Source organism: Drosophila grimshawi, unplaced genomic scaffold (genome assembly GCF_018153295.1).
Source record: "Drosophila grimshawi isolate 15287-2541.00 unplaced genomic scaffold, ASM1815329v1 contig_311, whole genome shotgun sequence".
Taxonomy (NCBI): domain Eukaryota; kingdom Metazoa; phylum Arthropoda; class Insecta; order Diptera; family Drosophilidae; genus Drosophila; species Drosophila grimshawi.
The window spans coordinates 16,186,126-16,257,956 of NW_025063098.1; the positions used below are offsets into that span (position 1 = coordinate 16,186,126).

The window sequence follows — 71,831 nt, forward strand, 5'->3', positions numbered from 1 at the left end:
TCTTGGCAAGCTCACCTACAGCAATATCTCTGCGACTACATTGTATTAACGATAATCAATTACGAACGCCTACTGGTTGGCCAAGGCGGGATCTTGTTTAAGAAGAGAGGTCGTTGAAGGGGCGGGATGGAGGAGGCGGGCTAGGGGTAGAGGAGAAGTTACGCTTTACTGCAGTTGGAGCATAACCCAATATTTACTTACTCACTGACATTGCGCAGTAATTGTAGTCCATAAATTCTGGCACGAGCTGATTATCTTCTTGCTTTCGTTGATTTAATCAAGAGAGAGAGAGAGTGTGTGAGAGAGAGAGACAGAGAGAAAGAGAGAGAGAGAGAGAGAGAGAGGGAGAGAGCGAGAGAGAGAGAGCACGAGGGAGACTGACACACAACGACCGAAAGTTGTGGCAGGGCTTTTTCCACAAACGATCACTTTGCAGCAAGTGTGCAACGTGTAATGTGCAACGTGCAACGTGCAACGTGCAACGTGCTAAGTGCTACGTGCAACTTGACTATACACTATTTACCTTTTTGCAATCGTCAACATATAATTTTGCTTGTCTCATTTCGCATAACACATTTTGTGGATACACTTTAGAATTTGACGGGAAGAGATCAAACAGTCGAACACTAACAATATATTACATAACAATAATCGCGAGTGTGACACAAACGCTTACGAAAACATAAGCAGACGTAAGCTCAAACTGACGCAGCCGTTCACGGAAATGGGGGAGCCGAGGCAGACGAAGACGAAGACGAAGACGCAGTAGAAGATGTGGGGACAACCGCTAAGAGAAAACGCGCGTTAAGGACGATCGTTGCAAGCAAACTGGTTGTGGCAAGAGCCAGCTACAGCCAGCTATTAGCACAGATAGCCACAAACTGCCGGCCCGCCAGTCAACTGTGAACATGTGCTCGTATTTGTTGAATGCCCCTTGGGAGACCACTAACGACTATCGTTGGTCGACTTTCGACTGGCACCCAACGCGCTGTTTTTTGCACTGTGTAAAATGTGCAAAAAAAAAAAAAGAAAAAACAATTTACGTTGCATGCGAGCAAGTCGACTGCTGAATGATCTACAATTGGAAATTACAACGATTTACTTTATCTAATTGAGCTCCCCAGTAGCAACGAGGTTTTCGAGCATCTGCTAAAACAATTTATATCAAATTATCAATTTATATCAAATTAAATGACTTAAACTACAAATAAAATTATTTAATTATTATTTATAATTTTTTAATTTTTAAGAAATTGCATTTAGTGTAGAAAGTATTTTTCTTAAGTTCCTTTCATTTTAATATATTATATAAATTGATGAACTTTCTACACAATAATATAAATATTTTAATCGCAATCGATTTGTAGAATTTAATTTTTTTTTAATCTTGCTATTTTAGCACTTCCAGAAATTAGAAAACTATTACAAAATTGAGCTTAAAATAACAAAAAATATTTCATGCTAATAGAAAATTCCCAGCGAATACTAAAATAAAATAAATAATCGTACTAATAAAATAATAAATAATTAAAATTTATCTTAAATGTTCTTACTGTGTTGGCGAATTTTGTATATAATTGAGTTCTTATATTTTTCTTCCTTGAGTACATTTACAAACACGCGCCTTGTAATGAGTTACTTTGTATTATTGCAAACTAACTGAAAATGAAATAAGCAAACAATTTTATTGCTAACGAGTTAAAGGCATATTTAAGTCCATGGACACCAAAGAGATGCAAATGGAAGTGGGAGAACGCGAGAGAGGTATGCTAAGAAAGGGAGTGCAAAATAAAATGCATTGCTCTTACCGGCACTCTCTGATTACATTGCTGTGATTTGCGCTCCCTCTCTCTCTCTCGTGCATTCTCTCTTTCTCTCTTTACCTTGAACATCGGTGGCTCCCTCTCTGCGAGCTGCGCTTGTGGTGGTGCTAAATGAGACAACATTGTTGCCGTACATTGACGTCTGAATCTCGCTAATCGAAGTTGCTCTCACATCACGATCTGACTGGCGCTCTTCCTCTCTCTCTCTCTCTCTCTCTCTCTCTCTCTGTCACTCTCTCTCTCTTTTTCATTTTAACATACAGTTTGCGTTTGAGACACGGCCTTTGACTTGGGGAACGTTTTTGTTGCGCACGAGACCCGAGGCGCTGTCGTTGATGATGCCGTGCGTTCCGACTCCGATTCGGTTCATTCGCATTTGAAGATCCATCCAAGCACTAATCACATTTTAAAAGCTTCCCTCGAACTGCGTTAACCGATGACACTTTCTGCATGCTTTTCCTTGCTGCCTGATGGATGAGCCAAAAGGCAACAGCAGCATGTAATAACCCTTAATTTATGTATGTGATTGTTGCAAAAAATAATTGGACACTAATTGAATCGTTTAATTACGTACATAATTGGTTTGGTTTTTGTTATTTCTTTTTGTTTCCTATCGTTTTTCATTGATCAGTGAATTCAAAGCAATTTAAAATATTAAATCAATTTAGGCATTTGAAAGCATTACATTTATTTCATTTGGATTTAAAGTTAATTAAAATCCTTGGTCTTTAATTTACTTAATTGATTAACACCATAAGACATTTTCAAAAATTACAATTCCAATCGAAACCAAATTTGGTTCATTGGCATTTAATCGGTCAACTGTCAACAGCGGAAAAGTGAGATATTAATTATATAGTGCACAAATGTGGCTGCAGATAATTGCAGTCAAGTTATTAGGTATGTTTCGGAGCCGCCGACAAAACTCGTTTATCCTCAAAGAACAAATTGACGACAACAAAAATAAAAAACAAATATTGTAAGAAGCAAACCGGCTAATATTTGCTTATGAGTTCGTTCATTTGCTTGCTGTCTCTTTGCTCACGCATTCGTAAATAAGTTGACTCTACGATGCACGTTTCCATATTGTTAACATCTGGCCCCACCCGTATCCCACCCACCACATGATGCAGCTTGACTTTTTAGCACCTTCGCCGCAAAATGCAAAACGGCAGCAAATTTGGTAGTTATTTATCATTACAGTTGTCACAGCAAAAGCTAGTTGACAGCAAACGTGATCTTGCAACCGCCACTTGTTTCTTTCCCCGCCCTTCCAGACTTCAGTAATTTATGCTGAATATCACAAACGCCAGCGGCACTTAAGAATATCACTTCTAGAATTTAAATTTGAGTTTTTATTATTTCTTAAAGTAACATAAAAAATTAAATACTTTCGATTTAAGCACGTTTTCTAAAAATAAGAGTTTGCATTTGTACTTTTTAGAAATATTTTCCATTGTTAAGAAAAAACGTTTCTTATTTGAAGATATCTTTCTTTCGTATATATTTGTAAAATTATATATTCTTCCTGAGTTCCCTCGCCTGCAGCATTCTAACTTGGTCGGTAAGTGTCCACCAAAAATGTTGATCAAATTTGGCGCTTGCTTTTGGTTGTTAATTTTATTGTTTGCTCATTGGAGTCCGGAGTAGTTATTTGGGATCATTTGGAGTTGATGGTGTGCACATTAACATTGATTAATATCAACACCCTAATAACAGAGAATGTCGTGTGTGAGTAAGACGTAATTACTATATTATATTATATTATTCTGGTTGACTGTGTCGAGTGATCTTTAAACATATATCGTAGCTTTTTATTTTGGTCTCTGCTCCTTGAAGTATGGTTTTTATGACAAATCGAGTGCAAGATACAATTAAGTAATTTAATCACACACACAAAAAACCAATTCGAATTCTTTGGCCAAAAGGCAATCTGCATATGAGAACGCCTGTAAAAGACAACATATTTTAACCGACCAACCAAGAGATGAATGCAGCAAGGGCAGCACCAGAAAAGGTTGTTTGGGAACAAAACACAGGTACACGAACGCCTCACAGTGGTCACTCGCTTAAGCGGAAGGACATATAAGTTATAAATTTAAAATCGATTTTAAAGATTCTAAAATTTAATTTACTCTTCCAATATCCAGGACAGTGATCAGTTTAAAAAACGCTAAAAATCATAAATAGAATATATAATACACATTTTTTTTTTAAACTTTAATGCAGTTGAAAGGTTTAATTTAACTTTCAAGTTCTTAAAGTGGAAGTTTTAGTTTTTATTTCTGAATGAAAATTTAAAATTTTAGAATAGTATAAATGATATAGCTCAAAACTAAAAATTATAAATTGAATATATGAAAGTACATTTTTTTAAACTTTTATGCACTTAAGAGTTTCAAGTCCTTTTCACTCAAATTGAAGTTTTAGTCAGTGGGCTCACTGTAAGAGCTTTTTGAAAAAAAAAACTTGTTCCGTGCGAGCAATTTACGCTTGCAAGCAAATTGAAAAACAATCGGGAACAGGCGCGAAAAGAGAAGGATGAGCATGAGGACGAGCAGTGGGATTAGCAGCTGGATGGGGGGGAGCTGTGCCCTGCTCTAACTGGAGGACTTGGGTTAGCGGGCAGACGCCGTGTGGCATGGGCCGATTTAGCGACAGGTTGACGCATTTTGAAAACAAATTGGCACAGTTTGTGAACATGATGTTCTGTTGTTCTTTTGCCTGTGTATGTTGTGTGTGTTTGACTCAATTAGAGGCAACTCATTTAGGCCGACACATTTGGACATCAATTTGTGTGCGTAAAATGTTAATCAAAGCCTGATGAGATTTTTAGGCCAACTAATAAGAGAGCGAGACAAATATATATAGAGAAGGGAGTGGGCACGGGGAAGGGGGAATGAGGAGTGAAAATGACAGTGGAGAGTCGCTTCAATTAATATGCAAAATTTATGCATGGGAAAGCTGGAAACAAACCAACCAACAAACAAATAACCAACAAAGACAAAATGAGACATGGCAAAAAGTGCACAACATGAAAATTCGACCGCGTTGCAAGAAATCAATACAAATTAGTTGTTTTTTTTTTGGTTTTTGTTGCTGTTTTTCTTCTTACTGGTGTTGACTTTTTATACATAAGCCAAATATCCTTTTTGTCCAACTCTTATTATCTCAAGCTAATTTCTTAAAGAATATTTCAGAGGATTTAATAAATTTTTTAATTCAAATTGATTTTGCAAGGACTACTTACTAATATCGGAGAAATTTGAAAAATACTTAACACAAGTTTATTTTTGAAGGAATGTTGAGGCATGTAGAATAAAGTAGCATGTGTAAACAGCGAAAAATTTGTATATTATTATATTTATATGCTCAATATCAAATGTCTTTAATATGTGGACAAACCCCAATGGCTAAATGCGCTAACTGGTTATGCTAGAGCATTTTAACTTGTTTAGTAAGTGTTCACCAAAGTGTTAATTAAATTTGCAAATTGGCGCATGCTTTTATTTTTTAGTTAGCTGTTTGCTTATTGGAGTCCAAAGTAGTTATTTGGGATCATTTGGAGTTGATGGTGTGCACATTAACATTGATTATTTGCAACACCCTAATAACAGAGAATGTCGTGTGTGAGTAAGACGTAATTTTCACGTATTATTCTGCTTGAGTTCGTCAAATGATCTTTCGATGCACATCCTACCTTTTTATTTTGGTCTCTGCTCGCCGAAGTTTGGCAGACGGAAAAATTGCTTCTTGTTACAAATCGAGTGCCAAAACTGATTTTGAAGAATCGATGCGCAACGATGCAGATGTGCAATTAAGTAATTTAATCACAGGCATAAAACACCAATTCCAATTCGTTGGCCAAAAGGCAATCTGCATATGAGAAAACCTGTAAAAACAACACATTTTAACCGACCAACAATGAGATGAATGCAGCAAGGGCAGCACCAGAAAAGGTTGTTTGGGAACAAACCAAAATCTGTTCAACACATTTTAACCGACCAACCAAGAGATGAATGCAACAAGGGCGGCACCAGAAAAAGGTTGTTTGGGAACAATCCAAAATCTGTTCATTCTGTGTGGCACAGGTATACGAAGGCCTTACAGTGGTCGCTCGCTGAAGCGGAAAGACGTATAAGTTCTAAAGCCCTATTGATTTAATTTTAAGCTTATTCATTTATGAAAAAAGCGTTATTCTAAAGATGGTTCCTCAAATTAGATATTTAAAATAGATACTGAGTCGACATCCCTAAAATCAAGCAGTGAAGCTTTCACTAAATAAAATATATAAAATACAAATAAATAATCTAAATTAATAAGTTGTGAGATTTAATTTATTATTTCAGTATTGATTAAAATCATTCTTTTCTCATTTATAACTTGATTTATGAACAACAAATGGAAAATGTAGTATTTGTTGGAAACATTTTCCAGCACTTTAAATGACATATCTTAAAAGTAGCTTTAATGCAGTTAAAAGTTTTAATTTAACTTTCAAGTCCTTAAAGTGGAAGTTCTAATTGATATAGCTCAAAATTAAAAATTGTAAATTAAATATATGAAAGTGTGTTTTTTTTTTAAACTTTTAAGCACTTAAGAGTTTCAAGCCTTATTCATTTAAGTCCTCGAATAGAAGTTTTAGTGAGTGGGCTCACTGTAAAAGCTTTTTGAAAAATCAACTTGGTCCGTGCGAGCAATTTACGCTTGCAAGCAAATTGAAAAACAATCGGGAACAGGCGCGAAAAGAGAAGGATGAGCATGAGGATGAGCAGTGGGATGAGCAGTGGGATGAGGGGGAGCTGTGCCCTGCTCTAACTGGAGGACTGGGGTTAGCGGGCAGACGCCGTGTGGCATGGGCCGATTTAGCGACAGGTTGACGCATTTTGAAAACAAATTGGCACAGTTTGTGAACATGATGTTCTGTTGTTCTTTTGCCTGTGTATGTTGTGTGTGTTTGACTCAATTAGAGGCAACTCATTTAGGCCGACACATTTGGACATCAATTTGTGTGCGTAAAATGTTAATCAAAGCCTGATGAGATTTTTAGGCCAACTAATAAGAGAGCGAGACAAATATATATAGAGAAGGGAGTGAGGAGTGAAAATGACAGTGGAGAGTCGCTTCAATTAATATGCAAAATTTATGCATGGGAAAGCTGGAAACAAACCAACCAACAAACAAATAACCAACAAAGACAAAATGAGACATGGCAAAAAGTGCGCAAAATGAAAATTCGACCGCGTTGCAAGAAATCAATACAAATTAGTTTTTTTTTTTTTGGTTTTTGTTGCTGTTTTTCTTCTTACTGGTGTTGACTTTTTATACATAAGCCAAATATCCTTTTTGTCCAACTCTTTTCTGGTATTTTTTCACACATTTTTAACCCCACAAAGTCAAATGTAAACATTGAATTACGATAGAGAAACTGCATTTAAAAGTGATATTAATTTTCATATTTTTTTATTTTAACAATTTTAATTTCATTCTGAAAAATTTTAATTTATTTGTATTTGTTAAAAAGCTTAAGTTAGATCTTTTAAGTTTTTTTTTTATTTTTTATTTTATTTAAAATCAAGTTGACAAAAGAATTGTTATAATTTCAGAGAATTCTAAATTTTGTTAAAATCATGCTTATTTTATAAGGACTATTAATCATTTCAGAGAATTGTAAAAATGATATAACTCAAGCTCATTTTTTGAGAAATATTTCACAGAATTGTACAATTTTTTTTAAATCAAATTGATTTGTAAGGAATACTTATAATATCGGAAAAATCTGAAAATGATTTAACTCAAGTTTATTTTTTAACGAATGGAAATAAGGAAATTATAATTTATATATTATTTTTATTGTGGCATGTAGAAGCAGATAACCTTTACTATAATCAGAATTTCAGATGCAATGAGACAAATGTGGACAAGCCCCAATTAGAAGGAGTTGACTGCGGTGCGCTAATAGGTTATGCTTGGGTCGGGGGAATTGTTTTGTTTATGCTTCGATTTTTTTTTAATTCTGGTTTTTAAAAGTGACGTGAGATAAGGCTCACCGCATGTTGCATGTTGCAATTAAATTAGTGTGACATGGTCTGGTTCTGGACAGAAGCGAAGGGGTTGTTTCGCTGCGAGACTCGCGTCTGCATTTGATGACTTGCTGATGATAAAGTTGTAGCCACAACAGAATGATGGCAAGTGCAAGTGCTTTTGTATCTGTACCTGTATCTCAATTTGTATCTGTATCTCTATCTGTAGTACCTTACACAGATACTTGCGACAAGCGCCAATGCTTAACGGGTCGGGCTGAAAAGTTTACCATCATCATGACCATGTTCCTGTTGTTGTTGTTGTTGATGCTGTGGATAATGATGATGACCTGCGCAACAATAGTTTGCATCTCACAGACACAAATGTTGAAGCTCTTGTTCGTTTTGTAACTGCTACAGGTCTTGTTGTTGTTGTTGTTGCTACTGTTGCTGTTGCTGTTGCTATTGTAGTTGGCTTGCCGCAATCAACTGCACTTCATGTTGCGGTTGCCTCTGAAACTTGCCATGCTAAGGCATGTGTCTGTGCGTGTCTGTGTATATCTGTTTGTACTAATCAAATTATCACGTGCGCATATCCTTTTCTGGTCCAGTGTCTGTTCCCAACAGTGTTGTTTAATTTTGAGCAGCTAAAAAGATAGTTTTCGCTGAAAGAACTGTTGAAATTGCTTGGCAGCTAAGCGGCTAAAGTTTTGTTTCAAGAATCTCCACTAAAGCAATTTTAACAAAGCTCAAAAACTGAACAATTTAAATAATAATAATAATACAAATTGATAATACAGTTAAGAGGCTTATTAATATATACATTTTTCTATAGCTATTTTACTTCAAAGTACTTTTTTCAAATTATTGTTTACTTTCCCCAAACCTTAAAAACCTTAAAAAGGTAAACTATCAATGGCTGGCTACTTCCAAATTTGTGCCGTCAAAATCAATCATATTTTGGCATTTAAAAAGCTGATTTGACAGCGCTGGTCCCCAGGCGGCAATTTTGCTGCTGCTCTGCTTTTGACTAACTCAAACTTAACTACAAACATTTTGGGCGCTTTGTTTTTGCCTCATTTCGTTTTGTCGATTTTGATTATTTGTCTGTGGTCTGTTCGCCTTTTGTTTTGCCCGGCTTCGGCAACTATTTGGATCTCAAAAGTTGGTTTCCCCAAAGCATCACACACATACACATATGCACACACGTGCACACACATGCACACTAATTTGCGTCACGTATACCATATGCGTTTGCTTGTTGCGGTTTCTTGCAAGTGGTGCAAAGTTTTCAACAAAGGTAGCCAAATTAGAAAATGCTGAAGAGTTTGAGTGGCAGTTAGAATTAGCGCCAAATTGAAATCTGCAATTGGTGGGTGTATTGGCTAAGCATCTTATCGATAACAATCGCTAGCGCTGTAATTTAACAGTCAAATGTTAAGTTCCCACCATATGTTTTTTAAAAGTCACAAAAGCGCGCGTTCTTTGTTTTCTTGCTTTCTTTATTGAAACATTATGTCGTGATTTATAAATGAAATAGTTGGAGTATGTAATAGAGTATTGAAAATATATTGCATGACAACTGAAAGTCTTGCCTACATCAGTGTACCGTGTGTCGGTCTCCATAATAAACTGATCAAATAAAATTCAGTTAAATGCAATTTCTAAGTGTGCTGCAAATTTTCCAATTTTATACAATAAAAGAAAGTCAGCTTTTGAATTTTTGCTGCAAATAATTACGAAGAGTGACTTAAACCAATAAATCGTGACCGTGTTTATCATTTCAACAGCTGAACTATTTTGTTTTTCTTTTTTGCTGATGAGTTTGGTTTATGCAAATGTTTTGATACCGCTGCAAAAGTACGCTTCCAATTTGAGTGTTGAGCGTTGCCAATGCTTCTGTGTTCGAAATCTTTTCTCAGGAACTATTGTTTTTCTTCAGTTTTTTTTTTCACTATGAAAATGAAATTCACATGAAAATTTGAATTATCCAAAATTAGAAATGTTCACAAATGTGCTGTCATTCCAAGTGCATTTGCAGACCACAAAAAGAAAAAGAACACCTATCTTACAACAAATATAAATTCGAATCAAGCAATTAAAACAATTTTTAATTTTGAAATGCAAGCAATGAATATTCATTTATATATTTTATATTTGTTTAACTTTTTTTTTTTTTTTTTGAAAGCAAAGGGCTAACAAACAAAATCCTAAACCCTTTTTATTGTTTACGATTATATTTCAAACATTTTCAAAGCATATTTTTTGTTCTCCGCTCTTTAAGCAATTGAGTATAGATATTTTTCTGTGCTGCTATTTTTGAATATATATATATATTTTGGGAGTAGTTTTTACTCGCTCTTGACCGGCACATAGGTCAAAATGATGGTAGCATGGGGAGCGACGAGAAGCTCGTTGAGATTCACTTTGCTCGAGTGGACCACCTTTGTGGAATTCCCGTTGTCATCCCCGTTGTAGTTCTCGCTGAAGTACGAGACGGTCATCTTCTCCGGCAACTTGTGCTCCTCCTCACCCGTGAAATTGCTCCGCTGCGGCAAATCGCTCGGATTGAAGATGACAAAGTAGCCAGGACTGCCCGACTTAATTCTGCGCAACAAAAAACAAAGTGAAGATTAATTCATATGAGAGTGGAGACTAATAAATGATAAAGTATATATTTATATATAAGTTTGTTTAGGATACTTAAAAAAAAAAAACGAAAGAAAAGAAAACTTCATTCACGAACAATTTCACATCCTAATAAAGTTGGTAATAAACCTATGCTTCAAAATTGGAAATATTAATGAATTGCGAAATGAAAGATTTCTATTCAACAGTTAATTTTTAAGCTAATTCCTATAATAAAAGATAATCGATAAGATATAAAAGAACAGAATGCCCTTGAACATAAAATATTAACTGAGGATATACATGTATATATGTATGTATATACATATGTTTGGCAAGCATATTTAAAAAATAAAGGCAAAGAGTTGCTTATACAAAATATTCAATTTATGACCAATATCTTCTCTTAATAAGCTTCTGTCTAAGAACTAGAACTATTTTTAAGTTTTTATAGAACAGTCGAACTTTAAGCTGATAGTTGCAATGTAAAGTATCTACTTCAAATTATACACCTAATAAAGATCATAAGAATTCCAATAAAGATTATGTTTTTCAAATGATTTAACTAAATGTTCGATATACCTTTGCCTTCAATTGTTAGCACAGAGAGAGAAGAGATGGTAATGATTAGTTAGCAGATGAACCAGTTATCAAATATATATATATATATTTATCGTATATGTTACCTGGAGTAGGCGATGAGTTGGTTGGCCTCATAGATCTGCATCTCGCCGTGCATGTAGGAGGGCGAAAGACGCAACTGTTGGATCTCGCTGTAGGTATCTCTGCTGACACGAGAATACTCAATGGAATCGACGGGGACAACTGGAACGCCACGCAGCAGGGACATGAACAGTGCCAAAGCAGAGGGATGCGATGTGGTGTCCAAATGGACATCGGCAAAGTTCCACTGCAGCCAGCTGCTGTTGCCCGTCTCGATGAACACCTGTTGCAGCTGCTGCATCAGCGTCATCTTGTTCGCCTGCTTGGGTGAGCTGAGTGCTTTCACAAAATCACCATACATGGGCAAATCAATGCCCAATGCGCCGCCTGCTTCACTCAGCACATAAGCCTGCGGCTGTATAATATCCTCGGCAACGGAGAGGAATGCATCCGCCGATATATTCTTGACCATGTCTAAATAATCGTAGAGGACATCGCCGAGTCCGTTCTGGAATGTGGTCTGTGTGTGCGTATAGAAGCCATAATCGACCATATTGAATTCTTGTGGTGTGGGCGAGATGCCCTCATCCCTGAGATCGTCGTTGATCAAGAAGAACTTGGTGTTCTTCAGCCGGAAGCCATGGACACCCAGGCCAAGCAGATGTCTGAGCACTTGCCCGAACTCGTGCCGCACCAGCGTCGAGTTCATCTTCAGATCATAGTTGCCCGACCCGAATTGGGAGAGCAGATAGCTGCCATCCTCCAGTTGGGCCCAGGCCGTTGAGTTGCCGCCCACCATTTTCCATTTGTTGGGCAACTCGGTAGCGCCCTCGATCCAAACAAAGGCGCCACGTTTCTCCTTATCGGCCAATGCATCGAGCAGCAGCTGCGAATTATTGTGCACATAGTTGGCCGTCAGATCAAGCACCACTTTCACATCCGATGATTTATAGAGATCGACTAGTTGCTGGATCTGTGCCTCCACATCGGGTTTCATTACATCGTAGGTTTGCGCGGCTGGCAACTCATAAATTGCACCCGATGCAAACAACTTCTGTGCGGCTTGCACATCTTCCTGCTTGGCAGTATCCACATTGCCGAACTTGGCGTGCAGGCCACGTTTGTACCACGGCAACGGTTGGGGGGCAGCACATTTCGGGGCACCCACAATGATCAGGATGGCGCCAACCAACATGGCCACCCAAATGGCCCAGAAGCCGACAAAGAAGATCCAACGCAAACGCACCCAGAACGGATCATTGGCATACTTCAGTAGCTCCTCCTTGCTCATCCCAGTGAAGGCCTGTTGTGAGAATATATATATTTACTCCATTCATATTATGTATATTCAATCTTATCACTTACAGGCTTGCCATTCAGATTACCAATGTCGATCTTGGCATCGCCATTCTGCTGATCACCCTTGATGAATTTGACCTCATCGCGTCGCTCGGCCAGCTTCTCATCGGCCGAGTTCGTGCCCACGCCCAACATTTCCTCATCGGCGCCATCGGTAAAATTCTCTTCCTTCACCATTTCCACGGATAAGACTGCTGATTAGAGTACGTAACAAAGAATACAGATTAGTTTAGATTGAATTTGTTCAAATACACTGTCAAAAATTGAGAGTACACTATATATATAATTTTGTCTTTGCCAGCTTGTGAAATAGGATACGTTAACAGAGTTAGATTGATAAATGGTTTAAATGGTTTTTTTCTTTTAACACATTAACAGTCGATGTGAAATATATTAGAGTTAATAACATTATGCAGAGATCCGATGTATACAATGTTAATGTTACATGGAATAAATCCGTAAGTTAACCGTCTGCTTAAATAAATTTGCAAAAACGTATGAAGTTAATTTTTAATTGATATTTGTTATATAATATAGTCGTTCGATTAGTCGTCTATTAATGCTGATATATAGATATAATTTAAAAGTCTGCCTAACGACAAAATTAAACTACCCACGGCCAAAGCAAGCGAAGGTATTTCTACAAAAAATTATCATTCATCAGCACCAATTGAGCTCAATGTGTATGTGTGTATCACATGTGTGTGTGGCTTTTATTCTCCCTTCTGAGAAAGATCGTCGCGTGCATTTCTCGTATTCGAGGTTAGGTGAAGCATTTTAATGGAATGTGAAAGAAAATGCCACACGCATATGTATTTCTTTAGCTACAATCAATCAAAGCCATTTAAAGCTAATTTTACTCATTTTATCTAGTCATTTAAATCCCTCTTCTATAAATACGATTTTTGCTGCATTTTTTTTATCATAGCATTGCTGACGTCACGCGCTTTACGCTTTGTTGCATTGAAACCAGATGTATTTTTTTTCTTGCCCATTATTTATATGGAAAATCAATAAGTGGAACACATTTTCTTTATCTTGGCGCAGTCTGTGATAAGGACACGAATACATACAAAGACACACACATACACAGATTAGCAGAATTTAGCATTAATTATGTTTTTCTTGGAAATGCAGAAATTTTCGAATTGTATTGCATCAGACAAATGTTAAATGTTGGCTTAACTAATTAAATACATACCTTCTTGAATATTTCTGCTATTTGTGGTTGGCAATCTTTCTTCGGCAATTACTTTATAAACTTCCGGTGTTTCGCCTTGCGCTTCTTCCGTTTGTGCGACAACTGTGCGATTTGATGAAAAAAAAAGAATTGCTCTTAATACATTTATGGGCTCTGTTGAAAATTTTAGCTAAAATAGCAGCGTCAACAACTTAACACAAGGTGAACTGTTATTAACAGTGGGCAGATAACATTTGCTCAAAAGCTATTTCAACAGTTTATTTTTCTGTTTACTTTCAATTATAGGTTACATAAAAAAAAGTATAATTAGTATTTAATTTAAACTTACCAGCAACTGTAATGGGCAGCGTGACCGAGGTCTGCAATAAAATGATTTATTAATAATAATCTCAAGCAATAATCGAATTGACTTTTGTTAGTGGCAGAATCAAATATGTTATGGCTACATTATGTTAGTTGGTGCAGAGTGTGGCAACGCTACTAAGGTTGGCGGTTAAATTTAAATCAACAATGACAATTATGTGAGTGTTTAAAACATAATTATGAGTGAAAGTGCTATAAAAAGTATTTGACTGTGATATACCCAGCATTTGACAGCGAATTATATAAATAGAAGTGACGTTAAAAATAACAATACTAATCAATAATAAATATAAATATTATATGTTGGTATTCCTTTTTTAAATAAAATATTTAACAAAAATATGATTTACCTTGTTAGCAGCTCCGATGCGTTTGAGACGCGATAGCAGATTCATCTTTGAACAAATTGCGCGCAGTTATTTAAATAATATTAGCTAAAAAGTATAAGCTCAAAATAATATATTAAAAAAAAAACAATTTAAAGTTTTTTATGGAATATGTAAATAAAGACACAGTTTGAATTAATTTTTCGATTTTAAGATAATTGTAATTTGGAACAAAAGTTGTTCCCTAGTTTTTCAACAATTTTCTTTGAACAGAAGTTGCTGCATTATAATTTCCTGGTATTAAATTTCACTTGCTTGAAAACACTTTTTTTTCTGTGCGTTTCTTTAACCGGTCGGTCAGTGTGGACTGAACTGGACTGAAGTGGACTGTCTACAGGCGGATCTCAATCAAAACTGAAACTGCAACTGGGCGCAGCCTGCCAACGAGGCTCCAACTCGCAACTCGCAACACCAGCTTGATTGTTGTTGGTGTTGTTGTTGCTGCTGCGAGTTTGATTTAATAACAATATACTGCCACAACGTTGCGAGAAGGCAAGTTTAAATTACAATTTATGTGCCAGCGGCTGTTGCCGGCCGCAGACAGACTAAAGCTGCGTATACCTGATCTCTGAGCCGCATCTTTTTAACTGGCCAACTTGGCCAATTTGAGTTTTTGTTCTTCGGCTGCTGCTTGGCCACACAAAAAACTGCACTCGCTGGCGCATTCCACGACCAAAAAGCGAAAAAGCAGACACCCAATAGCCAACAGCCAAGAGTTAACAACAGTTGAAGAAAACATTTGTCTGGGCACTTTCAAGTGCACTTGATTTTGCCACACTCAGAAAAAAAATTGGCCTACATTTTGCTAAATCGCATTAAAATTTAAATCTTTTAGAAATCATTTAGGAATAACTTCTAAATATCTGGAAAACATTTTTAAATTTAGAAAGACTTGCACTAAATCATATATTTTATTTTTTTTCGAAATATTTTCTGTTCTTAGAGACATCATTTCTAAAAAGTAGAAACGCAAACTACAATTTTTAGAATAAATGCTTTCAAAAATTTAGAAGCAAGTAATTAAATGTACTAGCTCAGATTTAATAATAAAATAAGTAATAAAAAATGGAATATACGAGTTCTTCGGGGAAAATTATACATATTTTTTCTAATTTTTACAAAAAATCCACCCTGAAATTTAAAAATAGTTTTAGAAAGTTTTATGTTATCCAAAGTTGCCGCGTGCAGCTCTCAATTTGCATTAGAAATACTGGAAATTGATCAATTTGGTGACATGCAAACCCAATTCGCAATTAGAGCTATCAAAACTCGTGCCTATAAATGGGCCGGCAAAAAGTGTTTTCTAAGCAGTTTGAACAGCAAAATGGGCATTCATTTGAGGCCTCTGTTGATATTTGCAGGATTTATTCTGGTCCTGCAGTTATGCCTTACGGTTGAGGCCAGGCCTAAGGTAAGTCCAGCCTCATCCACAACCTAGTCAAGAAAATATATATCAATTTGAATGCAGGAAAACGGCGATGGTGATGGCGGTGACGATGACGACGATTCCTCGTCGGAGGAGACCGTCGAGGATTCGGAGGAGGCGCAACGACGTCGTCGCGATGCCGGCGCCAACAATTCGATGGGAGAACGTGCTGGCATTCCGGGCCTGCCCGATCCCGCCACCATTATCAAGATAGCCCAACTCTTTCAGTCCGTCGGCGAGCAGATTGTCCCTATTCTCCTAGAGGCAGTGCTTCCGGGCAGCGATCCCGCCGGGGTGCGCTCCGTTCGCGATTTGCCGCTGCTCAAGAATCTTAGGCGCACTTTCGAAATGTATTCCGATGAGTTGCAGCTGAATGACAATTAATCCATCTATCGAATTAAACACATTGTGCACTTTATTCATATTTGTTTCAATGTTTTATTAGCCAATAGGAATATTTCTCCTAACTTCTGATAATGTGTTAAGAGGAAGGTGTAGGTAATTGAATTTTATCTCGTGATTGTTAGAAAAAAATACAAAACTGCATAAAAAGGCCAGGTAAAAGTCAGGTCAGTAACAACAAATAACAGGGAATATGCTAAAAATATATATATTTTTAAACATTCTAAACGTGGGCTGATCAACTCTATTTACTAAAGAGTATTTCAGAAATGCATAATAAATTGATAAGAGTCAGTTAGTTTTCTTAAAAAAACAATTAAATATTAACATTTTACAATTAAAAATAGAAGAAAAGTTTGGCATATTTGATAGTTTTATAGCGCTTCTAGACTAGAAGGTCTAACATAGAACACTAAAAAATGAATAAGTTTTGTTTTGAATAGTCCGACTCAATAGCCCGATGTTGATAATTTTAAGCTTAAGTATTAGGAGCACAAAAGAATTTGCAGTCAATGAGTTTTCTTAAAGTAACCAAATGATTTTCAGACGAAATCTAAATTTTTGACTACTTTATAATTGTAATAATCTTGTCCAAATTACAATTAACTCTTTACGTGTTTTTACAGAACAATTAATATTTAAAATACAAGGCATTATTATTATATTATTTATAGTGTTCCTTCAATATTGGGATTTTAAGTCAGTTTTTGTATAATTCGCATTCGTATTTTTCTCTATTGTAAGCTAAAGCAATTTAGAGCTTTACTCTCGTCGCATATTATAAATATATATTGATATATACATTACTTTTACTCCATATAATCTTATTTTATGGCATATTGGCTCTAATGTTTCAAAAATCGTTTGAATTTTTAGGGAACCTTTTAAAAATATTTATTGCATTTTCAAAATAATTCAAAATGTCTGATTTAAAAACGCCTGAAAGTATGCAATACAAATAACTGTTATAAATGCATTCGATTTGTCCTAAAGTCCCGCAATACTGCGCTTTGCTTCGCTTGCACTTATTCTTAACGACAGAGGGCGCTGCAGCAACATTAGACCTTATCAAATAAGACGATGTTAAATTAATTGTATTTATTCATTCATTACATTTTGGATTAAAACTTTTTTTGTTAGAAATATAACAGTTGACGTTAGAAAATAAATATATTTTTTAAATTCAAATTTATATTTGAATTCAATAATTTCTATAGACAAATTGCATATTCAATTTATAATATACAAATAATATCTAAAAAAAAAATGTATAAACGAATATTTAAAAAAATTTTAATTCTTTACTATCTGAAAGCGATTCTAACTTCTTGACAATGTATATCTGAGAAAAATTGCAATACGAACTAGAAAATATGAACATATCATGTTGTTTATTTAATTTAAAAATTAGCATACAAAAATAAAGTATTTTTTCAGTGCAGTCTAATTGGCAAATATAAATAATTTGCAATTCAAAGTGTGACTAATTAGTAAGCATTGGTTTTGAAGCAAATATATAGAGTAATACATTGTTTTTGATTTTTCTAATTAGCAACTATTTCCGTGAATTGTATATTTTTAAATAAATAAAATTATTATTTAAATTGATTTGTATTTGCGACCCTTTGTTCCAATATAACAATAAAGATAGAAAATTGTATCACTTCTTAAAAAGTATTTTTTCTAAAAATAAGTGTTTATATTTCTACCTTTTATTTATTATTAACTGAAAACATTTCAAGTATGGACAATTTGAGGTTTCAGAAGCTTTATTCCTGAAAACTTAGACTTGCTTTAAATAGCTGTTCTATTTTGATGATAGCAGAGAGAACAAAGATTAATTAAAAATTATATTGGTAAAGAGCAGCTTAAGGTGCAGAGAATTCCAATATATTTTTCTATGCTGATTAAATAAATCGAAAAGCAACTCAATTTAAATTCTGCAGCTCTAAACTGAAACGACAAAGGGTGCATATTGGTAAAAAGAGTGCACAGATCTCAGTCTCGCTGGCGCCTTTTGCGTGGGCTGATGCTGTCTGTCTGACTGTTTGTCTCTCTGCCAACATGTGCTGCTGCTGCAGCAGCAGCAACAACCAAACTGACAGCATGCAACTGGCCATGAGGCAACTGCAATTGCCAACTGAAACTGGCAACTGTCGTCGACAGTGTCTTAAGTGAATTGTTGTGTTGACAAAAAGGAGGGCAACACCAAAGAGGAAGGCACTCACACACATACACACACACACACACAGACACATACACACACATGATGAGTGCAAAGAGGGGAGTAAAGTAAAGTAAAGTGAAGTAAAGTAAAAGTTAATTTGCGCTCGGATGCTTGTGTTGGGCACTCAAGTATTTAAACATTTGCTCCGCTTGTAATTTGAGCAGCATACTTGAGCATTACGAGTATCTATTCATATTGATGTGCAAATGTGTGTGTGTGTGTGTGAGTGCGGTTGTCTGTGTGTGTGTGTGCACTAGAAACAGCTATATTCACATCCTGTCCTGTGCAGACGGAATCCAATGTCGGAGTCAAAGCATTCCTGGCACGTTGAAATCTTGTTATTTGTATCTTTAAGTTACTTTTGCTGTTTCTCGTTGCGTGGCACGTTAAAGGCTCTTTTATATATTGTATAAACAATTTCGTGACTTTGTTGTTGTTGTTGGTGTTGTTGATTTTTCTTCTTTTTTCTTCTTTCACATTTTGTTTGGGCATCGTCGTTCGACATACGTAATGGCTGTGTCACCTGCCACCTGCCACCTGCCACCTGCCTCCTCAACTGCTCAACTGCTTAACTCTTCAGGCCGACTAAGCGAGTGAGTAACTTGTGTGTTGCAGTTAGCCGAGTTTGCTCAAAATGGCTAAGCAAATAGCATACAATGTATATGCAGTCAACTGTTCGAAGTTCACTACTAATTTGTGTGTGCTTTTGAGCTGTAACGCTTTTTATTTTCATTTTTTTTTACAATCTAGTGCCAAGTGGCGAAACTTCCTCACTTGCAGCAGCAGCAGCAGCACACCAGCCTAAGATAACACAGATCGGCATCATTGGCATCTGTAAATACACAGCAATAAGCTGAACAACTGAACAACCGAACAACAATCCAACATGCAAAGAGAAATAATAAAATTGAAGAAAAAATAAAAAAAAAGGCAACAGACTTCGCACCAATGCTCGAGTGTTTTCTCTATAAACAGAAAAACTTAATGATGTTGATTTAGTAGAACAGCCAAAGCAACTCGGCCTCCTCTCTCCTCTCTCCTCTCTCACATTCCCTCTCTTTCGCCATTATGGCATGTCTCATAATATGTTTGCCACAATGTATTTCACTCGTTGCGCTGAACACTTTGAAAACTTTTGCGTACTAACCAATCCCAATCCCTGTGCCAGACATAGTTGCAGCAGTCTCGTCAGTCAACATGATTTGCAACTTATACAAATTCATTCAGCCTCAACAAAGACAACGACAACGACGATGAGAATGAGGACGAGGACGAGGATGAGGAGTACGACCGAAGACACCAAGACCACGACCAAGACCACGACCACGACTTGGCCCGAGTTCTGGCCCGCATGTCTGCTTCATTAACACGCCTTTAGAGCGCTGACTATACACTATCATTTGAGCCTGTACTCTTTTTTTGATTAAAGACAATTCTAAAACCAATTCCAATGTACACAAATATTTATATTTATGGAATTGATAAACTTTGAAATATGTTTTTTGCTATATATAAAAACCAAACAATAAAATGATGTTTTATTTATTTTTTGATATTAACTCTAAAACATTTACATACAAAGAATTTCAGCTCAAATAGCATAGTTATGAGCTAGTTTTAGTTTTCTTTTTTAGTGGATATTTAGTTTAGAGCATTTCATAGTCACTGCAAGAGCAGCAACTTGCCTTTCACAGTGTGTTGTGAATTTTACAGAGTCGAGGTGTAAATTGCTCTGCCGTTTTTAGTGTTTGCCTTACTACTCTGTCTCCGTCCGTCTTTTCTGCTGTCTGTCTGTCTGTCTGTCAACCACACAACACATTGGTGAGCAGGCAATAACCGCATTCACAATTAGTTGGCCTGCACTAAAATATGATTAGAAGTCGTTGCTGAACTTTGTCTACGCAGCACACATAAAAACTAAATAAAACAAAAGAAATTGACGGCACACTCATACAGTATGCCTTCGGGGGCCACTTCTTGGCCAAAGACAAACTGCGCTAATTAGATTGCCGGCGGTGCTGAAAAGATATCCCCAAGTGGCTGAAGAAGAACCAAGGCGTTGGCCAAGCCTAAGAAATCGATGCAAGGCGTGAGATAATGCAGCAGACTCTCTCTCTCTCTCTCTCTCTCTCACACTCTCCTTGCCTGTCTCTCTCTACATTGTAATGCAAAATGCCGAGCAGTATTAGAAAAGAGGGCGAGTGGATGGGAAGGAGAGAGCCTGCCAAATGAATGAATCCATTTTGAATGGAAGGCAGGCAAAGTTGTGAAACTACTTAGTCAAGAAATTGCCTGCAGGGCACGTCCTTCACCCAGCGAATGTTGTCAGCGGCTTGGAAATAATTTGCGCTTCAATGGCAAACCACAGCCCAGTTTCAGTGACTGGGTTTGGCTCACTGCTCTGCTCTGCTCTGTTCTGGTCTGTTCTTCATCTGCTCTTCATCTGTTCTGGCGCACACCCTTTCAAAGAAATGCCATCAGCTGCATATTGCAGTTTAAAAAGCTTTTTGTGCCAGGAAGTTTGCTACCTTTTGTTGACTGCCACGCCAGTCCAGGCAGCCCTGGCAGCCCAGGCAGCCCAGGCAGCCCAGGCAGCCCAGTGCAACTGACATTAGTCGTGTAATAAGTAGACAGCCCTCAGTGACACATGTTTCCTTCCATGCCATGCAGCCAGGCCAAGCCGAACCAAGCCAAACCAGACCGAACCAAACCAAACCAAACCAAAACCAAAACCAAAAGCAAGGCAGCCCCAAGCAAAATGCCAAGCCCAAGATCCTACTACAAGTCCGTGCCTGTCTGCATTTGACTGCTAAACTTTTTGCTTGCCATGCAAGACACGTTGACAAAAGACGACAACGACAACGACAACGACAACAAGAACAACAACGACAAAAGTCGACAACGTTGCCAGTAACATAGACATAGACGAATTTATGCTAATCAGCTCGGATGCCTGCCCGGGCATGGACTGGGCATGGTGCAGAGTACGAGGGTCACTTTGTCAAACTACAAACTTGAATATTAAATTTGAGTGTTTCCCCTTAAAATTTGAAATCGTTGTGTGTGTTTTTGAGCTTGAGCTTTTCTCTCTACTCTTCAGTTTAACAAACTTGTTCATAAGATTATTTATTACTTATTTGAACCACCATCATTTGAATCTTAGGCCAGACTCTTAAATAGATAACATTCTAAATCATCGTGTTGATCTTTGCGCCTTGCAGAAATCTACTTTTTGTCTTAAATTATTGAATAAGTGTGCTAAAAATGAAAGAGAAATTCTCAAGAATAAATAAATATTTAATTAATAATTTTTTGAGTAAATCTAGTTTTAGATACATCCATTTTTCTATGCAATATATCTTCTTTCAAGTATTAAATAAGGGAGCTAAAGAACATTAAATGTTTTGATTCCAGCGATGATTTTTTGCTTTTGAGTACATTTTTAAATTTGAAAGGTCTATCTATATTCTCATCTGTTGAAACTCTTGAATATAATAAAAAAATATATATATTTTAGATGCAACTTTTAGACGACTGCTTCTTAAAACTTTACTTGAGTTTTCTGCTCGATTTTTCTTGAAAACTAAAGTTTTGCAAATCTGGCCTGCATTTCGATACAATTCCAATATTTTTTTATTATATTCAGAATGTTTTCTGGAATACAATGCTATATATGTAGTAATATTAATCTGGCCAAAGTTGAGTTTGTTTGAGTCGCCCTCGTATGTGAAATGCTGTCCAATTTGTTTGTTGATATTGGCTTCTAGCAAATTATAATGAGACCAAGCTATTCTTTTGGGTTTAAGGGCAGTCATGTGCGTGTGTGCGTGTGGGTGTATGTGTGTGTGTGTGTGTGTGTCTGTTTGTGTGTAAATGTCCTGGTAACTGTTATAGTTGCCAGGCAGCGTTGACTGAAATCCTCTCAGTGCGCACACTTCACGCACCAATTAAGTTCAATTTTCGATACAAATGGAAAAACGCGATGAGCCTTTTTACAGATAACCAAAAGCGGGGTGGTGGTCCGTGAATAAGAGGGGTGGGCGGGGTGGAGTGGGGTTAGGGTTAGGGTTAGGGTTTGGGGTTGGTTGCCACGCATTGGAATTGACATCATTTGCCGTTAAAGAGCCAGCAATTGCGACGAGGGTTGTGCATAGAATTACGTGAACGTGTGTGCGACGATTCGGATGCGAATTCGCATCGGATTCAAGATTGAAAATTGTGTGGAGGGGGCAGTGTGGCGCGGGGAATGTGTGGAAATGGAAATGGGCTCAAGTGGCAGCAGGCGGCATTATAAGCACATTAAATTCTAAAGGCGCAATCGAAGCATGCCTGAAATGATGAAAACCCCGTGCGTTCGCTCCAAGTGCTTCTTATGCGATATTTCGAAATTTGCGCATGTAGTCGTATTATTAATATTATTGAATATCATTAGCAAATCCAGCAACATACCAAACACACAACACAACAGCTGCACGGTGAACGTGAAGGGTGACTCCAAAACAAAAGCAACAACAAATGCAATAAATAACTAACTGGGGGTCGCTGCTTTATGAACTGTTCGCCGCACTCTTTAAAAACTCCAAAGTCAAAGTCATGTCGACGAAAAAAATTAAAAAGAAGTAATAGCCGAACACGATATACGCTACTGATATATAAAAATAGTTTTTTTTTTTTAATTTAATTTATATATATGAAATTATACAATTATGAAACATAAAAAAATAATTTATGAAGTTAAAAAATCCACAAATAATTTACTTAATTTAAAATTGATAAAGATAAATAATTTGTGTTAACTATTTAATTTTGTGAATACATAGGAATTTGAGATTCATTTATAATTTATGAATTTGGGATTCTTTATTAAAATGATATGGTCTTGTAATTTATTAAAACTAAAACTGAAACCACTTTGGATTGTTTTTTATATGCATTTATATTTTGTATAATTTTGTAACATTTATTGATTTTTTACTTATTTAAAAATTGACAATTATAAATAATTTATGTAATCATTGTAATTTTAAGTACTTTGAAACTTCATTAATATAAAATAAGATATTTTCTCGGGTCAAATGTGGTTCACAAATGTATTAAACTCACTACAAGGGTATGCAGGAGAACCATTGAACTAAGCTGTACTGTGCACAGAACATTATCAGCGTACCAAAAGCCAGCAATTTTTCTGCGTTTAGTGGTTTAATTTTTATGTTGCAATTTTTATGGCATTTCGCTGAGACCGAAGACTTTCGTCCCCATATGCCGTTTGAATAGAGGTTGGGCTTTTAAGTGCGGCCTGGCACAATGTGGTTTCTTTTATGGGCTGCTGGGGCTCCGTTTTATGTATTTTCATCTTTTGAGTGCGCAAGTCGTTTGCTGTGTGCCTTTGAGAGTTGAGCCAAACAGCATCTTTTACTTACATAAGTACTTGGGCCTTTGTCACATTTGTCGTCTGCATTCGCCTTAATTGCTACATTTTGCATTTTTAGTAGAAAACATTTGTGTTTCTTTGCCTTCTGTTAAAGGGCATGCTCTCCTTGCCAAGATTTCGAAGAATATCCAAACATTGTTTTAGATGAGTGTCTCAGATATGAGTACCACATACAGAAATGCTATTTCAAATCTAAAATGTATATTTTATACATACAAACATATCTAAATATTCAATTACTATTTTCTGGATTTCAGAAAGCATTTTTATTGCTATTCTACTTTTTAAACAATTTTCTGTTGTTGAAGAGTATATTTTTTCATAGTAGAACCGAAGCCTTTATAATTCTTAATAATGGTAGATGGGAACAACATTATTAAATATATTCATAACACATTCGGCCGAATCTGATTATTTGTTTTAATAGTTAAAAGTACACATATCACTTGAATTTCGGACAAATGTGCGAGGTTCTAAGAAATTGTGGCAAATCTATTTAGAATTCGATCGATTCGAGATCCGTTTCAATTAAGTCAGAAGAAAAATGGCTATTTCAGCTTAGCGTGTTGATGTCTTTTTGGCAATATGTAGGCGTGCATGTAGAAGTTGGTAAACATAGTAAACATGGTAGCTGACGAGCCTAGAACTGTGTAGGCTAATACCCGAGATACTTCACAACCGGGCTGCATTAGTGTCCAAATGCTGTGCACAAAGATAATCACAAACTGCAGCATTTGCAGCATGGTAATGTACTGCTTCCACCAGAGTCTCCTCTTGATGGCCGGTATCTGCGATGAGATATAGTAGTAGCTATACATCACAACGTGTACGAAGAGATTGAGAAGGCCCGTGATAATTGGATGGCCTCCATAGCCATTGAACCGTATCACAAAGTAACCCGTTATGGGCATATACAAATGATGGATCAGATGCAGCGACGATATCTGCTTATAGCTTTTGCGGAGCACTATGAAAATGGTGTCCAATAAATCGATATACTTGTTGATATAGTACGCATAAGACATCAGACGCTCGATGTTCTTCAAGGGATGCTCCTCGGGCATTATAGCTAGACAGCTGAGTTGATGCGGACTCACCACAAGCAGATAGTAAATCCCCTGCAACTGTTGTATAGTATTCAATAGATATATCTCTGATCTCACTTACCGCTGTGAAAGTCACACCGTTGTACACGATTTGTATGAGATTGTACACCTTGAGTACGGCTCGCAGATCAAAGGGTTCCCGAAAGGCCATCCACTGGCGTCCTAGCTTCAGTACAAAGAGTAAATAGGTAAAAACTATAATGAACATGGGCCAAGGACTCGAGGAGAGAAACAGCCGAGTGGGATCGGCCGGCGGTCTCTCAAATATTTCAAACATATCGAGTTTTGTGTGTTTTTCCAGAATAGCAACAATATATATAAATATAAATATAAATATTATTCCATCTGCAAATGGAAATGGGCTAGGGACAGATTCTGTGTTTTTTTTTTTTTTTGTGCGAAATTTAAAATAAGTTTTTGACGTTGACGTCTAAGCCTTTGCCCACTTTGTTCTCGTCAATACTATAAACCCAAAAAAAAACATTTAAATACATTTCCACAAAGCAACTTTTATTGAACTAAAATCTCTATTCTATGTGTAAAAGATTTTCCTAGACAGTGTAGTCAATAATTAATTAATTTAATTGCTAAAATATATATGAATAATGTATTTCATATGTTGTACCAAATATTGCAAACATTTAAGCAATCCATGGAGGGGGGGAGAGGGAGAGACATCGTTCTCGCTATAGGAATAAGTTCTGCATTAACATTAACAAAAGGTTTAATTAACGATCGACTATTGCTTTTGGTTATTTTCGGACATCGATTTTCTTTTTCTTGGCCAGTACGTAAGCATGAATGTAGAAGTTGGTAAACATGGTTTCATTAATAGTGAAGCACATAGAACCGCGTAGATGACGGGACGAGATGTTTTGCAATTGGGCTGAGTTAGAGTCAATAAGCTGTGCAAAGTAATAAGCACGAACTGAATTAGCTGAATGACGGTTACGTACTGCTTCCACCAGAGACTCCTCTTGATGGACTCACTCTGCGACGAAAGGTAGTAGTAGGTGTACATAATGATATGTACGATTACGTTTAATATGCCCGTCACAAGGAGGTGGCCCCCATAGCCGTAGAATCGTGTCATCACATAGCCAAGCGACGGCATAAATACGTGATGGATGAGATGAAGCTGCGTCACCTGCTTGTAGCTCTTTCGCAGCACAAAGAAGACAGTGTCCACCAGATCGAGTATCTTATTAAGATAGTAGAGGTAGGCTAATGCTCGTTCTGCGAACATGTACTTGTGATCCGAGGGCAGTGGAGCGAGGCAGAACAGCTTGTAGCTCTGCGCGTTGGTTGTTAAATATATAGCCTGTTTAATATATATGTGGTGTCATTAGTGTTCCCATTTGCGTAATACGTACTTACAATCATGACGAGTACAATGTTGTAAGCTATTTGCACTAGATTGTAGATCTTCATTAGTCCCCGTAATTTGTAGGGTTCCCGTTTTGCCATGAACTGTGGGCCCAGTTTCAGCACGAACAGCAAATAGGAAACCATAATAATACTAATGGGCACAGGACTTCTTAGAAGAGGTAGCTGGACGTCAGGATGTGCGTCCGGTAGATCGAATATCGTCATCATAATGTGAGCTCCGCCTAAAGAACCGATTTCAACTTTGTCCGACTTGCGAATGCGACTAAAAAATACATAGGTAAAATACCTAGACACATATATGTATTACCTTTTGGTAATGTAATGAATAAAAGATCCACGCAATTAAGTCGGGTGCACTTAAGGTGAAAAGTAAGCGCGCTCTAGTCGAGAGTGCTCGACTACGAAATATCCTAAGTCCAAGTCTTTAGAGACTTAAATTCAAAATAGTCGCTTTTATTGCTATCGGAAATCGATTTCGATGTAAATACGAAAACACGTATTCCAAAACTTGAATTTTAGCAGCGCTTTAAAACCGTTTTTTACATTTTCCGAGCTGCAACTGCAATTCGAAAACACGTCGAACAAGTCATTTGCTTTGAGCGTAATGAATAAAAGATCTATAAAATGAACTCATAAGGTGACAAGTAACATAAAGTCGAGCATTCTCGACTAGGAGATTCCCTAATCCCAAGTTCTCATCTATTATAAGTCTGAGATGCATGCGAAAATTTGTATTCCATATTCTGTAGTCCTAAAGCATCAAAATAGGAGAGAAAACAAGGATTATTTTGTTTTAATTAAGTTACCTTTTATGATCTGATATCGAAGGTATAAGAGAATATTTTGCTGTTTTTTGTTTTTGTAATTTCCCTTTTTTGATAACTTTATAGATACTCTCTGAACTCTTCTTATGTTTTCTATTCACATAATTTTTTATTTTTCCACGCAAATAGTATTTACTTTTATTAAGACGTCTGATAGCAACATTTTTAGGTTTTCACTCAACTGAAAAAGATGCTCTCGAACTGATTACTGAACTGATTCAATGGATAACTTCATAAGTTGCTGGCTAGGGACATTTTATGGTGCTTCCCAGCATTTGGCCATGAATGCCTAATTAGCAGGGACGCATAAAGAAAAGTGCCGAATCATGATTTTTGCATAATTTTCAAAGAGCTTTTTTCATGGCTTCCCATCCGGCGACCACAATGGAAAGCCAGGCTGCCTTCCAACCCTAAATAAAACAATAACAGCAACAAAAAATCGACTTGAATGAAAGTGCCTCGCTTTTGATAAGCGCCAACCCTCCGCAATCCGAAAGTCAACCTTAGTGAAACCTTTGAGCCTATTTTTTATCGTCTCTTGGCGGTCGTCTATCAGTGAGACGAAACATGGCATAATTATTAATAGAGTGAACCAAATTGCAATCCGTATTTCGAGCAACAGAATTTAACGAAAAAAATTAATTTATGACACGCCGCACATTTTCCCTTTTGCCCACACTGAAAACGTGCGATGATTTTTATCAGTTTTCCCATTTCCACCGTTTTCATTCTATGTACATACGTATTATTTTTAATCCATTAAACAAATGCCATGTTGCACGAGCAACGCCTGTCGTTGTCTATCTGTGTGTGTGTGTGTGTCTGTGAGTGTGTTCGTTATCAGTAAATGGGCAAAAGGGTCTTTGATTTGGCAGCCAGCCACACAATGAGCCCGTCTCTCGGAACCAGGTCCCCGTTTCTGTTTCTACACTCGGGGTAGAAAGCAACGCCTCCAATCTGATTCTGTATGTTACTGTGTGTGTGTGTGTGTTTGTGTGTGTGTGTGTTTGTCATGCAATCAGAGAGTTTTCCCCTGCTTTCCCAGACATTGTGTGTTCACGCTGAGTTATCATGCATAAAGAAATTTTATCTGAGACCGAAAGCATAAGAAGACAATTTAATGGCATTGGCCGTAATCATTAATATCTTGACATCAGACACAAGTATTGATCAATTCTCAGATTCGTTTCAATTCGATTGTGTGTGTGTGTTTGTGTGTGTGTGTGGGTTGGACTCCAGGTGCATTCAATTGTCTGGTTTCGCATCGGTTTTCATAACTCGCTTTTCATGCGATGAATTATATTCAGTGGGCTGCCTTCTTTATTCGTTTTAGCTTGTGCCGATTTGACTGACCATCAAAGCCAGTTGGTCATTGAGTCCTTAAAGCTCAGTCGCTGCTATTCACACGGCTTACAGCTCAATGAGCAAAGAGCTCTTAAAATAAGTACAAACACTGGCTCCCCCAAACCGCTTTGCCCCCTCCTTTCTATCTCTCTCACGCTATTTCTTGCTATGTTGGCCTAACAGAAAAGCGCCAAAGCAGAAGTAATAAGAATGCTCTAGAAGAAAATAACCGACAAACAGATACCCTATAGCTGCATCTAAAGTTTGTAACAACTCAAAAATCACTTGAAAACATTTATCCAATAATTCTTCGCCTGTTCAAAATTGTGATTGGCTGCAAGCAAAATATTCCTTGGTTCATTCGATTTGTTTTTCAATTTATACATAATAAAATATATATTTTCTTTTGCGGAAAATATTAATAACTAATATTTTTGTAATTAATATTACAATTTCGTGTAATTTTATTAAGTAGTTATATTAGTTAGTAGTAGTTGTATTAACCATTTGATTCATTCTGTTTGTTAGTGGGTATAAAAAGCGAACAAAGCAATTTACTGGAATTACAAGAGCGTCTCTAATTGTTAAGTACGCGTAATGTGTGTAACATATGGCCAAGAGAGCGACTCTGAGTCTGACTCTGAGTCAGTATCTGATGGTGAGTCCCTTGGCCATAATGCGGTCATATCGCTGTAGGGCTGTGCATGTGAAATTAAAATGAGGATGAATGGCAGGGGGATAAGCGCAAGTAAATTGGCAAAGCGCTGGAAAATACAAAAAAAAAATAAACCAAATGAAAATAAAAGAAAAAGCAACAGCAGCAGCAGCAAATATGTCAGCCATGAAGAAGTGCTTACAAAAATATTTTATTGTGCATGTGGCGGAGTCAACAAACTAAGTTCATCATTGGGTTGCATGAGAACTGACAACCCAACGAATGGGGGAGCAAAATCAGCAGATGACTAACTGATTACAGCTGGGGATAAAATGAAATGAAAACTGAGCGATTTAAACTTTGCCATCTTGTCTAGGCCTTGAAAAAAAAAACTGCACTCAACTGCTGCCTAATTAAGTAAGACATTTATTTAAATGACTGCAGTTCTTTGGAGTTTGTTGCAAGCAAGCATTAAATAGAATATAATTGTAGACATAATTCATAAATTTATGCTAATCAGACATTAATTACTATCCTAATTTCAAATCAAGTTGACTTCTATATAAAATGTATAACTTTTTGATATTTTAAACTATTTAACACAAATTACGAAAGAAAATTATTCAGAGCAGCTGCTTAAAATTCTCAAATGAAATTGACCCAATTCCAATATAGTTGTCAATATAATAGAAGACAGCTAGACTTTAAACTTTAGATTTAGATTTGATTATTCCAAAGCATGAGAAAGTAATATTTTTTCTGTCAGTTTCAAATTGAAACTAGCTTCAATAAGTAAATAACAAAAGTAAAAATATTTCCTTGATATTATAATAATAGTCCTACTCTTTCTGAAGTTCTAATGAACAATGAGCAATAAGAACGATCGTAATTATGTCAACTCAACAGCTGTGCTCACATCCCAAAGACTGAACTCCATTGGTGCCACCAGCACCACTCAAGAGCCGCATCGAAAGAAGCAAGCACCACACAAGTATCCATATTACTATCATGGCCATTTGGGCCGTTCCCATTGGCGCTTTTGTGTGCCCATCAGTCCGTATGGCTGGTATCGTGTCCTAGTTTTCAGTCAGTACAGCGGCTACACTGTCAGCCAGGTGCTGGAGAAGCTGCGTCTGGCTGTGGCACCCCGCAAGCTGCGTTTCTACTATCTGCACGTGGGCGGCGAACAGGATGTGGAGCGAGATAGGCGCGCCACATTCACCTTCTATGTGAATAGCTATGAGCTGGCCGCCGAGCTGCAGTTTCGAGGACATTGTCCACCAGTTGTGGGGCTGCGCGTCAATGATAGACCGCCCATGATTCGGGTGGATGAGGCATATAAATGGAAGCTGCGCACGGTCATCATGTCGCGCTACGATGAACGGAGACGTTGCCTCAATCTGAGACGCTTCTATGCGGACGATTACTGGAAGCAGGGCGAGTTTTGTGCATTGCAGCAATTCGAGTGCCTCGCGGCGATCATCGATATCATGGAGCAGGAGTTGCCCGAGCTGCGTCGCCTTCTGCTCGACAACAATCACCTGTGCCACCTGGGGGGCTTTCGCGGCGTCGAGCAGCGTCTGCCACGTCTCAACTGCATCTCGTTGCAGCAGAACGAATTGAAAACGTTGCGACCGTTGCGTGTCTTCCAGCGCCTGCGGCTCACCGAGCTGACTGTGCACAGGAATCCTCTGCCGCGCAACTATGAGAGACAGCTGGTGCTCATGTTCCCCCAACTGCACACCCTCAACGGACGCTCCGTGCGATGTGGCTCGCCGGTTGTGGTCAGTGTCAGCGATAGCGACGACGACAGCGATGTGGAACTCGTTTCGATCACCGAATACAAGCCGCCCATCATGCCCGAGCCAAGGGTCACCTACCTCGCCCCCCATTCCCTGCCCATGCAGCTGGGCACTCGAAAATTTGTGAGACGCTATCTCAAAGCCTTCGATAGTGTGAGGAGGACAGACCATCTGCAGCGATTCTATCACGAGAACATCCTAGCCTCAATCACTCTCGCCAAGGATAATGCTGTGCTGGGCGCCTGGTAAGTAATTCAACTTATAATTCTAAATGTTTACATTTATATTACATATATTTATGCATATTATGATTAGTATTAACTTTTTTGTCTGCTTATCTGCTCTAATTGAAAATATTCTATACTTAAATAGTTTCGAAATCTATATAGAAATATTGAAATCTAGAAGAATATTTAGATTCTTAGAAATAATTTCTTAAAATATGAAAAAAGTATTCGATTATGTCTAGAAAAGAAAAGAAAGTATAATAAGTTAAGTTACCCCTGTTCTTAAATTCAGGTATATTTGTTATCTGAGTGTTCAAAAAGATATCTATATTAAAAATTAAATCGATTCTAAGTTGACTCTCTATTCTTGTTAAGTGCTAGCAAAGACTAAAGAGATACTTTCTATTACCTTTTAATATTTGTTCAATCATAAAATATGTTTTCCATTTTGTGTGCCACAGGACCGCTCCGTATGCAGCCTATGGCCGGCAACTGTTAGCTTGCCGCAGTGCAGTGCTGGCAATGTTTGCCGCATGGCCAACAACTTTGCATTTGCCGTCAACGATGACGCTGGATCTGACGCTGGTGCAGCCGCTGAAGCTGTGCGTCTCGATAACTGGTAGCTTCGAGGAGAATGGATCGTCTACAGAGGTGCGATACTATATGCGTACCTTTGTGCTGACGCGTAGCATGGAAACTGCTCACTTTCGCATTGCCAACGAGCTGATCTATTTGGCTCGAGCTGGACAGAGGCAGGCACCTGCACTCAATCCGGAGCAGTGTAATTTGATGACCATGCTGTCGGCGGAAACGAGCCTCAAGTCGCGTTGGTGCCGTAAATTCCTCAAGGATACCAATTGGGACTATCAGCAGGCACTGCTCGCGTTCCAGACACTCCTCCGGCGCCGCCAGATACACGAGAACGCATTCGAGAGTGAAACCCAGCCCGAGGATGGCCCATAACACCAATGCCGTACAGTATTCCCAATGTGCCCGCAGGGAAATTGAAAATTCCACTGATTATGCTGATTACATTTTATTTGAATTTGAGCTGTGAAATGAAAATAAAATGTGAGGGTATCAATTGTCCCATTGACCATGTGAATGAGGCCAACTACCAATCACAAAAAAAAAAATCATTATTTATTATCTACGATTTCCAAATCACTTTTTGACAGTATCATTCTAGTCACATTTTTTTTGTAATTACTCATAAAATCGTGAACGTAACACAACTTTACGTAGTAAACATTTCCTAACATCAATTTCGTGATCGATTTTGCTATTTCACAACTGTCAATTTTATGGAACCAGTCTGAATCACCTATTTGTTACAGGCAAGACTTATATAAGCGTATATCGGGCTACGAGTCTAAAAACTTCAAGACCTTGGCTTGAAGAAAACCTAAATGACCATAAATAACAATTATAACTATTACTATTTATTATCGAGAAAATATTGAATTTGAATTTATATATTTTATTTGTATTGTAAAAATTGGAATTAAATATTAAGATATAATTTTCGAAAGCCCTATGAATTAATATACAGAAATAATTGAATATAAAATATAAATTTTGGTTTGCAAATCTAAAAATAAGGCCATTCATTTTAGCTATTATTGTATATATAGTATAATTGCTTAAAATCGAAATATAGAACTTAAATATTAGAAATTGTTGTAGCTCAATTTGTAGTCTGCTTAAATTTCACTTATATTTCGGTTAAGTTTTAATAAATGATTTTTTTGTAAGGGTGTTTAGACTTCAGTACCACAAAAGTAAAACTCAATTTCTTGTTTTATTTACCTTCCATCCGTCCCTGCCCCCGACCCAGTAGCTCAGTCATTCTAAAGTCAAAGTCGAACCCTCGGCTCGGCTCAACATCGGGCATTTAACTTGTCGTTAGGGTGAATTTATAAGCAGCTTCGGCCAACGGGGGATGGGCCGTTTGGCCATTCATCCCGGCTTTGGTCTTTGGTCTACACCCTGCCCACACTAGGGCATGGCCTGGCCTGACTTGGCTTGGCTTGGCCACGCTTTATTATCTGCCCCTCTTTTTCTGGTTTTTGTTTTGTTTTGCTGGGCGACGACGTCGACTGCATTTCATTGAGCGTAATTCCGTTGCTAATGATTTTTGGCACACGTAGCGCTACTTTCGAAATTAATGCCGCTATAAAACAGCAGCGGCAACAAAAACAACGCCGACGACAACTGCAGCGACACTGAGAAATGGGCTCTCAGAGGAAAGGAAATTGCCTTGACAGGCAGGCGGGCAGGCAGGCAGGCAGGCAGTCCGGTGGGTGAGAACCTGCTCTATGGGTGGGGTGAACGGGGGGACGACGTGCGAGAGAGTTGCTGTTCGAATTTAATGAAACTTTCTGTTCGAATTGTATTTTTCACAGCTTGACGACGATGTGCGGACTTTAGCTGGGGGTGAGCAGGGAGTATTTGAAAGGGAGCGCGAGTCCAACCAGGAAGTGCGCCACGCTTACCGCATAGCCGTTGATAACGCAAAGTCCACCTCATGTGTTTTCGTGTCAGAGTTTGCGGTTTTGCTTTTCCTGTCTGCCACTGTCGCTGTCTCTCTCTCGCATTGTATAAATTTCCATATTAATTTGTACGGCCTATGGCTGATTATTAGGCATCGTCGTCATCATCCTCGTCATCATCGTCATCGTCGTCATCGTTTGCGGTTGCGTAGCAGCCGAGTGTTTTACAGAATAATCTAAATCGGCATTATTTATGTATTCAGCTCGCATTCGGCACGCAGATGCCGCATGTTGAGCACTCAAATCGCCATACCCCCTTCTACTTCATGCTTACTTTCAGTTCGAAAAGAGAAAAAAAATAAAAGTAAAAATCAAGCACAAATACATATTAATTTTGATACACAAATATATGTGTGTATATATGCAGATGCGAGCTCATATGTAAAATAAAAACGGATCAATTCGTTTGAATTGTTTTGCTTTTGTTTGTGCTCAGTTCCAAATTCAGTTCGATATCCCTTTGAAGAAAACCTCTGTAGCCTTTAAATATTACAAATAACACTTCTACTAATCGATAAGTGGGCCATTTGAAAAGCTTTTCAAAATTGGGTGCTATTGACAAAAATACAGAAAAGAAAGAAACACTTAAATGCAATTTGACTTGATGGGACATAAAGTTATTTTCTAAACTAATTTAATTTAAAATAACACACTAAATATATAAAGCAAATGAATATGTATGTGTGAGAGTGTCAATTAATGCTCGTATTGTTGGCTGCCTTTTATATTTTTTTAATTCCCCTGACAAACTTATTAAAAACACCGCCGTCAGCATATTTGATAATAAAATACTTGACACCATCGGCAGAACTAAGCCCCATGCAGCGTGCCACACTAATACCATAGGCCAGATGCGAGAGTCGGATGCCCAATTGGTCTCCCACGAGCCCCATAAAACACGCCACAGACAGTGGCAGACAACTCACACACACACACACAGAAACATTTGGAAACACTATTCTCTGTCTAACTCAGAACAGAGCAGAATGGAGAACGTTAATTAGTTAACTTTAATATGAAATGATAAAAACAACCAAAGCGACTCGACCCTTGTCATTATTGCGGCTGTTGTTTTTTATGTCTTTCTGTTTTTCTTTTTGGTTTGAAGCAAACAATTTTATGGCAGGCAAAGGAGCAAGGGTAAGTGAATTGTGTATATGCCCCATGTAGCAGCAACTAAACTACGCGCAACTAAAAAACTTATCCCAACTCATTTATCAGCGACAATTAATGACGGCCTCATATCGCAAACTATATGTTTATGTTTATATTGTAGATATACTCGAACACATTTTTTTATTGCCCACAACGACAAAAAAGTAAAATGACATGTCATTAAGAGTCGAGTTGAGGCAACTCGAATGCGCCAATTATGGCAAGTGTGAGGAACAAAAGTGAACAACTTCTTGCTAACAAAATTGTAATTCAAACTAGAATTTATTTGTTTTTTTTTTTTTTTTGTTTTACATTTTACATTTCTAATAGGTGTATATCGATAGCATGATGATCAACATCGACGTGCGGATGTGCCTGGAGGAATTTCACATAGGCCAGAAAAGTGGTCCAGCACATGCTGAAAAACGAGGTGAATACAACCTGATTTCGGGCCGGGACGAAGGCAAAGTTTATCGTCTGCACGCAGGGCCAATAAATAATGCCAACCTTATAGGCATCCAGAAATTTATCGCTAACCTGCAGAAAACAAAACAAAAAATATTTATATTTATTAAGATGGTGCTTTTAAGTAGCCTCCAGACAATTGAAAAGATTGTATTTAAGTGCTTTACATTGAAAAATCAAATTAAACTAAAAAGAAACCTTTGTGAATTTGAATTTTGTGGTTGCTCCATTTATATTAAGTGGGAATGTAATCAAAACGCAGACAGACAACATTTTGAGTTTAATTTATGCTATTATTTATTTCCTGGGTTTCCCAAATCTTTGTAATATTCAATTAAATGTCCCCTTTTAATTTGCATATAATTCAATTCGAAACTTTAATTTCAAATTTGTATTTGAAATGTAATATTGTAAGTAAGTTCCAAATTAAATGATAATCCAAAGATAATAAGAATGTCTCTGAGAAAGCTTATAAGCTCATTGATGACGACAATAGGACAAAATAAATTGTTTGTGGTATTAAATGTAGTTAATTTAAAAGTAAAATAAATATCATATATTTATATTTATTTTTACTTAAAAATAAAATAAATGTTATATGCAATTTATATTTTCTTTTTGACGTTTATATTAACACATATTGATCAGTAATTTGCATGGTAAACAAATAAGACTATAAAACCTCTAGTTTTATTTACTGTGAGCTGAGTTGAACATCTTTAAAGAAAATTATACTATCGCATATTGTCAGGGTGTGTGAAAATGATGGGCTGTCATCGGGGAGTGGCATTTTTGCTAATGTTGTTGTGGTTAATTAAAAAGCCTTTTGGCATGTAGCATTTTCCCTTTTGTGAAAATGGTATTTATGTTTTGTACCCTGTCAAAAGTCAACATTGTGGCCCAAATGGCAATTGGTGTTGGTGTTTGACTACTAATTAAGCACAGTGTATGTGTGCTTTTGGTAGTATTGTGCAAATTCGCTTAAAACACATCTAGTACGGGCATGCCAATAATTTTAACAATGCAATTATTTTTTATGACTCATACATGGAGACAAATAGAAAGTTAGCATACAAAATTTCAATTTCATTTTATTAGTCTTACACTGCGCAACTTGATTTATTGCTCAGATTTGGCGGTGGGCGTTTTTTGAGAGATATTTCTATAGCGCTTTACAATTTTTGTAAAATAATGTTTGGTTATTTGAACATTTTTCAAGTTATTAATATATTATGAGATTGTGAAAAAACATTTAATAAATGAATAAAATATGAATTAAAAATATTTAAAAATATTTATTGGTTTAATACTTCTTTATTTTGGTTGTACAGAGGTTTTATTAAATCTAATATATATAAGTAATTAAATTTATTATATATTCAATTAAAATATACTTTTAACTACTTTGAGAAGTATACATTAAATAAAAATAAAATAAAATACCCTTTTTATTCAATATTTTTAATTGAATGCAAATCTATTTAAATAAATTTCATTTTTATTTAGTATTATTATTTTTTGTTTGATATTAATTATGAGAAAGACTTCGTTTACCCTCCATATATAGAGGCACAACTCAATCTTGGTCAGAGATCGGGTTGTTTATAGAGCAGTCTGGCAACATCTTCATTATGCTACACAAGCCGGAAAGTTTGCCAATCAACCGAAACCGAAACAGAAACAGAAACCGAGGAACTCAGACAAAGCGATAGATCTTGGGCAACGCATGCAAGCCAAATGAGACAACGCACGCTTTGACATAAATATATGGTAAAACATTTACATTTATCAAGATAAATGGTTTCTAATGATATAGAAGTAAGTTGAAGTTCGACTGCGAGTACGACACACACTGTGGCTGTGAGTTGGGGCCGCCAAGCCAACAAATCAATGCTGACAACTCGATGCAGACACTGACACAGACACAGGCACAGACACAGATTCAGGCACAAGCACACACACAGAAACAGAGACAGAGACAGAGACATGGAGACAGACAGACAGGTGATATTTATGCACGCTTACAGATGCTGGGCGGCAAAAACAGATATAAAAATACAGAGGCCGAGATACTGGGCCAGTCAGCCCGTCAGCCAGTCAGCCAGCCAGTCAGCGTCGCGTGTAACTGTCGTGAGAAAATGTATTTCCGAAAACCCACACACAAACACACACACACACACACACACAGTCAGACAGTCAGATAGTCGCATAATTTGTGATAGAATGTTGGGCTCGAAATCGAATTTGAAAATAAATAACTTTAGAGCTGGCAATGCAACTATGATAATGATAGCGATGGCGATAATTATGATGATAAAGTATTGGCCCACAACCAACATCATTTCTAAAAGCATAACAATAGTTATCATAATAAAACGGAAACTGAAAAATAAGCAGTCAACAAAATGTAGCTGAGTTTCTTATTTCGAGTAAGCATTAAAATAGTTGATAGGTGCTTGATAGATATTTTATTTATTTTACCGTGAACCACTTTAAAATGAGTACCAAATTTTACAACATTGTGTAACAGTGAATAGGAAGCACCAGCGACTCTTTAACTCTTTCGATCTGTATCTTGATGAGCCGAGTCAATCTAGTCATTTAATCTATTTCGCTTACAAGTCATGCACACATCGGGAATGCTAAAGGCGATCTTGGGCAGTAGAGGGTTAATGGGATCGGAGGTGCTTTCCTCTGCTTATTAAATGCTTCGTTATACAATTTTTACAGATTTTCAATGGGTTTCAAGCGAAGTCAACACAACTGGGTGAAAGAGAGAGTGAGAGACGATGCGATGTTATCACAGCATCCGATGTTATCAGCGTGAATAACTTAATGTGGCCGCCAATTGGGAGCAAAAACATTAATAACAACAAACAGGCAAAGAGCCAAACAGGCAAGCGATAGTAGCAAGAGTATCTTTGGGGGAATCATACCTCCTGCTTGGCCTGTTCGTACGTGTTGCCCTCCATCAGCGTCATGGTGAAGAGAAAGGAACTGATGGCCATGGGATCGTATGCGGTCTGCTCTGTGATCGCCTTGCACAGCGATGACTTAATATCTCTGCGGGGCCACATGACGCCGGCCAGTCTTATCCAAACATAAATTGTCGGCCCCATAAAAAAGAAACCAAACAAACCAAATCTGCAAACAAAAAAAGAAAAGAAAAGAAAACAAGTCGCAATCGATGCCAATTATCGACAGCTTGTAACTTATCCCTCTCTCTTTCTCTCTGTCTCTCTTTCTCTTTCTCGCTGCGTATCTCTCTTTTTTGCCCACCTCAGACACTTCATCCAGTCGTAGTTGCGGAATGTCCGTTTCTCGATTAGCGTCTGTTCGATGAGGCAGCCACATGGCCACAGCGTTCCATATGATAACATGCCCCTTAGGACTTTGTATTTGTTTGGCAAATTCAACAAATTGCGAAGCATTTTCGCGACCCGATCTTAAGTGACCAGAAAACAAATGAAGGAATTGTAATGAGAAACAGGCTGAAACGAGAAATTCGAATTCGACTTAAATCAATATTTCTGTATACATGTCAAATATTAAAAATAACAGAAATTTTAATATTTCGTTAATTATTAATATTTTAGTAGTACTTTTACTGGAATTACACAACAGAAAATAAAAGTGCATTCATTCGACTGCCTTCATAAAAAGTCTGAATTGTGTATTTTTATGAAGTCTGAAGATGTCTGAATTGTGTATTAAACTTTATTTTAATGGGAGCTGGAAGACTGTTTTACATTAAAAATAGTTTTGTCTTTTTATTATCTTCTTTAGTTATATTTTTTTCAATGTGATACGTGACGAAATAAAATTACGTGACCTGTTTTTGCTCGATGATTAAACTTGAGTGCCGATTGAGTAGAATGTCTGAGAATCTTTTTTAAAATATTTTTGAAAGATATATCTTAAGGTACGGCATGCTTGCATTAACCACTGGTGCACAACATCCATCGAAGTAATAATAAACTGATCCCATTTTGTACTCCAAAATAGAGAGTATATTTAATATCGATAATATCGAAAATAAAAATGCTTCTTATCCCATGGCATACCCCTAATACTTGAAGACTTATTAAGCTCTCTCAGTGAAACTGTGTTTTACAGTCGGACAACCGATGGGATTAGTTAAGGTTTGCTGCTTGTCAAGTCTGGCCTGTCATTACTTTTATAATTGCGTTCACGAAATTCGTTTTAGTTATTACCAACAATCTAGAGTTCAGCACAATTTGGCCAAACTCTCTTTGACATTAGCCACCTGCCGCACTTTGAATACACAATAAGGAAAAGCCCGCTTGTTTATGTAGTTGTTTGTAAACTGCACCTTTCAACATTTTGCGAGCTCATTTAAAATTTAAATGTAAATATAATGCAAATTAATGTTAAGGAAACATTTTGCTATGGCCCTGGCAGGCACACCGTGCTTGATAAACAAAGGCGAATGCGGCCTGTTTGGACAGTTGTTCAGCTCAGTTCCAGTTACACACACACACACACACACACACACACAGTCGCACATACACCTTGCGTCACGTCCTAGGCCAGGACACGGATGAAACAGCAACAACATGTACATGTTAATTACTTGTGAAAATATGCAACAGACGGCGACTAACGACAACAACAACAACAATAACAAAAACAACAAAAGCAGCAATGAGCCAGCCTGCAATTTGCCATGAGGTATACCTTTTCACACCAACTTAAATTACCAGCGCACAGGGCATGGACACTGGCTGGCAAAGTGGAAGAAGAGGGGAGGCGGTTACGACCCGAATTCAGCAGTACCGGCATGCCCTATTGTTCTGCGTGTTTGTGTCTGTGTGTGCCCTTCAAAGTGAACCTGCCTGACGGACTGCCTGCCCGACTGCCTGCCTGCCTGCCTGACTGCCTGCCCGACTGCCTGACTGTGCCTGGCTGTCAGGCTTGTGTGCGGGCATACTAATTACAACAGCAACAGCAACAGCAACAACAACCCTCCACACGCTTCAGCAACTGTTTCTTCTTCTACTCTCTACCACTACGACTAATACAACACTCTGCATACACAACCCACTCCCAAAACGAACTCCAGCCGCAACTTCAATTCGAGGCCCATTTTCATTTCACTGCCGCTGCGGCTCATTAAGCGGTCGGCTGTGCCCAAAAAAAAAAGGAAAAGGAAGAAGAATAAAATAAAATTTCAAATCACACATTGTTCATTTACTTTGCTGCTTTCAAGTCTGCCGTTTTCGACACATTGATGTGTTTCGTATACCCTGTGAATGGAAGCGCAACTGTGGCTGTTACACATATCTGTGAACCTAGGCACTATTTTTTAATCTTCTTCAGACTCATCGGCATCGGTCTCTTAGAGACTGATTTTCGATTAATCGTTAAAATAAAATTGTTCTTTTTTTTTAAGTTGAAACTTAGCAACAATTTCACATCCTTCATCAAAACTGTGTGAGAATTCTATACAATTTTTTCAAAATTGCATAAGCTACAAATATAAAGAATGATTAAATCACAACATGTAGTTTAAAATATATAAATCTGTAAAAACTTTTTTATGATTTCTCTTCAACTGGCTAATGGACAAGATTTTACATATTTTTCGTATTTTTCGACTTTCATAATATCCATCCCTCATTTCTTTATTAAATTCTCCAATTATGCATCTTTGTTATTTAATCATGACATTTAAATTAATTTAAAGCTGTAAAAAATTATTTATGATCACTTATTATAATTATTTGAAAACATATATTTTAAAATAAAGTAATTTGAAATAAATTAATTTTTGATATTTTCTATAATTATTCGAGTATACTCTATTTGAAATTGCCAAGTGGCACAGGGTATCACGCTCGTCAAGCAGTGCCAAATTGTGGCAGTGTCGCTTGTCTTTTATTACATTGTACTTTTGATTTCGGGGACTGGCTGCCGTTCCGTTTAAGTATCTTTCGCTGGTGCCTAATTGCTTTTTATGACAGTCGTAGTGAATATGATAAATCTGTTCGTGTTATGTTCTATTGTAGCGTTTTCATGTTGGGCCTGGCTAAAACATTATTTCGACATTTGTCGAAACCGAAACATTCTTTGCAATTAAATTTTCGTGTTTTGTCGAAGTTTTCATAGTTTTCGGCATTCCAGTAGCGTGCATGTAGACGACACATAATGCCATAGTACTTGACATCTGTTACATGCCACACCCCCCTCACCCCTCTCACCCATCTCACACTTGCCACACCCCTTTCCTTACAGCTCGTTAAGTTACGTTTTGTGTGTCGGTCTGTCGGTCTGCCGGTCTGTCTTTCTGTCTGTTCATCCTGTCGCGTAGCCTGCATGTCAGTCAAATGTGTCAGCTGTGCGAGTGAGCCGATGTGTGACATTTATTTGCAATTGGCTGCGGATTTCATTAGAGAGCTGCTCTTCGAGAGCGGAAAAGGCTTCCAGTGCACCACTCGAGTGCCATTCGTTGTGCTGCTGCCACAGATGCCCTTCAACGGCAGCAATCTCTGCGGGCACTGCGGCAAATCAAAGTGCGGCAATTGAACTTGCCACTTGATAGCATTCAATTGACTCGACTGGATGATGGCACAGCCATACGATTTTTATAGTACTTTTAAGTATAGGTGTATGAACAGGTACATTATTTATTAAACTATTGATTTTTGTTTCGGTTTTATTTACATGCATCAAGTGAGCTGAATAGGAAAACAGTTACTTAACAGCAAAGTGATTGCAAACAAAATAAATAAAATGATACTTTCTCTTGAGTTAGTTTTACAATTTTCTCTGGAATTAGTTTTGCAATTAACAATATATACATAAAAAAAAACAAATAACAATAAATTACATAAATTACAAACTTATGTTAAGCAGGAGGAGGAATCGGGGAGAGTTACAGCTATATGGGGTATCATCTAGTTATACAATCTCGATTAGAGCACTCTTATTCAGTGGCATCATTCTGTGGCTACTCGACGAAAACTAAAAATCTCAGGCAGCAAATGGTCGAAAATTGTCCGCAGCTAAACTGAAAATTGAGTATTGCCAATTGAATACGGCATGTTTAAAACCATATTCATCATTTTATTATTATTTTTTTTTTCATTTTATGATTCATTCAACCTTTCGGGCAATTTGTTCCATTTCGTCGAATGCCATAAACTATATAAATGCAATTTGGCTGTCGGCTATATTGTGATTATTTTTCATGGCAAATGGAAAAATCGGTTGGGGAAACTGATTTGGCTGTCTGGTCTTATATTTTGCATGACGACGTTCAATTTTTACAATGTGCCCCCTCTGCGAGTGTGCAACGAAATCATTTTCACGCTCACAACAGCAACAGCAACAGCAACAAAAAACAAAAAACTATAGCAACTACAACAGCAGCAACCTCAGCAGGCAAATAAATTAAAAGTAAAATGTTTATTTACGCTCTGCGTCCAGAAGGATGTATCAATGGTGATGGGCCCAAAGGGGGGTGCGGATGGTGGACGGGGGTGGGGCCGCAGCAACTGAAACGCCTGCCAGTTTCCTGTACAACATTTGCATTTTGACGCTGTTTTACGCATAATGCGGATAAGAAAGAGACGCCATCATCATTCTCTCTCCGTCTCTCTCTCACACACACACACACACACAGAGGTCTGCCTTACGCGGCTTATCAGCCAAATGAAATCAAACAACCAAGGCGGCAAAACACAGATGAAGTTAAGAGCTGGGCGAGGGACGAGGGGCAGGCAGGAAGGCGTTTAAGAATGGAGGCGTGGAGACAGAGGGGTGCACAAGTCAGCAGAGCCTGCAGCATCTTGCAACATTTTGTTTTAATTTCGCACTTTTGAAAAGAGTGGCAGCCGCCACTCGAACGTTGCTTTTGATGTTGCCCAGACGCGGACGCGGACGCTTACGCCGAAGTCGACTGCGACAGCGGCAGCGACGCCGACACTGGCAGCTGTTGTTTGGCTTCAGCATTCAACCATCCAGAGCAACATTTTCTCATATTTAGCACTCCAAATACCCTGCAAACATACAACAACGAATACACTAACAAATGTTCGAGTTGAATTGGATTTTAATGAATGAAATAAGTAAAAGGTTTTGAGCAATTTGTGTTCTAGAAAATTTGCATTTCACTGAATAAATGAATAAATGTAAGTTGCAAATAAACTTTCTTTAATTGAAGCATTAGCAAGCAGAATACCCATTAAGTTTTTTTATGTTTTCATTATGTCTTAATTAAAGCCAAAACAAGCGTAATTAAAATTCCCAAATAATTAGCAATAGTCTTAAATTTAAAATCAACTAAGATTCATTTTAATTTAATATGATATCAATTAAATTATTGTTTCATCTATACCATGTATAAAATAAATTGAAATCAAATCAGATTCTCGTTTGTTCCTTAAGCTTCTTTCTGTTTGTGAATGAACAGTCACCAATTAAAAGAAATTAAAGCGTATTTATGGTTCTGTAATTGGAGAATACATTTTGCTATCTCCTTTCATGTTTTATTTTTTTTATGGCTCTTTGCGCCTTGGGGGCGCTCCACTGGCTACCATTACTACAATCTCTCCCCACCTTACCCTTCCCCGCCCACATTAGCAGTCCTCCACTGTGTCGCCTCTATGTGGCGCATACTTCCTGTTGGTCGTTGACGGCACTTGCAACATTTCATTTCATTTAATTCTTTACAGTTTGGCATGAATTTTTTTTATGATTAAATTTACTGTCTATTTTCATGGTGCGGCAACAACAAAAAAAAAAAAATACAACATTGAAAAAACACGAAACGTTTATTTTATTAAATATGATTATTGACTTTTTTCCCGCACATTTGCTTTCAACTTTTTTACCAATTGATTTTCAATTTGATTTCGACGTCGTCGAACTTTACACAACAATTTTCAAAGTAGTTGTTGCTGTTGTTGTTGTTGTTGTCGCAAGTGCCACATCAAAGGGCGCAAAAGACGACGCTAATTGCAGCAATGAGTGTCTATGAGTATCTGTATCTGAGTATACCCACTATAGTGTGTATCTGTATCTGTATCTGCTCTATGTTGTATCTCAAGGTGTGAATCGTGATTGCATTCGTTGCGTTCGTTTTGTACAAATTCTTTTGGCCTGCACAACATTTTATTTGATTTCAAGTTGCTTTTTCGGCTCTTGTTTATTGAACTTTTTTCATTATTACTTTTTTTTTTTTTTTTTGTTTGTTGCCCGATAGCAACTGCAATCCGGCTTCAGAATGGAGGGAGTAGTGGGATGGGGGCATGGGGCCCAACCCGCTATAGTTTGAAACATATTGAAACATGTGTATTTGTCGGCTGATGGATGCGGGCTGTTTGTTCTTTGCGCCCTGCACACCATGATTTGATTTATTTGTACACAACTTTATGATATTTACATGTCTGAGGCCCGAAGAACTAAACTGAACGAACTATGGGAAAGAGGGGAACGGTGAACCGGGATCGTGGACTGTGGATTCATGCAATCGGCGCTTTAACTGTAAATATTGGCCTCAATGAGCGTGTTATGCCTTAAATTGTATACACACATATGTATACAGTTATGTATAGATGTAGGGTCGCCGAATCAGAACCTAGAAAATCGTACCTTACTGGGTTCTTAATCGAAGCCATCAATACATCATTTACCTGGAGATTCTTCACAATAATGGATCCAAATAAGTGGGAAGAAGTCTTCGAAATGCTCTCAGATTCTTCTTTCTGACTTAGATTCTTTCCTAGTTTTTTTTTAGAATTTGAGTTCGATTTTTATGTTTATTTTTTTAGAGTTTTGCAGTTATTATAATGATATTCGTAGCACAAGGTTATTTATTTATCAGCTCTAACTCTAAATTATATCTTATTCCATGTTACTCAAGGCAAACCCCATTCAGATTCTTCTTTTATGATATCCATTTATTATGCTTATCGAAAAAGGAATTAAAATCGGTTTCCAGCTTTTCTACTTCATTTAAAGGACTTGCTGTTGAAATACTTTTCTTTTGTGCCGCCCTCGTTTTTCAATTCACTCAATCAAGTGCAATTATTGGAGAGAAATACCCCAAAAAGCAGGCTGAGCAGTCCGAACGGGCAGCGGGGTTCCATGCTTATCTAATGCTGTTCATCTGCAGTCTGTTCTTCTCTGTGGGCTCCCTTGGCCGCCCTCCTGCTGCTTAATGCCCTTACTTAAGCCAGTCAGCCATGCTCGATTATCATTCTCGATGCATGTCCCGTCATAATTAATAAGACTCACCCTCAACTCAAAAACAGAGAACAACAGAACACGCAAGACTGCAATCAGTTGCCATTGGGCAGGGGCAATGTTATCAACGGAACTCAACTCAACTCAGCTCAACTCAACTCAACTCAGCTCTCGGCTCGGTAAACAGCTGCTATTTATGTTTTCTGACCCATTTGGCTTGGCTGTGTTTGCTTAGGCGCTCCTGGCCAATTACGACTCTTCCTGTTGTGCAAAATTTCGTTAGCAGTATTTCTCTCTTTTTTTTGTTGTTTTGTTTTTAACCCTCGCCCCGATATGGCATATGTGATAATAATTTTTTTTTATTTCTTTTATTTGTGTGTCTGTCTTTAATGCCACCTACTCTCGCAACCCTTTCTGCCCCGAAATGAAAACATCATACACGCTCAATCTCAAGTGTCGAAACGCGCCGACAGCTGTGATAACAGAAGGGAAATGGAAATGCCTGCGTTTCTGCCCCCTTTCCCTGCCGTCGGGCATAGCGGCAGCCAATGTTTTAAAATAACATCAGAGAGTACGAGAGGGTGCCAGACCCCTAACAGAGGGCGCCTTCTGTTCTCAGCCAAAAAAACAAATTTATAAAATCATTTTCGCATTAAAAAAAAAATAAAAATACCCAGAAAAGCAAACCCAAACAAAGTAGTTGCCAACACATGTTGCCAACTAAAATATTGCAATTGCGCTTAATTTTCACTTGTTCTTTTATATAATACATAATTGTGCCTTCGCTGCTGCCGTTAGTCTTTTGACCATGTTTTTTAAATGAGGTGCAGAGAACAAACGGAAACGAAGGCCCAACAAAATAAGGGAATCCAATTTCGTTAGAATTTGATTGCCGAGGCAGACCGTGAGGCAGTCAGGCAGTCAGACTCTCAGAGTGACATCGCCGACACTTTGTCAGGGGCATTGAAATTAGAAACAAAAGGAAATATATTGCCGAGTTGGATGGCATAAATACAACTTGCAGTCCAGAATTCTCAGTACGCACAAGTGTCAACAGCAGCACATGACAGTTTTTGGCGGCTATCTCAAACTAAATACAAACAAACAACCGTATTTGTATTGTCTGTGCACACAATTTAGTTTAGCACAGTCACAAACCATCCGACAGTTAAGCCAAATTGACGTTCTGTGTGTGCGAGATCCCAGAGTGGGTTTCTATATATTTTTTGTTTTTTTGGCTCGAGTTGTTCGAGTTTTGTCTGGCATTGACATTAGAATTGGCAAGCACTCCAGCACTTGATGAGGATACATGCCACGTTAAGTGGGACGCACAACTAACGGGTTTATGTGGCATCGTTTGACATATTTATTTAATTTAAATCCAACCCATGTTATCAGCTTCCAGCATTTGCATTTGATTGCCAACAAGAAGGTTAAATCCATCTAGATGATGCTGCATTATTGTTTAATCACAGATGTAAACTTAAGCCTCAAGAGGCACATATGATTTTATTTACGGATATATTTTAAGGAATATCTAAAAACAAACAACAAAAAGGGTGCATCATGTTGAACCACATAAAAGAAGTTTACAGAAGGTCTAACAATGTATAATTTTAAGTTTTAAAAATTACAAAAATAATAAATTGAGCGAAATTTTTTATTAAATAAGCAGATATAAAAAAAAATGCGAGAATTTTTTATTCATGTCAATGTTTTTCCAATGAGTTTTAAAATAGAGGCTTAGGACGGTTGAAGAGCAGACTTCTTAAATGGGTTTACAAATGTCATAATTCTTTTTGTCAGTCCGTGAAGCTCTTCAAGCACTTAAAAGGAAATGTTTCGGACGGCTTAACAAAGACACTTAAAAAGATTTACAAATGTTTTATAATAAAAAGATGGCAGAGGCAAATGTTTGTCTTTAAATCTTCTCTATGGTTTTCTCAAATCTGAGTGAAATAAAAGGTATCATGGGCTGCAGATCTGTTCGCTTATTAATTGTAGTATTATTGATATATATTGTATTACAGTTGACATTACTATTTAAATAATAAATCTCGTAAGATTTTCTATAAACTTCGACTTTATGCTCACTTAAGCTCTAAGAGGAAGTCCCACTTAATATTTTAAGCTGTGCACTCATCAGTGATCACCATGAAATGAGCTAAAATACGATTTGTAAAAAAAAAGTTAGCTATTGTAGACTATGTTAATAAGTTTGTTGTCAAAATCGTTTTGCTCTAGCGATTGTTTAGATTTCCCGTAGTGCACAGCAAACAAAACACAACCACCGTGATTGACATGGAACAATTTATTTGCATTGCAGCACCATCAATTATCAAATCAATAGTATTTTTATGTAGTTGCACGTTGCCCGAAAGTGGATGGTTCCAATCGCTACATCAGTTACAGGTTACACATATGTGTGTTACGTTTGTGTGTGTGTGTGTGTGTGTGTAGCGCCTACATTAGTTGGAAGCCCCGTGGGGTTACATTGAACCCCAGCATAAAAAGAAAAAAGCTGTGCCCAAATTTAGACGACGGTTCACTGCACCACAGTGCGAGTGTATTTTTTTTACATACAAACATATATATTTTGTTTCCTTTTTTTTTATTCGTCTAGAGTGAAAAAAAAATAAATAAAATGCCAACACAACTGTCAATTATGGACGTAGAGCTGGGCCAGCGCACAACAAATAAACAAATATACAAAGTAGATATTTGTGCATGTGCATGTGTATGTGAATGTGTGTGTGAATTTGTGTATATATTTTTTATGTACGAACAAACAGCAGCAATTGAATTTGTTGATGCCGTCGTTAGCTGGCTGACTCGCTGCCTTGGATTGATGGCATTGATGGCGTAGGACGCGATTTCGGACTGGGAGCCCATTGACACATGCCACATACGAAAATGCAACAACGTCAAAGTCATTTGTCACGCGCCGACTACGACGACGAACGATATCAATGAGCGAACAATGAACCAGGCAGGGCAAACCAGGCAACAACCCATGCAAGCCAACAAACCCTGGCAAATAAGCCGACTCCCCCCCATCCACCCCACAAAACTCGCAACTTGAAACCGAATCGAGCCGCACAGAAATAAATGTTGAGCACACACTAAATCAACAATTATGTAGACGAAGATAAGCAAAACGACGAACGGATGGAACCCAAAACACACACACATACACAACACACACACTCAGCACACACTCGGCACACACTCGGCACACACACACACATTGATATTTTGGCCTTTTGCTGCATTGGAAAATGGCAGAGAGTGCGCCTCAAAAAATGAACTTCCGCAATTATTTACAAAACTCTCGCATATCCCATTAAATTTGAACAAGACAACAACAATAACAACAATTTCAATGCCACGACCCCGTTTTCCTTTTATCAAGCAACTAACTAACGCTAACGCTTGGGCATTGCCCGAAATTAGTTTGCCACAAGAAGGGAAAAGGGTTCAGGCAGCCCGCTTCAAAGACCCTTCAACAACCACCTTCCTTTCGAAAACACCGTCGAATCAGCTCCGCTTGTAATTTCATGCACTTAAACTCGCATTATATTCGTTTTCTCATTTTATACATTTATTTCTGCTTTTTTTTTATTGTTAATTTTGCTGTTTGTCTGATTTAGTTTTTTATGTGTGTTTATTTTTATTTATTTTGTTTCTTTTTTTTTTTTTTTTTTGCTGTACGTCATCATTTTGAAACCTAAGGCTCTCTTCATTTATTTTTCAATTTTGTTTATTACTTTTTTTGGCTGTTGTATTTTGTGGCATTTGAGGTGTAGTCATTATCATTTGGGCGCTCTGCTGCGTGCCGTGTCTGTAATTACATTTATGTGGCTTGTAGCGCTGCCTGCTTTCGGCTCTTTTTGGCTGTTTTTTATTTTTATTTTCGTTTTCATTTTTTTATTGTTGTTTTTTTTTTTTTTGCCCGCGTGTGTTGAGATATATAGCCAGTCATTGCATTTATGAGCGCAGTTACATGAGTTTGTTCTTTTTCTGTTATTTCTTCTTTTTTTTTTTTTTGGGTGGGAGTGGTATTTACTAGCTGAGGGTCGCTTATTACCAACTGCTTATCAATCAAGAGCATTCTTTTATTTTTTTGAGGTACTTTAATGAAGTTTAAAAATAAGGGCCATTCAAGGTGCATTTGAGATATACTCATAAAAAATACACAATATAAATAACCTTGCTTATTTGAAAATTGTTTGAGAACGTAGAGTCAAGGTTGCCCCATTTGCATCAAGAGACGTACTTTTTTATTTAATTGAATTTTTCTTTGAATAATTGGGCATTTCTTCCCTATTTTCCTTTTAAAATTTGTGTTTAGACATCACTAAATCTAAATCAATATCTCTAAGTTTCGAAACTATGGCAAACATTGTGTGGCATTTGCATTTGCATTACACATTTATTATGTGAATCACTCGTGGGTGCTCCATTTAATTGCAATGCTCGCTCGACAAAGTGTACAGAGTGGTATGGTATGGTGCTTGCCTCATGGCATTCAGATATTCTGCTGCTGTCCTAAGTATTCGAGATTGTGGCAGCTTAACCTCATTTCAAAAGCATTTCAGGCAGCGCAAGAATTACATGAAAAGTGCCAAGTGGCAAATGGCAAAAGCAAGCAAAAAAAAAAACAAAAAAAAAAAAACGCAAAATCAAAGAAAAGAAAATTAACATGAAGTGAATTTCGAAAGGCGGTCTCTTGTGCACTTAAGTACACAGAAACAAAGAGACGGCTAAGACAGACGGCCAAAACACCAGGCGTGACACGGGCGGACACAGCGAAGGGAGGGGCAGGGTAAATAGATGGCGGCAAAAGCAAACGTAAAATTTGGCAAGCATTCGCAATAGCAGAGCACGTGCTTATAGCGCATAGAAAAAAAAAATTTGGAAACTTTTATTTCCTCAGAGACCCACTGAGACAGCAAGTCGACATGGACGTGACGGACAGAGCGACAGCCATGAGGTGGTCAGGAGGGGTACAGCAGGGGGGAAATAGTCATTGGTACGGACGTCAACGTAATCATGAGGCAATTTCTTCTTACTTGAATCTGGCAACTGCAATTTTTAGTCAGCGTTCTGCCTCGCTTAGACACAGGCCACAGGCCCCGTCGGAGACTTAAGAAATGGCTCAGCTGATTTCGACTGCTGTTTTTTGACCCACTCACACACACACACACACACACACACATCCATATTGTGCTTTTCTTGTCGCAGCTACTTAAGCAGTATTAACATTTTTTTTTGGCAAATAAATCATGTGGCATGCTGGTTCCGTTCCATTTGTTTTGTTTCATACGCAATTTGTATGAATAAGCAACCCATGCTTTACTCAAGTCAAACAGACGACCAAATACTCTTAGAACTGTTGCATAAACTTATAAGTATCATACATTATTTTACATTTCAGATATATATACTACATAGAAAAACCAAAATGGTCCTATTCAGTATTAAAATGGAGCCTTAAAAACTGAAACTTTTACCTTCTGTTTGTTCTGGAATAATACAAAACTCAAAAACAGTTCCAAATCTCTGCAATTGTCTTTTATGTTATTAAAACTTAAACTGAAATGATCTGTTTACTTTATAAACATCCGTTCTGCTTTGAAAAAGTGGATAGAGTAGGTTTGAGCAATTTTTCCACTTCCATTAATTTTAAGATAAAGTTTATAATGAGCAAAGTATTTATTTATTTATTTATCTGTGAAACACTCCCTTGCCACATAAAATCTGTGTTACGTTCATAAAATTTATTACTTGCCACACAAGTACTTAAATACATACACACATACTTACTTATGTATAAGTAATATTTCTTGACGCTTTTTTGCATTGTTTTATATTTCAAATAAATAATGCTTTGAGCTGTAGAAGCGGGTCGATTAATATAAATCAACGCCCGTTCCCTGTCTGTGTCATCCCACTCGCTGATATGGGGAGTGGTACGGACAGCGGGAGGGGGAGGGGTGTATAGCGTATAAGGTGTGGGATGTGGGGTTCGGTGGCTTAACTTTTCCTTTGTAGCTTTAATGAAAGTAATTTATTAAGTAATTTCTAAGCTTTTAGTCGTGACGCTTGTTGTTGAGCGTTTAATTAATTGGTTTTCTTATTAAACGCCAGCGAAATGAATTATGCATGAGCCAGCGCTCGATAATAATATTGGGATTGGATAACCTTTGCCAGACCAGTCGCAAGGCAAGCCCAGCCAAGGCAAATATCCAACTAAATCAAAGGAAAACCCCGGCCTTAGCTCGAATTGAGGTGGAGTACAATAATTGTGTGTGAAATGGAAATGGATCTAATGCAACATTGGTAAACATTTCGCATTAATCACGATTCTAAGAATTACAAATTCACTAACAACTTATTATGTAATTCGCTGTAATTCTAAATTCTTCTGAAGGCTAAATATGACGTTATTGATTTGAGTACGGAAGAATGGTATCTACAAGAAGAATACAAAGTAAATGTTAGACATTTAAGTATTTAAAATTGCCAGCGAAAGACATATTCAAATTATAAAATGAGGTCAGCAGCTAATAAATCATTATTACTTAAGGCAAATCTGTTGCAATTTATGAATTTCATTTAAATGTAAATGAATAAATTATTCTTACAGTCCTCTACACAACCTCTGTATACATCAATAATTCACAGACTTTTCAGTGCACAGACAAATAAGAATTGTCGACAGTTATAATTTAGTCAAAGCCCGCATTTATTTAAAATTAAACAATAAAGTACGCTAATATAATAGAGACAGTTTATTAAAATGCAAATATTGCACTTAAATGCAAATAATTTATGATTCATTTAGTGGGCACTACGCAAGAGTGCAGTTAAGTTATCTATTTAGTATAGGATATATCCTATACTTTGATGCAGTAATTTATACAATGTATACGTATATAGTATGTGGTGGATTTGATGACCATATTGTAATGCCGTCTTGGCCATGTTTAAAAGCATTCGCATTTGTGTGTCTATGGCACATGAAAACGTGCTCTTTTACAGTCAGCACCGAAGATACTTTCAAAGTATTTGGACACAACGTTTGTCGGTTGTTGTCGGGTTGTGAATGTTGTCGCCATCGTTGTTATTCGAGAGTCTTGTCTTGTAAATGACTAAGCGGCGCTCCAAAGAGACCCAGTTACAACTGTGCGTGTGTTTGTGTGTGTCTCTCTGTGTGTGTGTGTGTGTGTGTGTGCGATACATTTGTGCGAGTATCTGATACTTAGTTGCAACTGCTGCTGCTGCTGTTGCGAACGGATATGCACAAAATGCGAAACGTGCTTTCCCAATAACATCAGACAGACAATGACAAAATAAAGCCAAGAAACGATGCGAACCAACTTGGCTGGCTTTTATTTGTTGTAGTTGTTGTAGTTGTTGCAGTTGCTGTGGCAGTTGTTGTGCCCTGAGCTCAAAACGATTGCAGCCAAAAAATAAATAAAAATATTTAAAGAAAACTGTCAAGATTTGCATTTATCGCTGTTGGCGTCGGCGTCGTGAGCTAAAGAAATGCATATGCGATAAGAATTGTTGTTGGCGTCTCTGGTATCTAGTATCTCGAAGATACACAAAACCTTAACCAAGTCTGCGCTTACCTAGCATTTGCATAATTTGCACATCGAGCAAACACTTTTAGGTACAAAAAAAGGAAGAGTGCTAAAACTGAACTGCTTGTCTAAGCAAAAAATTTAACGGGGCAATAATCAGACTAAGCCAAAAAAAAGTTATTTAAAAAGAAAATGTTATTTTGACACTTTTGCAATCGTTTCAACTTTAATAACTTGGAAATTATTATGTGCTGGCCAGATATTAATTGACTTGCCACAAAAGCAAATCGAAACCAAAATAAATAAAATGTATACAATATTGCCAATATTCTGCGAACCTTTCATGATGGGCCTTTTCACATTTTTTATTGTAACCGCTTTGGGATTTCCGTTTGCGTTGCTGGTTGATTGTATTTGTATTACGCATTTATTGCGTATTAATTTAATTAGCTGGCATTTTGTGGTCGCATGCGAGTCCCGCATCCAGAACAATGCGATTAAATAGGAATGTGGGTTTTCTACTTTTTACAGATAGCAAAAATATTCAAATCCAAATACGGGCTTTCAATGTTGTTGCTGTTGCTGGTGCGCTTTATATTGGGGTTTTGTCGGGACTTGCGGAATTTTTGCCATATGCTAAATAAATTAAAATTTGTATTTCATTGTTCAGATATTGTGTTTGCAGTGTGTGGGTGTGTAGGATTATGATATATACATTTACATTTTTGTCATTTTTATACAGCAAACAAACACATTTAACTAAAATGTAAATATAAATTGTTATATTTGTGCAAGCAACTAAATGTCTGACAAGTTTATTGAACTCTGAATTTAAAACATTTTTAACATCCGATTAAATATTTAAATGGAATGCAAAAAAAATAACTCAATTACAAATCTGATTATGATTACATTAAGGATTTTAAATTCAACTTTTTATACAAATTTTCAACAGTTTTAGTTAAACGATTATGAGAGGAGCAAAACAAAAGTCTAACGTGATTTCTATGAAATTTAAAACAACCAAATAAATAAACAAATTTGTTCATTTCGTTAAATACTTTTAGGTCTCCATGTAAGTCAATAAATATTTGCAATACTTGCAGGGTTAAGTTATTTCCTCATGCATCCGAATAGCTTTCACAATTTTACAATTACCCATGGAAACAGATGTATGCCATTAGCTACTAGAATTTAATACCCTCACACTGAAACATACGCACAGACTCACACGAATGACATGAACATTTGTGTAGCAATAAATCGCATATAAATTCCATTCTTATATTCAGATTATAATTCAATTTAAATGTAATTTCCGCTTGGCGAAATTGCAAAATTTCAGCATCACTAAGATATGGATGAGTTTATCAGTCTGTCAGTCAGTCAGTCAGTGAGTCAGTCACACTGATAGTGAAATATCGAAACCACTCCCCGTGCATATAAATGATAGACTACATCATAATTTCTCATTTGGTACGGTAGAAAATCGTTTTACACTTTTGGGCATAAATTGACGAAATAAATCATGCTCGCAGCACATGATTTTCGTTTTGGGGGCCGAGCACTGCAACTGTAAAGGCAGCTACTTCCTGCCTGCTCATCCCCTCCAACCTCTACCCTCCACCTGTACCTCATCCGATTGCCAACGACTGGAAAACACATAAGTTAGGTGAATAATACCAACAAAGATATGCTCTCTCCAATAGTTAAAAAAACACCCTCAATTTGTTAAAAATCAATGAAATGTTTCATTATATTAAATAGGCTTATAAAAAAGGGATTTAAAATGAAGTCATAATCAAATTTGCTTAATTACTTATAAGATTACGTTATTTTAATATATTATATTTAATATTTTTTTATTATTATTACATAGAATTAATTACTTATCTGGTGTACTTTATTTGAAATGTTTTATTCCACATTATGACATATTTTTAATAATTAATACTTAATTAACTAATTACTTAAATGCTGCTGGTAAGAGTATGCACATTTCAGTTGTCGACTTTCCAAATATAAGGTTAAATATTTATATGCTGTGCATTGTGGTTGCATTTCGTTTTTATTATTATTTCAGACGCACAATGCGGCGTATGCGCAATTTCGGTGCCATTTTCGACTTATGCTTAAAATATTTTTGCACTGTTGCGAAAAATATCCATTCTGATTAATAATTATAATTTCATTTTGTCTGGCATTTTTGCTGACCAAGGGGGTTAGCAAGGAGGGAGGGCAGTCAGTGGTTTGTCATGTCGGCCTTTGGCCTTTTAAGTGCATTGTCAATTATATTTTCATAAAAGGCTACAACTGGCAGCACCGTCAACTGACTGTTGGTTGACTTATTGAATTGTGGCCTCCGACATGATCGTCTATCGCTTGATTTTGTATCTAGACACATTATGTAAATATGTACACAGTAAAAAAATTTAATTTCAAATATACTTCTTTTAAAATGTATTGTTAAATAAATTAAATTTATGAATATTAACATTTTCTGCTTCTAATAACTATATATATTCCAAGGCATGCTACTGTCACAAAGTAAAATTAAATTTTCATTCAAATTTGTTTTGTGTATATCAAAAATGTATATAAATATATTGATGTGATGAATATGATTTGCAATTAAAAAATTGCACATTAATTGTAATTTGTTTTTGATGTACGAGCATAAGGAAAGGTGATGTATAAACTACTTATTGAAATTGCTGTGTTCGTCTTCTACCCCACTGAAGTCAGACCGAACCCAATAGGTATTAAATGTACATCAAGCTGCTCGGATGCCCCCATCCCCCCGCACCCATCCTAGTTACTTATCGACCACATTAGCCTAATGACTGCGTCAAGTTGTCCGGCTCCAACACCGCTGGCATTGTCAGCACTTAAATGCAGGCTTCATTTGGTTAATTGCATGGCAAATGTTGTCATGATTAATGTTAATGCTAATGTCGATGTGACGGCCCTTTGGGGCCTACGCAAAAAGTTCTGCAAGTCGTACAGTCCCGAAATTAAAACCAGTTCCTATTCGATTTTGCTTTTACCCTGGAAGAAGTATTCGAATTTTCGAATGAAGTTTGTAACGCATTAAAAGGAACTTAAACATGAGTTATTGTATGAAAAAGATTCAGTACGAAATTAACTGCTTGAAAGTAATATTATGCTTTGAGTACTTTGAGTAACAATTAATCAACATTACTATATTCATTCAAGTCTATAATGATATTTAGAGGTCGGCTGTTTGACTTCGGCTTGCAAGAGTATATAATTTTCGTTTCGAATAAGTTAATCGTTTTTACCTGTTTTATTTTATTTTGCCTCGTTTCTGTTTCTGTTGATTTTTTTTATATTTTTTTGCTGTTTTTCTACTGTGTGTAGGTAATTTGATTCTCCATTCTCAAAGCCAATTTCATTAATTGGAATTGTGCAGTGAGCTGTTGAAAATTGATAGGTGATTCAGGCAATCAATTTCACATCATTCAATTAATATAGTATAATTAAAGTGTTGACTACAAATAGAAGTATATAAATATATCCTATATCATATAGACATTTGATTCGAATTTTAGTAAACGGTATCAGTTATGTCATTTGGTTATTTCCAATGCTGCTCGTATGTATTCTCTTCGAGGAAACTCGAATAAAACTGTACATTTTCTTTCAAATCCTCATATTAATTAGATTTGATATAAATTCTTTTGATTAGTTTTAATATTTTAATATTTGACTAAAGCTTTTATGAAAATAACGTTAGCTTTCAGCTCTCTTTGTGGCTTGTGTTATTTAACTTTCGTTGGAACAGAGATCTTAGAATGTATCAGCTTACCTTAGAATTCAACAGAATTTTAGTAGGTATAATTAATCAAGAAGCTAATTAATTCGTTGTTGTAGCCAGTTTACCCATATTGACATTGAACTTATACTGTTAATGACCTAGGTATTCCTTTTAAGCTACAGCACTTTAATGGATTTAAGACAGACCCATTTTATTTCAAAATTAAATCGGTGAAGACTTATTAGTCGATGGAAGTACCAAAAAGAACCATTTACTTTTAAAGTTAAATCAACAAAGGCTTAATACTCGATAATATAAAGAAAACATTAGAATACACAGAAAAAAATATGTATTCTAAATTCATTCATTTTTACTTGACTTGTTTCTCGAATTTTCAATCTAGGGGAAAATTGGTTCACATAAGAATATATTCATATTATAAAAAGCTTGCCACACCTTTTATTTACAAAACGATTTGCAGTCGAGTCAAATAAATATTTAAGATTTCTGTTTAATTAATGTCTGTTTAGTTTATATAATGTTTGATAAGCATTTGCCAAGGATCCGCATCTGCAACCTTTTTGGTTTCGTTTGCAATGCGTTTGCCATTGCCGCCGAGTGCAACACGTACAAAGTACACAAGTGGAGCAAGGCTTCTCTTGTGTCGCAATCTTGACAAGCTGCCCTCTGCCTCTGTGGCTGGCAATCGGCATGACCCAATTGCGACTTGCGCATTAGTAAAAGGCAAAGGCGTGCTTATGTACATATGCATTAGTCTGAGAGAAACTGCTCAACTGCTGCCTCGTATACGCCGCCTTGTTTGACGTTCTTAACGTTGACAATTGCCGCCTATTTATGGACGCTTCTAATGAGCTAACTGCTTCCGACAAACGCACATTTTAACTTTAAAACAAATGCACAAACTAACACACAGTAATCGTGAGGCAATTAGTAATTTGCAAGTGCAATTCACGTATCGAGCCCCAAACAAATGAATATATACATAAACCAGAAATTAACTTGACTATCAATTGACAATTTGAGTCGCGACTTTCGCACATTGGTCTCTAGTATTATGCAATTGCTGAATATATACAATGTATATATTTATTATTACAATTTGTATGATTCGCATTTACCGCATTAATTTGTGACAACTTGTTGTGAAATTATTTTGCTAATTTGCGCAAATTCGCGACGCGTTTCGCCCAAACAAAAATGAAAAACTAATTGCAAAGATTGCAAATTGCGCATCCCAATGTCAATGACAGTGCACGATAAGCGGAAAGAAACGACAAGAACTACGCTGCTGAGAGTAACCCCTAAGCCCCCCCTTACCAAACCTCATCTCTCTCTTTCGCGAAAAGATCATTATGATGATCGTCGTGCAACGTAACCTGACTGAGAGTAAAAACCCACGAGTGGAAGTGCGAGTGCAAGTGTGTGTATCTGTGTGGCATTGCTAAATGTATCTTTGTATCTTTGTGGCTGGCAATCAATAATATGCATTGTGAATTGCTGTTCATTGTGAGCTGTAATTTTCTGCTTCTTCTTCTTCTTCTTCTCGTTGTATTTCTTGCATTTCCTTTTATTTGTTTATTTATTTGCTGCCTTTTTTGAGCAGTTTTCTTGCTGACTTTGCGTCGGGCTTTTTTTTTTTGTTTTTTGTTTCTTTTCTTTTATTTCTTGCTGTGAATTTAGCAAGCAACTGCTATAGCTTATAGCCTGGCCATCTCCGCTTCTACATAGCATTTAATTGCACGTTTTGGCCAAGTAACAACAACAACAAAAGCAACAAAAACAATGACAATGGCAAACATCAAATAACTAAGCAAAGGCGAGTTTTTCCTTCTTTTTTGTTTTTTTCTTTGCGGTTTGCAGTCACTTTTTGGTTGCTTCTGCTTTTGCTTTGGCTTCTTGGCCAGCTCTATAGAAAATGTCTTTATTATACATAGCTTGATGGTAATTTATGGCTGGACTAAACGACGCCGGCTATAATGAGTTTGTGCTGTGGTTTTGCCCAAAGTTTCTACACTTATAAATAGCGTTCGCACAAGCTGCTGCTGGAGGATCGCCTTTAACAAGTTGTACAATTTGGAATTCATTACTTATGTATAGTATTTTCAAAAGTATTACTCAAAAATAATCTGTTACAAAATATATCTTTTATGTATTAAGCGCAATTAGCGTGATCATACAAGTTCATGCTTGAGACCTATTAATATATTATTAGTAAAAGTTTTAGTAGTTAATTGGCATCTTTGTCAATGCATTCTATAAAAATATGTAGTCTTGTGGTCTATTAATGTGATAATAAATGATCCACATATTAGAATAGTTCATTTGCATCTTTTTGCATTATTTGTAATCAAATGTTCACTTTAATTTCGATATTTGTATTATTTAATGTAAATAAAATATATGTCTTTGAATTTAAAACACTTAAATGCTTGTTTCTGCTGTTTCTAGGGCACATATTATATTTATAAATTGTTAATTGTGCTTTACCTTTGCTTATTCGCTGCCCTTGTTTGCTTTGTAGTTCTAAGACTTCTCTGTTAATGTCACTATTGGCTTAGTTGTACTATTTACTTGGCTGACCTTTAGTCTTACATTTGTTTGCCCTTTTCGACCTGAGCTTGCCTGTACTTTCTGGTTTGTTTTATCCTCTTATTGGCAGCATTATCTCGTTTTCTCTGTTTCACGCTCACGCCTCAATTGGTTGGCCAAAATAAACAACAAAACAGGCAACATTTCGAGCATGCTAATTAGAGAGATGTTCGCAAGGCTTTTGCGTTTATTTCCCATGCGTCCATTATAATAACTTGATGTTGCTTCCTCATCTTCTTTTTGTTTTATATGTTTTATATGTAGTACATGCTTTCGGCAGGCCTAATTAATGATTTGCTAAGCTTACTTGCTGTACGCTTGTCCCATCCAGGTGCATTAGCTGCCTTGCCCCCGGGATAATTGTGTGTCAGGGGCATTAGGAAATTGGGCAAGCGTCTGTGCCACGCCCATTCCCAGAGTAGCGATTCCGACCCCCATGTCGAATTGTGGCCATCAAAAGCAGCTCAGGCCACTGTGGCTGTTCCTGTTGTTGATGTAGCTCGCATATGTTGCCAACACGTGGCAGCAACAGCCACAACAACAGCAGCCGCAGCAACAGCAAAAGCAGCGCCAACAACAACAATGCACCCGCTTTGTTTTGCAACAGATTTGCAGAGGGGCAGAGCAGAGAAGGGTGGGTTGGGGCTTACCAGCCATTGTGCAGTATCCAATAAGCTGTCATGTTGCACATTGCTCGCTTGCTTGTTGCTGTTTTCTGTTCCGCTGCATCGAGTTAAGCGAGAAACTTGTACTATTTCCATGCACGCATTTGCAATGTTTATTACATCCACATTATTTCATATTAATTATATACACTTGCATCCAGCGCACATAATATTCGTTCTCACATTCAGCTTGCCACGCTTGGAAACGATCTGAAATGAAAACAGTTTACAAATATTAAACTATAAAAATTACTATCTAATTAAATACCCTTAGATATATATATTTTTTAAGGATTTTTTTAATATTCTATTGCACTTTTTTTACAGTTCCAGAAGTTTTTGCAAATGAAACTCACGTGTCTAAATAATTCACTGTTTTTATTTAGTCGTCGTAAGTTCTAAATCGATTATGTTTATCTATTCTGTGTTCTACAATTGTTTTTTTTTTTAAATAAATTAAAAGTATATATGTGTATATTAATCACGAATTTTTCATCGCATATAGTTTCGAAAGTTTTTGTGAATTAAACTCACCTCTCAAAAAAATGAACTAATTTTGTTTAGTAGTCTTAAGTTGTAGATAATTTATGTTTAATCTAATTGGAAAATATATTCTAATCGCAGCATTTTTTATCTTTGAAAAATAAAACATTGTTTTAAAAATACATAAAAATTAATTATTATATTTACATTGTTATCGAGTTTCTCGCAAATTTTACGTATTTTTTTAAGCTAGAACAAATTATTTAAGAAAAATTAAATGTTTTATTTTTTTATATATTGTCAATTGCCTTGCAGCAATTACAATGTACGTTTTTATTTTTTGTAGACACTATGCAACATTCCCGGCTCCCATGCGCATTTGCATGTGACCGATTGAGGTTTATGAATATAAATTGTTTGTTAATTAAATGCAACATCAGCAGCAGCAGCAACAATGATAACTACTACTACCACATTTGAATATCGTTGAATGATTGTGTGCGCCTTAATGCCGGAAATTGATTAAAAGCTCATTTCATTTGCTTGCCATTTGCCATTCGCTTATGTTGCTGTAGTTGCTGTTGTGGCCCCTCGCCGTCATAATTTGCCATTTGAAATGATTATGGGCCATACACACACACATACACACACACACACACAAAGTGTGTAATACGAATTTCAATTGCATTGCTGATTTTGTAAAGGAAATGTCTATAACATGGATATGCATTGTTATTGTGATTACTACAGTATTCTCGTTGTCGTTGTCGTTGTCGTCGCTATTGGCTTGGTTGTTTTATTCATGAATATCAAGTCTGGCAATGGTATGATGCCAAGTAGAGTATCCAATTGCTTGGATAACACAAAGCACTCGGTGTTAGTTTAGTTGAAGGCATTTCAACCTGAAATATTGTGAGACGTTTCAATTCGATTACGTTAAATATGCCCAAAAATATGATATGAATTATTCATGAAACCAAATCCCAAATGCAAAGCCTTATATATATGCCCTTGCACTGGGTAATTTAATTTTACCACGAAATGTGTTACGTTTTCAGGGAAACTAGATAACTAGAATCTCTGCAAATGATACCAAATTATTTATATATCTTTATCATAGTGCGCTCTATTGGATTATTATGGTATATATCTGTCAATTGGTCTTTAGCTAAGTTCTTGCCCGAGAATCTTTACTATATTCCAAGAATTTTTCGACAATATTTCCGTTTACTGTTCTTATTAAACTTCTCATAATTGGGCTAAATATTTTTAGTATCCGACTACTTTATCGGATATCTTCAATCTGTTTGCCAACTAAGTACTATCTTTAAATTAATAATTACGTTTAGATATGTGCAATTTGACTTTGATTTGTGCAGGTATATAATATTCGGCTTTGCCAAAAGAGCAGTTAGTTTACTTAAATTTATTCACATCCACAACATTTGCCTGAATTTGGTCGTATCATAACTAACTTGAACTTGAACTGGCTGTCAAGCTGGCCAACATTTGTTACCCTTATGTGTCCGCATTATTGGCGTCTGTTACAATTTCCCTCATCTCTTTTGCTGTTCCTCTTTCTCTTTCTCTGTTTCTGTTTCTGTTTGCTGTCTGCCATAATTTTACTGCCAATTTCAGGCAGCGAGAAAGTTGGCCAACTCTGGTCGCGACTCCACCTTCACCTCCACCTCCATCTCCGGCGGTGTCCACGTCTGCGTCTGCCTTTGAATTTGGCTGTGGCTATGACTAGAGCTTTGGCTCTCCTGCACTTGCACGTATCTACGTTGCGATTTTTATTTCCTGTAATTTTTACGATATTACTTATTTTATGCACCGCACGACGCACCGCTCAGTGGATTGGTTTGGGCTGGACTGGGCTGGGTGCTGCTTGTGGAGCGGGTCAAGGGAGCGGGGCTGTTCATCGTTTAGCTTTCATTTTGCATTTTTATGCCATTTTTATGGTCCAATTTTGTGTTTTGACTGTTGAAGTGGCGCATTATTGGTTTTTCAAAAACTCAACTTGCGTCATAAAAGAAATTAAAATAAAAGCGAGATAACGACAACAACAACGGGACCACACAGAACCCAAAATGTTAACAGCAGCTCGACTTTAAAATTGCCATAAAAATGAAACACAAAAGAACATGGCTAACAAGGCCCAAAAGCGATACTTTTGTATGCCAGAAGGCGGCACATTTCCAAATTGGAAAATTAGAAAATAGAAACACACATCAAATATATATTCAGTTGTTGGTTATTTGTTGCTGTTGCTGTTGCTGTTACTGTTGCTATCGCTGTTATTACGTATTATTTTTACAGTTGGCTGACTTATTTATTCTGTGGCATTTGTTATTATACAATTTCAATATTTATGCAGCTTGCCTGGCGTGACTATGGCGCATTATAATTACCCGCACACACTCGCTTAAAAGCCGCGACCAACGATATCCAAAGCGAGCAGCCAAATACATATTTAGTTTTTCTTTACTTACTTTGTTTCAGCGATAAGTGTGGCTTGAATATGCTTTAGCCAAAAGTCGACTCAACATTTTGTTATGCTTAAGGCGGTTGTTGTAATGTCTATGCAGGCTCTTTACTAAATACTCTATGGTTTATGGTTTATGGCTTATGGTTTATGGTTTATGGTGGCATGCAACGAGTAATATATACGTGCGACCTCGTTACCATAAATTGTTGTTAAGTCGTTGCTGCTGTTGTCATTGGCAGACTAAGCATAACTGTGATCTATTGTGATTGTAACTACATACTATGTAAATTGAGCACAGATCGTTAACTATTCAATTTGTGAACGTAAATTGTGTTTGCCTTTTGAATTTGAATCCGAGCCACATTTCTAACACACACTTAATAAATATTTAAAAGAAATGAATAAACATATAGCAACATATTGCACACTGACAAAATCAGAATTATACAACTTCGAAATAGCTCATTTTTGAAATACTCGATTTGAAATACTCGACTTAAGCTGAACATAATCATATTTTCAAAATTCTTAACAGCTGCGTATATTTGATCTTTTATTTGTCGTTACAGCTTTAATATTCTACTTAAAACAGATGGATATAATTCAAAATGGTGTTTTTGCAAAAACGTTCTGCCTAAAGATATTCGAAATTTGAAAATTTGACATTCTGTTTACTATTATTTTCGCAGCTGTTGTGACATCGGGCATATATCATTACACTGTCGTTCATTTGTGGGTTGAACATTTCAAATGATCTCATCATGTTACTTGGAAATCAACCTTTACATACAGCCAGTTGAGTTGGCTTAATTACTTGATGTTTCTGTATTTGATCACATATCATGTTTATTCAGTTTGAAAGCCATTATATAAATATTTACATACTCGTATTTTAACTACTACAGTATTTATTATCATTTGCCTTACAATTAAGAATAAACATTTGCATTATCTTGTTGTTAATCGACAACATCAACATTTTACTCAACTGGGTTTTTGGGAACACCTTTTTTTCTATTTGATGTTATCTTAACACATTTTGCTAATACATTTTGCACTACACTTACCATGTGTATATCATGTTATTGTTATTATTATTTAGCTTTAAACAGAAGGGTTAAGTTGAAATATTCACTTGTTGTTTAGTAAAGTCTGCATTTTATTTGAATTCTATTTTGCTTCTACTTTCAAAACTCAAACTTTCATCGTTTTTGTAAGGGGACTGAAGTACTTTGACAGTTATCGACGTTGAATGTTTTACCCCAATTTATTTTTAACGCACAACTCGAACGAGCGCCGCTTCAATTTTCAGTTTTAGTTTCAATTGCATGCAATTTCAATTGAGCTATTTGCGATTTTGTCTGTTCAAAGTTCTTGGTGTCTGTCTGTCTTTATGATCAATTCCCCTGTTTGTCTGTCTGTCAGGTTGTCGGTCTGTCTGTCTGCCTGTCTGGCTGTCATTCAGCGTTGTTGTGCTTCAAATTAAATTGGCCTTTGTGTGGACTAATGTATGGCACACATGTTCAATGGATGGTGGGGACCTCTTTGGCTCGATTGGTTCACTTGCCCATTTGTCCACTCATCGTCCGCTGGACATGGACGTCCAAATACAGCGGCAAACGCTCATTGAATAAATAATCAAAATCAAATACATGCCACATGCTACATACGTATGTATTTTGTGGCTGCTGTTGCTGCTGCTGCTGCTGCTTTGTGAATTCAGTTTGTTCGTTTCATCTTCTTTTTTTTTAATTCCATTATTTGCGGTCTTTTTGTTGCAAAAATATCCAATTTCCAATTTCAAATTTCAATTATATTGCTCTACGCTTTTTATTACTATTATTATTATTGTTGTTGCTGTTGTGGCTGCCGCTGGATGCGAGAGCAATGAAAAATCAATATTGACATGAAAATGTTGCAATCGCTTGGCAAAGTTGAAGCAGCAAAGTCTCGAATAAGGACGCAAGAGTCATGCCAAATGAAATCATTCGAATTGTGCATAAGAGACTGTCATCGTACAAATACACTGAGGAAAAAAACAATACAAAAATCCTAGCCTAAATTATACTTAAGGAAAATCTGTAAAAATAGTGGACTGTTGAAAGTTTGTTTTATTTATTTATCATTAGTTAATATCTTTTAACGCTAAAGGAAACCATAAAGACCACATATTAAATATTTCTGCTTTCATGCTCGAATGTAAAGAATTTATTACGAATAACAATAGCAATTTGAAGCATTTTTTTATGTGTATAAAATATGTAAGGCCAGCTGGGCTGACTGAAACTTTGCTGCATTGCGTATACGTCCTGTGTGCGAGCAAAGTAACTTTGTCGCGAACTTCAACCAATTGCTGGCAATTCCATTTAATTGCTGTGTGATGCTGCTGTATGTGGCTAGATGGAAAAATGGACACATCCGTTACAAAAGTTCTGGGGTCTGCTCAATCAATTGGCCAGCGGAAATGTTGCGACGCAATCGAAACAAATTGCTTAATTGCAAATATTTTAAGGAAGTTCTAGGAAATGTGAATGCGTAATCGAATGTGAATGTGAATGAAAATGCGAGTCACTCATTCAAATAGGCAAGAAAAATTGCTTGCCAAATGCTCTTGCTGGCAGACCAGTCAAATGTCTATAATTTAAGCAAAAAACAAGCGACAGATACAAGCAACAGCAACAAACAGCAACCACAAACAACAACTAGCAACAGCAGGAAAATCATTTGAAGTTGCAGTTGCCGTTTGTTGTTGTTGTTGTTTTTGTTGTTTGCAGCAATGTTGCTGCTGTTGCAAAATTTATGCACGCGGCTGCTGCAAAAAATGTTGTGGCTGTTGCAGTTGTTGGCTGGCTAATTTGCTGCAGCAACCAGTGGAAATGGTTGATGTGCAAAAATGTTGTTGTTGTCATCTTGTAAATGCCATAAATTAGTTGCCTGCCAGCAGACGCAAAGCGCAATTTACAAAATTTTTATCCATTTTGTTTTTTTGTTTACTTTCTTGCGTATATTTTTAAACATTTTCATGCAATTTGTTGTTTTTTTCTGCTTCTTTTAATTCAATTTATTATGTTAGCTTCAGTTTGGGATATCTGTGGGATGTTCGATAAGCCGCTTGCCGTTGTTGTAGTTGCTGTTTGCATACTTTTGGCCTGGCCATGCACACTAAATTATTGCACACACACTCACACATAAACACACTCAAATATACATTTCCCTGCATGGCGAAGGTCGTGTGGGTGGGCGGGGTTTGGCATTTGCTAGTGGCATAAAATATGCATAAAACCAAAATCAATGCTAGCCTGCATATATATAAATATTTGTGTGTGTTTCACTGTGTGTGTGTGTATGCGGTAAGAGATTGGAAAAATTTGATATATTCCATTTGGTAAATGTTTTGTAATGTGCAATGCACAATGAAAGCAAATTGAATTATTCAATCGGCAAATTAGGCAAATGTGTGCAATGTGTTTTCAAATTGGGATTATATAACACAAAAAAATACATTTAACAAATTTATTATTTAATATATTGCTGTTATTTTTAATTCTCTTATTGGTGAAGTTAAGCTGAGCGAGATTAGGAAAGATGCAATGAATATTCCGATGAATTTTCAAATACAAATAAGAAATTAATTTATTTACATACTTGTTGGTATACGCAAAATATTCTAAGAGATTGACGGCAATATTTATTTGTGTGTAAGCTTACACATTTATTATGTTAATAAATGGCACTCGCAAAACAATTGCCATTCATTCAATTTAGCCTTTAGCCAGCTAAAATTAAGTTTTATCCACTTTATCTATATAAATCTTTAATCGCAAAACAACACAGACCCGACGCTGGAGCAGCGTCATAAGCTAATTTATCAACATTTCCGTTACCGTTTCCGCCTCTCAGCTGTCGACCATTATATTTGAAGAACGTTGGCAATTACTACAGATATTTCCCGGGCATCCGCAGCTCGTAAATAAAATAGGTAGATTCATAATTGTAAAAGTTTTCATTCTTGTGACACAAAAAAAAAAAAACTGTGAGCAATTTATTGGAATCGCAACGACAACAAAACTCAACTTTGAAAATTCCCATAACGCTCATGGCCACAAGTAGCTACAACAATGGAGAGTAGCTGAAATCAATGGCTGGGCAATTGCTAAAATGAGAGCAGAGCATCCAAAGGCTGTAAAGAATTTTCCAAGCCACAATGAGAAAACCTAGAAAAGCAGCAGCCAAAAGGAAATCCCACAGTTGCCTAACAACAATGGCAAATAAATTAAATTAGTCACAAGCATATTTCAACAAAAAAAATATATGCACACACACATTCAACTAATGCATGTATGTATATACATTATATATATATATATTTCATATACATAAAAAGTTATTTCGTCCGTTTGTGCAGGGGTTGGCTATAGCCAGTTGGGCCAAGGATAAAAGACAGCAATAAAACACACAGACGAGCATTTTGTATATTTTATTTTATGAGCAAAGGACTGTTACATAAAACGCGCTTCAGGCAAGGATTCAAAGGGCTGCGGGGGTGTGGCGGCCCACTTTACGACATAGTCGTGGCTATGAAATATGTAGCTGCAAGTATTTTGCCCAACTGCAGCTTCTCATGCCAAATTGCCTTAGTTTCGCCCAAACAACTAAAAAACAAAAAAAAAAATAAATAAAAAGAGATAAAAAGAAAAGTGCTCGAGTCGAGAGGGCCTGACCAGAAAATATCCTGCCAGTAAACTGCAAAAAATATATATTCGCTCACTTCTATATATACAAAAGGGCACTCGACTACATTCTGACCAAGTATGCTTCTTGCTTAGTAGGAAGTTGTACAGGAAATAGTCGTTAGAACTTAGAAAGTATCTTAACTGAATTTACTTAAGCTCGTTATTGTAAAACTGAAAGATATTCAAAAATATATGGTATATTTACAGGAACTAATATACCATAATATTTATTCAAATCTGTATTAGAAAAATATGAAATAATTAAAATATTATTGGATACTTATCCCTTGTGTCGCAGATGCATCAGTGTGAAACTTTTTATCTATTTTTAATGGGGTATAGGGTATGAACAAAAAAAGACAAAAAAAAACAAACAAACAAAGGGGGGAAGTTGGTGGCAGGCGAAAGCTGCTTTAAAAACGTCTCCGACGCCGTCTGCGTCTCGTCGGCTCGAGCTCGAACAACGAATGCTGTAGCTCCAGACGGGGCCAGACGCTCGAAGGACACACAGAGGCGGCACACCCACATTACACACACACACACACACACACACACACACACACATCGACACACACACACAGATATACACGCACACAAACCGAACGACATAATAAAACCGGCAGTTTTATGCATGTCTGAGTAAGTTCATGAGCCGAACAGCCAGACCGGGTTGCCGGTCGAAGGGAGGAGCATCAGTCAGATGGGTAGCAGTCAGATGGGAAGCTTTTTTTTTCTGCTGTTGGCTTCCAGTGCAGCATTTGGTGCCGTCTGTTTCAGGTTCATTGGAATTGCGAGTGGCAAACAGCTCCCGTGGGCTAACTGGGAGCAGAGTCGGCGCACTCAACTGCCATGCTCTTTATTCAGCCGCCGTGGCATGAACAAAGATGAAGCGAACCTGCGCACTGGTCGGGCGTGTCACAGGAACAGAGAGCAAACCGTAAAAATAATAAAAGAACAGCAGCAACAAGAACAACAACAACAACAACAACAGCAACAACAACAACAACTTGCAGCATTTTGAGAAGGTCGTTGCGAACAGTTGTAAAACGGCACAGCGCACAGCTGGACCACAATACAGATACAGACACAGACACAGATACATTCACACACATTGAGATACATTTGTATGGGTGTATAGGTGTATGGTTGTATGTATGTATATGCAACGAGGCGTCAACACCGGTATGTAATTAACTTAAGCCCGAACCCAAATGTCTGTCGATATATTAATGCCGCGACAAAAGCCGGGCCCCTGCAATCGGCTCTAAGTCCGACGTTCGGCCTCAGACCAGGGATTTGAAAAATGAAATATACAAGAGGAAGTGTCTGTGTGTGTCTGTGTGTGTGTCTGTGTGTGTGTGTGTGTGTGTGTGTGTGTATATGTAGTCAAAGCCGAGGTCGTTTGCCGGCACTTGCCTGAATAAGGGCTGGGACTTACTTATATACACATAAATATATACATATATATATATATATATATATATATACTTATGTGCGATTTCATTCCAGAGAATACGTACAACATAGCCAGGCATGTGGGAGCTCAACTTAACAAAAGATCCAGCACATTTGTTTATTGCTGTTATTGTTGTTGCAAGTGTAGCATATGCTGCACATGGCATAAATGGATTGCGCAAGTGAGTCGGATAAAAAAATATACAAAAAAAAAAAGAAAGAAAAATTACGAGAAACACATTTGCGACAACATGGCTGCAAACGAGGAAGGAGACACGTCCCTCTCTGCGGCAAAAAAACGATGCGTCAGATGTTGGGGGCAAAGGTAGCGCAGAAATTGACTGCCTTGACAAGAACGCGTATAAAAAATAAATATTAAAAATATTACTTTGATAGCTGGTACTATTTGCACTTGATCCCGTTGACATCATTTATTGCAACAATCGTTGGGAAATTTTAAAATTTTTTACAAGAGTATATTTAAAAGTATATTTTATGTTTGTTCACAAATGAAAACATGCGTAATATTTTATAAGCAACCATTGTGCCACGAACTGACGTTTAAATAACTATTTGATAAATGAGATACTTCATTGGGAATCGTTTCCATTTTTCATTCATTTTTAACCCATTGAAATAATTCTCACATCTTTGCAATTTGAGATCAATCAACCAAGTTCGGAGAGAATCTGTGTAGCTCATGTCACAGGGGGCCACACCTCTTCATATATATATATATATGTACATAAGCGATACGATTTGGTTTCGTGGAGTGTTTCTAATTGAAAATTGCTGTCATGAAGGAAACGCATAAACAACAATTCTAAGAAATAGCTCAGACAATCAAATGTATTGTACGTATGTGTACATATATATTGGTATAAATTCACATAACAATTGTACAATATGCATAACAATGAGAAGCGCTTCAGTCACCGCCCCGTTTCTCGTTTCTCGTTTCTCGTTCCTCGTTCCAGATTCAAGACTCAGACTCCCTGTGATGGGAAGGGAGGGGAGGAGACAAGTGGTCCGCTGCTGCCGAACTGACACAAAGAAGTCTTAGGAGAATGGAAAAACTATTGTCTGAGCCCATTTTGGAAGAGTCGTGCTCAACGAAAACTTATGTATAAATCAAAATTTATGAATTTCGTATTTCGTATTTTGTATTCGAAATGAAGAGCTAAGCCGAGTTGAACAGCGAAGAATTTTTGAGTGCCGTCTGGTGGCACTTCAGGCAACTCTGGGTCGAGACCTCGACGTATTCAAGTAAAGCAAACAATATAAACTTCAACAAAAAAAAAAACGCTTCGTTGCATATCAAATTAATTACACAGAGGCCCCCCCAAAAAAAGCAACCAAAGAACTTGCAGGCCAAGACTCTAGCCAAAGCTAAGCGGCAAGCGGCACAGTCCGTCAGTCTCTCAATCCCTCAGTCACTCTGTTAGTCAGTCAGTCAGTCAGTCAGTCAGAGGGCTGTCAGGCAACCCTTGAAGATTGCTTTCTTATGCCAAGGGGCTGCAGTCGTTGAAGAAGCGACGCCCCAAAACTTTTGTGCATAACACAAGCGAGTTAAGCTTTTTGAAAACAAGGATGAGCACATAGAGGCAAGGAATTGGCGGGGGGATAGGGAGAGGGATACAAGCTGACAGGCAAGAACAATTCATGCACAGTGCAAAACTGAAGGCATAATTTATGCCTTCAAAGTGAATTGTTCAAAGAAAACTTGGAACATTTTTCCCCTTAACAGCACGTCCTGTTTGCAATTTTCCATGTCAACACAGCCCACACCGAGCACAATAACAATAACATCTGCAACAAGATAAATTGCCCCGAAAACAGCACTAGTCGAATTCCGCATGCTCTTTGACAATGCAGGGAGGAGATTTAATTTAATAATCATAATTATGAATGTATTTAGTGGAACGTGAATCTCGCTACTAAATTAAAATGATTTGAATCAATTTGAGTTTCTTTTGAATACATTTTAAATTTTACACAGTCGAATGCCAATTATAAATCATAAATTCAAATGGTAAATAGCCTAAAAATGACTAAAGATCTTTAAGATTTTTAAGATATTCCTAAAAGTTTCAGATTCTGTGCGAAATATGTTAAAAAATAGATACCTTTAAAATTTATCTAATGTATTCTAATATATAAATAAATCAAGTAAAGTGCTAACTAACTTGTCATTAAATATCCTTCAACACATTAAGATTATTAGAATCACTTTTTCATATTGATTAAGCGTCAAAGATAGGGGTTTTAGCAAAGGAACAAAATGCCTTTGACCCAAAAAGGCGACGTGACAATTGAAATTTCCCTTATCGCAGCCATGACAGTTGTACGAAATGCTGGCTACTATTTTAT

At 36.9% G+C, this 71,831-nt stretch overlaps 6 protein-coding genes across 8 annotated transcripts; 2 read left to right on the forward strand and 4 right to left on the reverse strand.

Annotated features, from left to right (window-relative positions):
• Positions 1–9,960: 9,960 nt before the first annotated feature.
• Positions 9,961–13,799, reverse strand: LOC6567976. Of its 3 annotated transcripts, none has more exons than XM_043214963.1 (4): positions 13,698–13,799; positions 12,503–12,687; positions 11,161–12,440; positions 9,961–10,453 (listed from the first exon to the last, which is right to left on the reverse strand). In XM_043214963.1, the coding sequence occupies exons 2-4, from the start codon at positions 12,671–12,673 to the stop codon at positions 10,198–10,200; spliced, it is 1,707 nt and encodes a 568-aa protein (XP_043070898.1). In that variant the 5' UTR covers positions 12,674–12,687; positions 13,698–13,799; the 3' UTR covers positions 9,961–10,197. The 3 variants fall into 3 exon arrangements, with proteins under 3 accessions (XP_043070898.1, XP_032595910.1, XP_043070899.1); XM_032740019.1 differs by having other exon boundaries at positions 12,503–12,690; XM_043214964.1 differs by lacking the exon at positions 9,961–10,453 and adding an exon at positions 10,972–11,062 and having other exon boundaries at positions 12,503–12,690.
• Positions 13,800–15,770: 1,971 nt separating this feature from the next.
• Positions 15,771–16,290, forward strand: LOC6567993 (antennal-specific protein OS-C). Its single transcript, XM_001994032.3, has 2 exons — positions 15,771–15,857; positions 15,915–16,290. The coding sequence occupies exons 1-2, from the start codon at positions 15,771–15,773 to the stop codon at positions 16,254–16,256; spliced, it is 429 nt and encodes a 142-aa protein (XP_001994068.1). The 3' UTR covers positions 16,257–16,290.
• Positions 16,291–24,342: 8,052 nt separating this feature from the next.
• Positions 24,343–25,341, reverse strand: LOC6567991 (elongation of very long chain fatty acids protein F-like). Its single transcript, XM_032740139.2, has 2 exons — positions 25,100–25,341; positions 24,343–25,050 (listed from the first exon to the last, which is right to left on the reverse strand). Exons 1-2 carry the CDS (start codon positions 25,313–25,315, stop codon positions 24,481–24,483), a joined length of 786 nt encoding a protein of 261 aa, XP_032596030.1. The 5' UTR covers positions 25,316–25,341; the 3' UTR covers positions 24,343–24,480.
• Positions 25,342–25,527: 186 nt separating this feature from the next.
• Positions 25,528–26,692, reverse strand: LOC116805769 (elongation of very long chain fatty acids protein F-like). The gene is made up of 2 exons (XM_032739982.2): positions 26,416–26,692; positions 25,528–26,359 (listed from the first exon to the last, which is right to left on the reverse strand). The coding sequence occupies exons 1-2, from the start codon at positions 26,632–26,634 to the stop codon at positions 25,778–25,780; spliced, it is 801 nt and encodes a 266-aa protein (XP_032595873.1). The 5' UTR covers positions 26,635–26,692; the 3' UTR covers positions 25,528–25,777.
• A 3,397-nt stretch (positions 26,693–30,089) lies between these two features.
• LOC6567990 (nuclear RNA export factor 1) lies at positions 30,090–32,398 on the forward strand. Its single transcript, XM_001994029.2, has 2 exons — positions 30,090–31,297; positions 31,741–32,398. The coding sequence occupies exons 1-2, from the start codon at positions 30,117–30,119 to the stop codon at positions 32,240–32,242; spliced, it is 1,683 nt and encodes a 560-aa protein (XP_001994065.1). The 5' UTR covers positions 30,090–30,116; the 3' UTR covers positions 32,243–32,398.
• Positions 32,399–35,254: 2,856 nt separating this feature from the next.
• LOC6567989 (mpv17-like protein) lies at positions 35,255–58,250 on the reverse strand. The gene is made up of 4 exons (XM_001994028.2): positions 58,167–58,250; positions 38,731–38,942; positions 38,388–38,595; positions 35,255–35,523 (listed from the first exon to the last, which is right to left on the reverse strand). The coding sequence occupies exons 2-4, from the start codon at positions 38,880–38,882 to the stop codon at positions 35,302–35,304; spliced, it is 582 nt and encodes a 193-aa protein (XP_001994064.1). The 5' UTR covers positions 38,883–38,942; positions 58,167–58,250; the 3' UTR covers positions 35,255–35,301.
• Positions 58,251–71,831: the final 13,581 nt, after the last annotated feature.

Coding starts and splice junctions, on each gene's coding strand:
- LOC6567990 (XM_001994029.2), top strand. CDS start 30,117: ATGAGCAATAAGAACGATCGTAATTATGTCAACTCAACAGCTGTGCTC. Junction 31,298..31,740: donor AATGCTGTGCTGGGCGCCTG/GTAAGTAATTCA, acceptor TGTGTGCCACAG/GACCGCTCCGTATGCAGCCT.
- LOC6567993 (XM_001994032.3), top strand. CDS start 15,771: ATGGGCATTCATTTGAGGCCTCTGTTGATATTTGCAGGATTTATTCTG. Junction 15,858..15,914: donor CGGTTGAGGCCAGGCCTAAG/GTAAGTCCAGCC, acceptor ATTTGAATGCAG/GAAAACGGCGATGGTGATGG.
- LOC6567991 (XM_032740139.2), bottom strand. CDS start 25,315: ATGTTTGAAATATTTGAGAGACCGCCGGCCGATCCCACTCGGCTGTTT. Junction 25,051..25,099: donor ACGGTGTGACTTTCACAGCG/GTAAGTGAGATC, acceptor CAACAGTTGCAG/GGGATTTACTATCTGCTTGT.
- LOC6567989 (XM_001994028.2), bottom strand. CDS start 38,882: ATGCTTCGCAATTTGTTGAATTTGCCAAACAAATACAAAGTCCTAAGG. Junction 38,596..38,730: donor GACTGGATGAAGTGTCTGAG/GTGGGCAAAAAA, acceptor TTTTGTTTGCAG/ATTTGGTTTGTTTGGTTTCT. Junction 35,524..38,387: donor ACGAACAGGCCAAGCAGGAG/GTATGATTCCCC, acceptor TGTTTTCTGCAG/GTTAGCGATAAATTTCTGGA.
- LOC116805769 (XM_032739982.2), bottom strand. CDS start 26,634: ATGATGACGATATTCGATCTACCGGACGCACATCCTGACGTCCAGCTA. Junction 26,360..26,415: donor ACATTGTACTCGTCATGATT/GTAAGTACGTAT, acceptor TATATTAAACAG/GCTATATATTTAACAACCAA.
- LOC6567976 (XM_043214963.1), bottom strand. CDS start 12,673: ATGGTGAAGGAAGAGAATTTTACCGATGGCGCCGATGAGGAAATGTTG. Junction 12,441..12,502: donor GTAATCTGAATGGCAAGCCT/GTAAGTGATAAG, acceptor TTCTCACAACAG/GCCTTCACTGGGATGAGCAA. Junction 10,454..11,160: donor CAACTCATCGCCTACTCCAG/GTAACATATACG, acceptor TTTGTTGCGCAG/AATTAAGTCGGGCAGTCCTG.